Here is a 72,089-nt window from a genome sequence, read left to right as displayed (position 1 = left end):
GGGGTTATTTTCCAGGATGTGGTACGTATTCTGAGCTGGTGACTCTAGATTTAGGAACGAAGAGGCAGAGGCGGGATGGGCCCTCTTATGACTGGACCCAAACCATAGATGCTCAAAATACTGCCCCTTCACTTGTGGCTCTGTGGTTGCTGAACTCCAGCAAGCGCCCGAGGGAACAACGATCTCACCAGGGAAGACAGTCGTTCTCCTGCCGAACTGGAAATTATGGGGGACTCCCTGGCCACCTCGGATTTCTGGAACCCTGAGGCAAACAAAGGAAAAAAGTTTGGCTTGCGTGTTTGATTCTAACCATTGAGGAGAAGGGTTCTGGCTCACAGAGAGAACAGTGAGGAATAGGAAACCATTGCCCTGGTCTCGTCATATTACTATGTTCCGGCAGCAAGGTTTACAAAACGCTGTCAGACAATGAAGGCCTGAGATGTGCTGGAATGTGAAGCGTGGGGTCACCTCATTGGAGAAGACCCCTGGCACGTTGTGGTCCCGGCAGAAGGCCGGGGAAAGGTGTATCGCATTGTGGACGACGGGAGACCTCATTGTGTTAGCTTTGGATCCGTACCCACTCGTGTAAGAGGAACTGTGTTCCTTACCTCCATTTTATGGCTCCGTGGGGAAGGGGGCTCTCTGGGATTGAGTAGGGTGGGGGGGGGGAGTGAAGCCTTCCTCTTTTTGTTCCTTTGTCTTCTTCGGGTCTCCACTTCCCACAAGTTCCACTCCTCAGACTGGGGTTTAAAAAAAATTTTGTTTTTAACATTTTTATTTATTTTTGAGAGACAGAGATAGAGAGTGAGCAGGGGAGGGGCAGACAGAGAGGGAGACACAGAATCCAAAGCAGGCTCCAGGCTCTGAGCTGTCAGCACAGAGCCCCATGCGGGACTCGAACCCACAAACCGCGAGATCATGACCTGAGCCGAAGTCTGACGCTTAACCGACTGAACCACCCAGGCGCCCCCAGACTGGGGTTTATACGCTCCCAGGCCACACGTGGTCATATGCTGGAAGACATAAGGCCATCTGCTGGGTATTCATTCCACTTAGAGAGTTGGGGAAAAGAGTATTATTTTCAAAAATAGGAGAGCCAAAATTATACAATGAAGGAGAATGCAAAGCCCGCGTGGTTTTTTTTTTCTTAAAGCAGAAAAGATGAAATTTCAAATAATTTTGTGTTTGGAGGAGGCTGCTTTGGACTTTAGTTCTTCCCTCGGCTTCCCTGTAAGCCCATCTATACGCTGGCCTATCATTTGGAAAACTTTCATGGAAAGGGTTGCACAGTGTCGATGTACGATACTGAGGCATGGCCTATCTCTGCAGGCTTCTCCCCCAATACGTCCCACATTTCCTGAGCTTAGGTCACACAACTGCTTCCTTTCCCCAAGTGCACCACTGACTTTCACACTGCTCTGCTTTTGCACGCTCTCTTAGACGTCTTTTTCTTTCAGGCAGAAGACCTTTAATTTTTTTTTTTTAACGTTTATTTATTTTTGAGAGAGAGAGAAAGAGAGAGGCAGACACAGAAATCCGAAGCCGGCTCCAGGCTCCGAGCTGTCAGCACAGAGCTGGATGTGGGGCTTGAACTCGTGAACCAGGAGATCACGACTGGAGCCTAAGTCTGAAGGTTAACCTGCTGAGCCATCCAGGCGCCCCCAAAGCAGGATGGATAATATTCAGGATCCAGCTTTGTGCCCCGTTCTCCAAAGCTTTGTCTCATACCGCCCCCTCCCCCAAATTCAAGGTACTAGTCAAGTGCATAGTTTTTTCAAATACCTCATTTATAATACTTAACACCCAATCCATCCTTGTTTCTAGATGATCGCTTGTGACTGTTGGTCAGTATGTGATTGTTTACGTGACCGTTTCCCGTGAGCTCGTTCGAGATGGATACGAATCTAAGCCCACGACTATTTCCCTAGCACAGGGCACCCTGCCTGGCAAAGACTCTCAAGCACATCTAAAGACATTGTTGCTAAATAACTGAATGAATGGATGGGGGGATGCGCCATTGGGACCCAGCACTGTGTTGAATGCCAAGCCTCTAGAACTTCATTCTCTGCTGACTGTGCTGGTGCTGGTGTTTCTGGTCCCATAAACAGCTGCCCCGTTTAAATTATTTGCTCTTTATTATTATTTTTTTCTAAGCCCCAAAGACCTCTGAGGCACAATAACCTCTTCTCCTGCGTGAGATTTACTAGTCATCAATTCCTGACCATGGGCCATTTCCTTTGTCAAGGGGAGAAAGTGATTCCCTGCAGTCTTCTGAATTTACAAAGAAAAGCTGTCCAGATGTGTCTGGCCTACCTCTCCCTCACAGCCCCCCTAATTTTCCCTCCAAATGAAATTCATTCCTGGGGAGGGGAGAGAGGAAGGATTAGGGAGTCCACAGTCAGCTTCTTTCAAGCTTTGGGGGAGGGCAGATGGTTCCTGTCAGTGTTTTCTTTACATGCAGATTTTCTTCCTTAAGGCAAAATGCAGCCTGTGAATACCCGGGGCTGGCTTTGTATCCAGCCCTGGTGGGGGACTGGTCCTCCCCCGGTGGAGTCAGTCCATGGTCAGGAGAGACCTGAATGTTCTGGCTTCAGAATCAAAAAATGTGCCAGGATGGAAGAGGTATGCCCAGCCTCCTGTCTGGGCTGAGTTCTTGTTTCTTCGGTGAGTCACTCTAGGAGCTCCGTAAGTTCTGGAATAGCCAGGTAGGGCACCGCAGAAGAATCAGGATTTAAGTTTTGCCTTTTTTTAAAATTTTTTTTTTATTTTTGAGACAGAGAGAGACAGAGCATGAACAGGGGAGGGTCAGAGAGAGGGAGACACAGAATCCGAAACAGGCTCCAGGCTTGGAGCTGTCAGCACAGAGCCCGACGCGGGGCTCGAACTCACGGACCGTGAGATCATGACCTGAGCCGAAGTCGGCCGCTCAACCGACTGAGCCACCCAGGCGCCCCAAGTTTTGCCTTTTAAAAGGGGGGTGGTTTATTGGGAGGGTGAGGACAGACAGAGGTGAACATTCTAACCCCGCAAAATAATGTGCTTATGGTGGTGACAGTTTGGTAAATTAATTTCAATCCAGTAAATATTTGTGGAGTAGCTAGTGTTAAAAAATGATTAAAGATGATAACGTAGGTGATGCAAACGTTATTTATTTATTTCTTTATTTATTAAAAAAAAATTTTTTTTGCATTTATTTATTTTTGAGAGACAGAGCATGAGCAGGGGAGGGGCAGAGAGAGAGGGTGACACCGAATCCGAAGCAGGCTCTAGGCTCCGAGCTGTCAGCACAGAGCCCCATGCGGGGCTTGAACTCACGAACTGTGAAATCATGACCTGAGCCGAAGTCGGACGCTTAACCGACTGAGCCTCCCAGGCACCCCAAACGTTATTTAACACTTCATGAAGCCGATCAGCTCCATTTGGAGAATGGCAAAGCGGGCCAGAAGCCAGGAAGCTTTTATAGGGGAAAGAATAAAGAACAAGGAAGAGAAAAGTAGAACATACTGATCGGCTGGGTCCACACAGTCAACCTGGTTTGGGGTGAGAAGGAACAAGGCGGTAGGCACAGACACCGGGGCTGGCGCGGCGTTTGGGGACGGGCTGTTTCTGTTTCCGGTCGGGGGGAGCATTTACAGGGACCCGAAGGGTCTCCAAATTTCTGTTTGCTGGTGTGGCAGCCTTGGTGGAAGCAGCACCTTGGGCCTAGAAAGTTATTTCAATGGTAGTTTGTGCCAGATACGTGTGTTTATGGATCTGTCCCGCACGAGGCGTAAGTCACGCCGTCTGCTTCGCAGCTAGATCATGAAGATTCCAAGAGGATGGTGTTTGAAAGATTGATCAGCCCTTCTGCACCAGGCCCAGTGCCAGATGGCAGGGATCAGAGCTGCATGTGGTTTCCGAGGTCGACCTCCTGGCCTGACAGTTGCAGTGATGTAGAAGCATGGGTACAAAGTTCAGGATAGCACGGAGAAGAGGTGATGGTCAACTCTGCCCAGCAGGCTCAAGGACATACTCGGGCAATAGGAGTCAGAGCTGAGTTTTGAAGGACAAATAGGATTTCTTGGGCTGGATGGGGAAGGGGTGTTTTAGGCTGAAAAAGAGCGTACGTAAAGCCTCAGAGGGATGAAAGAGCAGGTCCGTTTTGGGGGAGCTTTGATTACCGTAGTTCGTATTTTCAGAGTGTTCATAAAACAGTTATTTATTCTGTGGCAGGAATGATTCAGGTGCCGGGATATGGGAGCAACCAAGGCAGATATATTTCTTTCTCGCCGTGTTAGTTTGCTACCTGCTGCCGTAACAAAGTACCCCAGACCGGGTTCTACCCCAACGGGGAAAACCCGTTTCCGTCTTGGGTCCCAGAGATGAAATTCTTTTGCCACCAAAGGGCAGAATAAAACGTTCTTTGATGATGGCAGCCCAGGCACAGACCCTCTGTGCACCTGAGGCCAGGTAGACACAGAGGCCCAGATCAGGGAAGACTGGTTGAGTGCCAGCTGGGTTCACCCATCGCTAGCAGTAGGCGTGGATTGCGGGCACCGTGGTGGATGAAGCCTTGTACTCACCATGAACCTGGAGCAAGTTCTGAGGCAGAGACTGAAAACACAGGCCCCCCTGGCAAGTGACCGTGTCGGTCCAGACCAGTAGGACAAGAGCAGGAAGGGGCTCTCTGAACGGGGTCTTTAGAAATTGGGCAGAAGAGGGGAGAAACCCACCTGGGTGAAACCGAGAGTGTCCGGGGAACTCTCACTTGCTCCTCAAGGAGAAGCCAAGCCTTTGTTGATTGTTCAGGGCAATGGCTCTCAAAGTTACATGTGCCTAAGAATTTCTTGGAGACCCTGTTAAACATGCAGGAGCTGGGGCTTCACCTGGCAGGAAGCACTTGGTAAGGGGAGTCTGTGATGGGACCCTGGAACCAGCATTCTGAAACCCCCCCCCCCCCCCCCCCCATGTTTAGGTTGCAGGTAGGTACATTGCTGATCACACTTCGGGGAATTCCTCATTGCTAAATACAAATACGACTTAAATCAACCCGATGATAACTCATGCATAGCATTCTGTTCTATCTAGTGTAGTCATTTTTGACCCATTCTTTTGGGTCACAAAAGTCTCTAGTTTGAGCAGCTGTGCAGACGTTGATATGTATACATCTGGACCGGGCAGATTCTGCCTGATCATCTCGGTCACCATTCTGCTGCCCGGCGTGGGCCAAACCGTTTGGACTGCTGACTTACGGGGTGTCTGGAGAGCAGGCTGAGCGGTTAATGACAACTTCGCTCAAGTTCAACTGGAAGGAAGAGGGAGAAGGCTTTGTTATGTCATTTTAATATGATTACTCACCACATGTATCAAGAGCACACGATGTGCCAAGAGCTTGGTTTCCCCAGAAGCAGACCCGGAGACAAAGACTGAAAGGCAAGTACTTTAACGTGTGGTGAGTGTAGGCAACACCCAAACGGAAGTGAGACAGGAAAGGAAAGGAAACCAGTACAAAGTTCTGGTGAACACCTAGAGCTCAGTCACACTGGGATCCTCTGGGGTAGGGGATCAACTGGCCCAATTGGCAGATCAAGGTGTTTGTCTCAGGCAAGTCCAGGCGCACGGGTCACCCAATTTGGGAGTCGGTGTAGTATATATACCTACAGTTATCCCAACTAGGGGTGAAGAAACCGGGTTCTTTATCCACCAACTCACCATCGGATTGGTCAGAAAGGATGCGGCTTCTAGATCCCCCTGGAGAGGCAGTTTCAGCTTGCGGCTCTGAAGAAGCCCTGAGTGCCGAGTAAGCCAGCCTGTCTCTGCAACAGGCGCAAGCACCAGGGTGCGCCCCCCTGTATCCCCTCGCCTCGCACCTTTCCTTGCCTCCCTTCCTCTTCTCTTCACTCTCACGGCCTGGGCTTGCACTTCCCAAGTTAAAGCATCAAGGCAGCGATCCCTGCCTCAGGCTCTGCTTTCTAGAGGAGTTGGCCTGATTTGGCTGGGATTTAGGAGACCCGTGTTCAAGTCTCAGTTCTTTGGCTGACTGGCCGTGTCACTTTGGGTAAAGTAATTTTCCTCTCCGGGGCCTTGGTCTTCCCACCTCCAGATGAGAAAGTGGAAGCATCTGATCTCTCCGTTCCTCTGATCTTCTAAGCTTCCCGTGAAACACCTCTGTGAGTTCCCTGCTAAGTGGTCAGCCACAGGCTCCTTTCAACTCTGTCCTATTTCTTCCCCCATCTCTTTAATGAGTCTTGTTTTCGTGGCCAATTGTTATTTGAAAGGAAAAAGGAGAGCAGGAGAAAGCAAGTTAGGAAACTTAAGGCCTCTATGCCCCAAGGAGATTTTCCTAAAACAGTCTCTCTTTTTGGGGCGGGGGGGGGGGGTGGGCTCTGACTTACTTTGCAAGGAAATTCAGTCATTCTGAAATGGCCTTTGAAACCAAAGACTATGGAAAAGTTTAAGGAAAAGCACAAAGTGATTGGCAATAAATAGTTCCATATGAGTTACGGGGTATAATATTCCTCCTTGTACTCCTCAGTGCTGGGTGGAAACAGACACTGCGTGCTTGATGTGTGCTAACAGATGTGTGTTTAGGTTTAATGGGATTTTAGAAGGGTCAAGAAGTCCCCCAAAGAGTACTTACTCCACTCTGCTCTCTGAGGGTCACAAGGAGCCACTCGAAATCCCACCTCTCTTTTGTTGCCAGGCCTTAAAGGGTCTGTTTGCTTCTGTCTATGGTAAATAATGTGGGAGAGCTGGACAGCCAATAAGAACAATAATGGTTATTGTTTTTATGTTTATTTGTATTATCGCTCATAGTGTAAACAATACTGTTTATCGAATGTGTGGTGCCTTTGCTCACTTGGGCTTCGCAAAAAGGGAAGGTCCGTGACGTCCACAATCACATGGCCGTGGAGGCACAACTGAATTTAAATCTGTTAGGCCCCAAGGTCTGTGCTTTGGTCACCGTGCGAAATAGGAATGGGGGCTGTGAATTGGACCGGAAGCCTTGTAGGTAGCTTCCAATATGACTGTCCAATAAATGTTGGCCTCTTTGGGTGGGAGAGAATGAAACAGCTATTCTGGGCCAGGCCTTGCAGTTCTCAAGAGGAATCGAACATAGCTCCTGCTTCCTGGGAGCTGACATTCTAATAAGAAAGATAAGGTATGGCACGGGCGGGTCACTGTATACTTTAGACAGAGATAATTACCATCCAGCAGACAGGGGTGAATAAAAGGCCTGGGACAACTCTAAGGTCTATTAAGGGGCAGGATCATGCATTGGCAAAGGCCTTGGCTCTGGGGTTAGATCGTGGTTAGGAGTCTGACTCTCCCGTTCCCTAGCTGTGTGACCTCAGTCAAGTTACTTAACGTCTCTGAGTCTCAAGCTCAAGGAAGGTAGATCATTTAAAGAGGACCTTCAAGGCTGTACAAGAGCTGAACATATGGAAACATAGAAGAGAGAAACATATTAAAATTGATACAGGATTAAGAGTGATTTCTTTAAGTATTTCTTTCTATGTAAGGGGGCAAAACATACTCAGCGAGCGTTTACGAATTTTAGGGTTGACACTCGAATGGAGGTTTGTTTTTTTTTTTAATTTTTTTTAACGTTTTTATTTATTTTTGAGACAGAGAGAGACAGAGCATGAATGGGGGAGGGGCAGAGAGAGAGGGAGACACAGAATCGGAAGCAGGCTCCAGGCTCTGAGCCATCAGCCCAGAGCCCGACACGGGGCTTGAACTCACAGACTGTGAGATCGTGACCTGAGCCGAAGTCGGACGCTTAACCGACTGAGCCACCCAGGCGCCCCTTGAATGGAGGTTTTTGAGGGAGATCTCTTTATTGTGTAGGAAAGACATTTGAACAGCATTTGGGTTATGGGGAGGCCTAGCCTGGAGCTAGTTTGCAGGAAGAGGCTGAAGCAAAGGCAGTAGGTGCTAAATCGTTCTGCATGACCGACTAGGAGACGTTATCTCCTTGGGCACAGAGTAAATCATGTTGGTGCCTGTGGCAGGGCGTGACTACTTATGTAACAAATCTGCTTCCTTTCACTGGTGGGCACACGCTAGTGAGCCCATTTCTCAGCCTTACTTGCCATGAGGTATACAGCCATATGTTCTAGCCAATGGACCGTGGGTGGAAATTTCACTTGCCGCTTGTAGGCTTGGCCCACAAGAACTTCTACATATGATTCCCTCTCTTTCCCTGTTGGCGGGCCGGATGTTGGAACCAGGGCAAAATGGCAGCCACGTGTAGGGAATAGCAGATCCTTTGTGAGTCTGGATCCTTGAATGACCACGAGGAGCAGAGTTCCGGGGGCTCTGCCCTCCCGCTGACTGGAGCTTAGAAGAGTTGACTCAACTATTCGTTTAGGCCTCCCAAGTTTCCAGATTTTGCTCTTACAGCAGCTAGTGTTACCTTAATTAACCTAATAGCAAGTTTGGGGCTCGGTAGGCAGAGCGCAGGGGGTGAGGCCTGGGTCCTGAAACCTGGAGGAGGGGAGCCGACAGGGAGTTCTCTGTTATGAGGCGAGCTCAGACTGCTTTGGCGGTCCCTTGCGCAGGGACTCTTGGTCTTTGGGGTTGGCGTTAGCTGGTATCCGTTCGTTCATTTACTTTCCTGTGTTGCAGCACCCTTGCAATGCGCTTAAGACTTGAGAGTGTTGGTGAAGCACTGGGGTCTAGTGTCACCCGCGCTTTGGAGAATTCAGGAAAAGTCGATGTCTAGGTGTCTATACGTGGGAAGATGTGATGGCACCTTGGGGAAGCTGGGATGGGCAGAAATGAAGGGCAGAGAAGCTGGGAGCAGAAGTGTGTAGGGAGAGCGGCTACCCAGAGAACATAAGCTAACCTGGGATCCTCGGAAGCACCTCCTAGTGACGTGAGCGGACTTTGCTTTTGCTCCTATAATTATGCAAATTGAAGTTTCTGTTGTGTTATGGCCCGGTAGGTCCTGAAGGGGCTCTTTAGACTACCCTTTAGGCTGGGGAACTTGGGGATACCTGAGTTGCTTGTATTTTTAAAGTTTTCTTCAATGGTGATTATTTTTTATAGAGTGAAAAAAAATGCTAAAAGAATAGAAATGAAAGAAATGAAAATGGACGTATCTAGCATCCAAGTTTGGGTCTAGCACACGATAGGTGCTCCTTCCATGGTGGCCTCCTCTATACTTTTTTTTTTTTTTTTAACGTTTATTTGTTATTGGGAGACAGAGAGAGACAGAGCATGAGCAGGGGAGGGGCAGAGAGAGGAGGAGACATAGAATATGAAGCAGGCTCCAGGCTCTGAGCCGTCAGCACAGAGCCCGACGTGCGGCTTGAACTCACGAACCGCGAAATCATGACCTGAGTCGAAGCCGGACGCTTCGCCGACCGAGCCACCCCGGCACCCCTGGCCCCCTCTGTCCTGATGTTCACCACCGACGTAACTATAGCTCTTCAGAGGAAGGAAACTTAGACACCATTTTAATGGATTATTATTGCGCATTGATTAGCAGATGAATTCCGGTTTTAGAAACATTTTATGTGAAAAACATGTGCCTCTGGGACTTTAAGAAAGTACGCCAGGGACAGGGATCTGTTCCTGGGTGCTGTAGCCACTAACCACCCCCCCTTCCCCCCCCGGGGATGAAGAAGGTTTTCCTGACAGTTGCTCTGAAACAGTTAATGTAATCAAAATCCCACTGCTTAGATCTGATGGTTGCCTTTCTTCCTTCACTCAGAGTAAACAGTTTATTTATCATCAGCTCCTAAGTTACTTATCAGCACAGCCTGCCTGGGTTCCTGGAAATGGCATGACCTTGGTCTTGTTCACACGCTCCAGGTCCTTACTTAACCCCCAGAGGCAGGATCCGGGCTGGCGGGGCAGATGACCGTGTTCCCTGGAAAACAAAGATAATGTCCCGCTCTGAATGTCACAGAATGTGAGTCGGGACATTAGCACACTGGCACGAGTTCCGGTGAAAGGTGGAGGGGGGGAGCTCAAAACCATCACAAGAGCATCTTTTGAGGACCTACTGTGTACCATGAGACACGTGTTTGCCTTTGCTATCTTATTTCATCTACAACTCCCAGGGGTGGTGCTGTGAGCATTCCTGTGTCACACGGATAGAAAAGCAACACTCAGTGAGGGTAAGTCACTTGCACACCAGGTGTCACAGGTGGGGACACATCCGGGTTGTTCCAGTTCCAGAGCCTGTGCTCTTGACCAGGAGAGACACTGACAGTAACGGGCGAGGTATAGCCTGGGAATGAGAAAGAAAAGACGCAAAGGGACACAGTTGCTCTCTTCAAATCCCTATGAGGCAGAGTGATGAATGGAAAAGATTGGAGGGCTGGAGAGACTGGAAGTATCTCCAAAGGCACACAGCTGGTAAATGTGACTAGGGGCTTTTGACGTTTATTTCTGCATCCGTGAAAAGGAAAAACAACAGCTACTTCACAGAGTTGTCAGGAGGATTAGATGAAGCCACATTTGGAAACCATTTAGGCCTGACACTTAATAAGTGCTCAATAAATATTTAATTTCCACCCCACCCCTGTTCTTTTTCCCCAAAGAGTTGATGTGTGGAAGAAGAATTTTGTTATATGGTCCTCAACAGACTAAAAAGGACGGGTTTCTAGAGAGGCTAATTTTGGTTTGTGTCAGGGTGCGTTTTCAATTCCATTCAACAGACGCTTATTAGATACCTACTGGATGCCAGGGTTGGAACTGGGCACAGCGGGATGCAGAAATAAGTAAGACGTGGACCCTAACCTCAAGGAGCATCCAACCTGCTGCAGGCTGTCCATCAGACGCCTTGTAGAATGTTTCTCACCCTGTTCGAGGACCTTAGGGGGGTGGCTGGGGGAGATGGTTTCCAGGGTCCTGGAGGGGGTTCTGCAGTGGTTGGGTAGCCAGTTGGCTGTCAGAGACCCTAATAAGGCAGGCACCAAAGATCTTTGGAGCTCCCGCCATGAAATACTGCAGCCTACACACACACACACACACACACACACACACACACCTGCAATGACCGTGACGTGCACTTCTGATAGTCTAGAAGGTTCCAGAAGCCTTTAGACAATCTGTTTTAAGCAGCCTGAGGCAGCGAGCCTGGGGTTGAGAATAATCTGAGAGCCAATCCTGCTGTAGAATAGATCCCTGAGCGGGGCTGGATTACGAAGGTCCTGTTGTGTGGGAGATGGAAATGTAATGACAAGTGTCCTGGTGAGGACAGCTCTCCACCTAGACACTAGATGACTTGCTGTCTCACTGCATTCAGGTCTGAGCTCATCGAGGGTCGCCTCCTCAGAGAAGGCTTCCCTGACTACCCCACTGCCACTCTCTGTCCCCATCTTCTGCATACTTCTTCTCTGGGCTTGCTCAGGTCTAAGTAATGAATTGCCTGATGGATTGATTGTTTTTCTCCACAACTAGACTTGTCAATACCATGGGGAGGAGGCTTATTCGTCACGGAATCTCTGGCACATTTGGAAAAACTGAGAAATCAAAACCCACTTCCCAGCTTTGTTGGAAGGATTGCGTGAGGTAACATTTGGGAAACATACGGTTCTTGACATGTAGTAGACACTGAATAAATGTTCATTCATTCCCTTTACTTGTTTCCTCAGAAGACTCTTCTGTGCTTTGAACCCGTTTCCTGTTTGTATTTACCCAACGAATGAAAAGGTGTGCCTCCGTTTTCTTATCTGTAAAATGGGCTAACAATAACATCTACCTCACGGTTGTAGTGAAGGGGAATTAGGATAAACGGCGGAAGGCTCTCAGCATAGATCGCTGCACCTCGTACATGGGAAGTTCTCAGTTGAGGTGAGCCAGGGGAAGCGGGGGGTTTGTGGGGCAGGAGGCAGGAAGCCGCTAACCTCTGCTCGAAGGGAAGGAGGGAGCTGAGAAAAACGTGAGGACAGGGACTGTGACCAATGCTTGCCTTGTCACTTGCCTTGTCCCCAGGTCAACAGGGGGCTTGAAGAAACATAGGGGAGGGAATATGCAAGTGAATGGATTAATCTTCTTCAGGAGCAAACTGTAATTCTCACACAGGGCTCTGGGCAGACTCTGAGTTCTACAGTTTTTTTGTTTTTTTAACATTTATTTATTTTTGAGAGACAGAGAGCATGAGCAGGGGAGGGGCAGAGAGAGAGGGAGACACAGAATCTGAAACAGGCTCCAGGCTCTGAGCTGTCAGCACAGAGCCCAACGCGGGGCTCGAATTCACAGACTGCGAGATCATGACCTGAGCCGAAGTTAGATGCTTAACTGACTGAGCCACCCAGGTGCCCCTGAGTTCTACAGTTTTAATGGTCACTTTCCACGGGTTAGCGAGCACTGGCTGCTGGCCCCGGGACAAGCCGCTCTGCCCTTCCCCCGACTTCCCAGACTGAGAGGTTCTGTCTACTCAGCTACCGACACAGAAATGTAAACCCAGAGGCTGAGTACGCCGAAGTGGTGACTGCAGAACCAGGGAGCAGACGCAAGTCCCCACTGACCTGGAGGCTGTGGTCAGAGCTGCAGGACCACAAACCCGCTTTCCTGGTATCAGGCTGTTTAAGTTTGGGACCTCTCCCCGGAGAGGGTAAAAGAGCGATGACCCGTGGGACGAGAAGACAGGGTTATGACACAGTCTGATCAGGCGATCCTACTTCCGCCAGTCATCGGTGCCGTGGGATCTGCCGGGCTCGGAAAGAAGGGCTTGCTTGTTCTTCCCAGAAGGCCCCCCTTAGCCTCAACCTCGAGACTGGGTTACTTGGCTCCTTGCCTCTCTCCTTGGAGTCTGTGAGCTCCTTTGTGGTCCCTGTAACATCTGCTGCAGGGCATGTAGCCTGAGAGTAGGTCCCCATCTCTCCGGGTGCATCCCTCACTGCTCCCCATTCAGTACCTCTAATGCCAACTGCCCAGACAACCCCTCATGTCTCAGGCTGCAGTCCGTCTGCCCGTTCCCTTGGCTGGCACTGCCTGCTGGAAGGACCACAGGCTTTTGGACCCCTTACTACGCCTCTCTAGGCCTATGTGTAAAACTTGCAGGGTCGTTACAAACATTAGCAATGCTGCGTCTACATCAACTGAATTCAGTGTTCAACAAGTCTTAGTAGTTATTAAATATACATTTTTATTTAAAACTAAAGCAATTTTAAAATTTGTTGTTTTTTTTTAAATTTTTTTTTAACGTTTATTTATTTTTGAGGCAGAGAGAGGCAGAGCATGAACGGGGGAGGGTCAGAGAGAGGGAGACACAGAATCCGAAACAGGCTCCAGGCTCTGAGCTGTCAGCACAGAGCCCGACGCGGGGCTCGAACTCACGGACTGTGAGATCATGACCTGAGCCGAAGTTGGACGCTTAACCGACCAAGCCATCCAGGCGCCCCAGCAATTTTAAAATTTGTACGGAACCGGAAAAGACCCCAAATAACCAACGTAATGTTGACAAAGGAAACCAAAGCTGGAGGCATCACAATTCTGGACTTCAAACTGTATGACAAAGCTGTAATCATCAAGACAGTAGGGTACTGGCACAAGAACAGACACATCGATCAGTGGAACCCAGAAATAGAGGACCCAGAAATGGACCCACAAATAAATGACCAACTAATCTTTGACAAAGCAGGAAAGAGTATCCGATGGCAAAAAAGACCGTCTCTTCAGCAAACGGTGCTGGGAAAACTGGACAGCGATGTGCAGGAGAATGAACCTGGGCCACTTTCTTACACCATACACAAAAATAAACTCAAAATGGATGAAAGACCTAAATGTAAGACAGGAAACCATCAAAATCCTAGGCGAGAAAACAGGCAACAACCCCTTTGACCTTGGCCGCAGCAACTTCTTACTAGACATGTCTCCAGAGGCAAGGGAAACAAAAGCAAAAATGAACCATTGGGACTTCATCAAGATAAAAAGCTTTTGCACAGTCAAGGAAACAACCAACAAAACTAAAAGGCACTGACAGAATGGGAGAAGATACTTGCAAACAACCTGTCAGATAAAGGGTTAGTATCCAAAATCTATAAAGAACTGGCCAAACTTGGGGCGCCTGGGTGGCTCAGTCGGTTAAGCGTCCGACTTCGGCTCAGGTCATGATCTCGCGGTCCGTGAGTTCGAGCCCCGCGTCGGGCTCTGTGCTGACAGCTCAGAGCCTGGAGCCTGTTTCAGATTCTGTGTCTCCCTCTCTCTGACCCTCCCCCGTTCATGCTCTGTCTCTCTCTGTCTCAAAAATAAATAAACGTTAAAAAAAAAAATTAAAAAAAAAAAAAAAAGAACTGGCCAAACTCAACATCGAAAAAACAAATAATCCAGTGAAGACACGAATAGACCCTTTTCCAAAGAAGACATCCAGATGACCAACAGACATATGAAAAGATGCTCAACATCACTCATCATCAGGGAAATACAAATCAAAACCACGGTGAGATATCACCTCACACCTGGCAGAATGGCTAAAATGAACAACTCAGGAAACAACAGCGAGGATGTGAAGACAGGGAAACACTTTTGCACTGTTGGTGGGAACGCAAACTGGAAAAGAGTACGGAGGTTCCTCAAGAAATTAAGAACAGAACTGCCTTACGGCCCAGCAATTGCACTCCTAGGTATCTATCCAAGGGATATAGGAATGCTGATTTGAAGGGGTGCCTGCACCCCAATGTTTACAGCAGCCAAATTATGGAAAGATCCTGAATGCCCATCGACTGATGAATAGACCAAGAAGATGTGGTGTATATATACAATGGAATACTACTCAGTGATGAAAAAGACTGAAATCTTGCCATTTGCAACAACATGGATGGAGCTGGAAGGTATTATGCTGCACAAAATAAGTCAGTCAGAGAAAGACAAATATTCTCTGATTTCCCTCATATGTGGAATTTGAGAAACACAGCAGATGGACCTCAGGGAAGAAGGGAAGGAAAAATAAAAACAGAGAGGGAGGCACACCATAACAGACCCTTAAGTACAGAGAACAAACTGAGGGTTGCTGGAAGGGAGGTGGGGGGGCGGATGGGCAAATGGGTGACAGGCATTAAGAAGGGCACTTGTTGGGATGAGCACTGGGTGTCATAGGTAAGAGATGAATCACTGGGTTCGACTGCTGAAGCCAAGGCTACACTGTTCGTTAACTGACTTGAGTTAAAAAAAAAAACTGAACTAAACTAAACTAAAACTAAATCCTTCAGTGTGATAAGTACTGCATTCAACTTCAAAAACACACTGCGATCTCAGCATGCCAACAGATCCAGAGAAGGTTTTCAAGTTTGAGATTTTTCAGCATCCCACTACTGGCGGGTACCGGGCGCCAAGGCTACACTGTTCGTTACTCCTGAAGCCAAGGTTACACTGTTCGTTAACTAACTTGAGTTAAAAAAAAAAAACAAAAAACTGAACTAAACTAAACCAGAACTAAATCCTTCAGTGTGATAACTACTGCGTGATAAGTACTGCATTCAACTTCAAAAACACACTGCGATCTCAGCATGCCAACAAATCCAGAGAAGGTTTTCAAGTTTGAGATTTTTCAGCATCCCACTACTGGCGGGGACCGGGCGCAGCCCGTACAGGTTCTGACATTGAAGTTGACACGTAGGAATGTGCCACAAGATGACACTCTGGCAGCCTGACCTGCTTCTGGGAACTCCTTCTGGAGGCGGGGGGTTTAGGGGCTGCCCAGGCTCACAGTCCCCAACCCCAAAGCAGAAGGTGGGGATCAGTTGAGCCCTCTCATTTCAGTCCTTGCGGTCAGCGGAGACGTGATAAACGAGAAGCGAGGTGTCTCTGCTCCCTTTGACCAAGGCTCCACCCTGATGATTTTCGCCATGGAGGCTGTTATTTTTAGCACTGCTTTCTTTCGTGTGTCTGTTAAATCTGTGCCCTGGGATGGGACGTTAGGAATTCTTGCTTTTCTATCAGGCATCAAGTTTGCCTGCTCTGTTTATGCTGTTACCAGAGTAAAATTAATGAGCTGAGAGACTGGGCTCCTTCGGACTATTTCGTCACCCACTTAGGGTCCTCAGGTTTGGGGGGGCGCCGGGAACTCGCGGCCACCGGCCACTTGGCCTCTGCACCTGCTCTGTCACTGACAGCCGCTGGAAACCAGGAAAGCCCCCTGTGCTTCTCTGGACCCCACTGATTCAAATTAGTCCTGGGGTCTAGCCTTTGACAAACATTAACTGACCTTGTCTGGAACGGTCATTTCCAATGCAGGAAATAACGGTCTCAGGCTCTTCTTCTATGCCTTTCCCCACACAGTCTCCATAGCCTTGAACTTGAAGTCCTGTTCCTCCTTTACGATCCAGACCAGGGGTGGCTCAGTCGGTTGAGCGTCCGGCTTCGGCTCAGGTCATGATCTCACGGTTCGTGAGCTCGAGCCCCACGTCAGGCTCTATCTACGCTGATGGCTCAGAGCCTGGAGCCTGCTTCAGATTCTAGGTCTCCCTCTCTCTCTCCTCCTGCCCCTTCCCTGCTCGTGCTCTGGCTCTCTCTCTCTCTCTCCTTCAAAAAGAAATAACCATTAAAAATTTTTTGTTTAATTTTTTGAAATGTTTTATTTATTCTTGAGGGAGAGAGAGACAGAGCATGAGTGGGGACGGGGCACAGAGAGAGGGAGACACAGAATCCGAAGCAGGCTCCAGGCTCTGAGCCGTCAGCCCAGAGCTCGACGCGGGGCTCAAACTCATGAACCATGAGATCATGACCTGAGCCGAAGTCGGATGCTCAACCGACTGAGCCACCCAGGCGCCCCACCTCAAAATTTTTTTTTAAAAGATCAAGACCAGATATCACCTCCTCTTGCCGGTAGATGGTCCCTTTTCATGCCCGCCTAGCACTCCAGGCTGTTGTTGAGTGTGGGAGCACCTGTATCACATGCACTGCTTTAAAACAAGGGTCTGGTACTGTGTCTGGTATGTAGAGATCTCCCCCTGCCTAGAGTGTTCTCCTTCCTTCCAGCTAATCCCCTTTCACTTAATGAATGCATCTTTGGTCTTCAGGGGGAGAGAGAGAATTCCAAGCAGGCTCCGCATTGTCCACGAGGAGCCTGATGCCGGGCTCGATCTCACGAACTGTGAGATCATGACCTGAGTCGAAATCAAGAGTGGGATGCTTAACTGAATGAGCCACCCAGGCGCCCCAGGCCTTTCGTGACCCTGCAGACAGGATGAGACCACCCTCCTCTATGCCTCCAGAGCTCCCTGTGCCTCCCTCCTCATCACCGCCCTGCTCATCATTGCCCACAGTTGAATGCTGAATTGTCTCTCCTTCCCTCTAGAAAGTCAGCTTCGGGAAGACAGAAAACTGCTTGTTTTCACGGCTCTATTCTCAGTACTTAATCTTCCCCATGCAGCCCATAGTATGTGCTCAAAAAATACTGAATGAATGAACGCATGCATGCATGCATAAACGAATGAATGAGAAAACCTGGGTTCAGGTCCTAGTGCTTCGCCTTAGCTACGTGGTCTCAGAAGAGTCAGTCTTCCACTTGGAAGCACACTTTGGTCATTGCCAAAGCGATAGATAAGCTCCCAGATCCCTTCCATCTCTGACGCTCTGCCATCCTGTGACCTAGTTTACCCGCTCTCTGTAGCTCACGTTCTGGCCCATCCGGCGTGAGTCATGCCTCGAGAGCTTCAGGCGCTTACTCACTTGAAGCGTTTTGCATACTTCAGAGAACCTTTCACTCTTCAAATATTATCTTTCTGATGTGATCCTTGGCAGCGGCGTGGATCCCTCCGGCTCGCGAAGGTCGGGTCACTCCATGGGAGCAGACGCCTTACCTACCCTCTCGGTTCCTGGCAGTCCCAGCCTCGTGCATTCCCAGCAGGGGCCCCAGAAGAGGGTAGGGTCTGCCAATCCCGTGATTTGGAGTGTGTTGTGATTCCTGTGCAGCCTAAGAGGAGGGGAAGCCGTGACTCAGTATTTGTGAAATGTTGGTTTGCGGGGTGATGGAGACCAGACTGGGGCTGTGTGTCTTGGGAAGCGGCGAGTCTCATGAATTGGGAATGAAACCAGAAGGCCAAGGTCATTTGCTGCCACTGCCCGCTCCCACTTCCTAGCTGTGTTCTCATTAACAGGTAACCTATCCTTTCCCATCACCAGCTTTCTAACCTGCAAAAGGGCTACATTAATGCACAGCCCTACTCACCGTCTAGCTTGGTTTGGAAATACAGAGGCAACACCTTTCCATGTTCACTGAGTATCGACTATGTGACACACGCTTTGCATCTGTTACTTAATCCAGTTCTCAGAACAATGCCATGCAGTTACCAGGGGAGATGAGATTCTTTCTGTTCTCAAATCTGGACTCTCTACAACAGCATCCGCTGACCTGTGTTCCACCTGGACCCTTTTCTGTATGAGGTTAGTAGGTAAGGGCTTGGTGGTCCAACATATTTGCTTAAACCATATTCCCCCAATCAAGCAGGTCTTTCCAGAGCATTTTCCATGGTAACGTGCACCCTTTGGGACTCAGTGGTGCAGAGTAGCCAGGATTGAAAGGGAGAGACTCTAGCCACCCCAGAACGCCAAATTTTATGCTCAGCGGCCTGGAATTGGGCTCGGTGATGTTCGAATTGCTAGGGTCGCCGTTTCCCCCGACAGGACTTCCCAAGGCAGCCATGCTTAATGACCACACTAATGGGATTTGACTTTTCATCCTGGCGACTCTGGTTTTTGCTCATGTTTAGCAGGAATCTGAACTGCCTGCCACCTGGTTATTCTCAGGCTCCTTCATGTCATTGATGAATAGGCCAAAAAAGAGGTTCTGGTGCTTTCTAGGGTGTTTAATCCTGAGCAACAAAGGGAGAAATGGGGTTTCTGCTAACAACATTGGACAGGGAGAGGTATATCTAGAATCAAGAAGTTCCTCTGTGGAGTCTTCAACATTTTTTCCCCCCTTTATTTTAATGTTTAAGAGTCATAGAAAAAGAAAGACTACGAAGTCTCTGTACCGGTCAGACCACCAGTGGCTCAGGTCCCTCAGGAGTGAAGATTTAGTGTCACTAATCTTAGTGACTTTAGTGTCACTAAATCTTGGGTCACTCCGAGAAGTTAAGACTTCGGAGCAGAACGAACATAATGTTTAAGTCTCTCTTTCTAACTCTCGTGTCACGGTGTGTTAGCATGTTGTCCTATAACAAATCCCCCTCTCCTTCCCCTGTTCCCTTGTGTTGCTTACGTGCCATGGTGGTGGCGACCTTTACGGTTTTGTCCCCAGGTCTAGCATTAAGAGAATTGCAATAGAGCCAGGAGAGGAGTAAGCATCACCCAGAGACCCTGGACTGCTTGCCCAGGAGAGCCGCTGAAGAGTCTCTGGGTTAACCTCTTTATACAGAGGGCAGGCACCCTCCCATGAATGGAGAGCCTCCTTGGGTGAGACTCCTGTTCTTGTGATAATCGTGGGCAGTTAAGGAGGAGACCGCACAGGATGTTGCCATGTGTCCTGCCTGGTTCTCTGCATTTCTTCAACTTCTGTTTGGAGAATTTCAGCCCTGGTGGGTCTGGTTCCTCAGACCCACTGAAAGGAGCACCTTGAGGAAGCAGAGCCCCCTCAGAAACATGGGGCTGGCAGGTGCAGTGGTGGGGCGCCCGGCTCTGGTGCAGACGCGGCGCCGTGCAGGGGGACTGCAGGGGGACAATCGCCACTTGTCCTCAGCAGGGCTGCAGCTGCCCCAGCAGTTTCCTCCTGATGCCGGGCTTCCCGGCATCGGTCTGGAGCTTCCCATCAACTTGTTCTCTCTCTCCCCAGTATCTTTGAAATAAACTGAGCTTCTACTTAAGATCAGCCAGGATCAGCTTTTGATTCTCGCAGAAGAAAGTCTGACATATAGAAATTGGAATAGTAGTAGTCGTAATAATTAAGAATAATAAAGGAAAACGTGTATTGAGCACCTACTGTGTGCCAGGCACCATAATTCTATACTAGATCTGCATTATTTCTTCCTTTCAACAATCCGACACGTTTGGTATAGTTTTACTTCTTTGTTTTGTTCTTTAGTAAAGGAGGTAGCTAAGGTTTACAGGAATTCCAAAGTGTGCGCAAGGCCGCAAGTTAGGAATTTATGTCCACGAAGCTTGAAAGGCGGTAGAGCATAAATCAGATAAGGCCTTGTGTGCCTGAAGAGGCAAGACCACAAAATAATGTCCTAGACTTTTATTATGGGAAATTTAAACACATGCACAAAAAGAGAAAATAGTGTGGGAAACCTCTGGGTACCCACAAAACCAGTTTCGGCAAATCGTCAACATACAGGATCGTATAATACGCTCTCTCTTTTTTTTAAATTTTTTTAAAATGTTCATTCATTATTGAGAGAGACAGAGCACAAGCGGGGGAGGGGCAGAGAGCGAGGGTGACACAGAGTCCAAGACAGGCTCCAGGCCCTGAGCTGTCAGCACAGAGCCCGACCCGGGGCTCAAACTCACGGACCGCGAGATCATGACCTGACCCCAAAGTCAGACGCTTAACCGACCGAGCCACCCAGGCGCCCCTGATACGCTTTCTACTATTGGTTTCAGTATAGAAGCTAGCTCTACTGAGTTTTCTTGAGTGCTGTGAGGTTAAAGAGTGTGGATCTGGAATGGGTTGTATACAGAAGAGCAGAGGTGGTTATAAGTTATATTAAAATTTCAAACTACAGGGGCCCCTGGGTGGTTCAGTCGGTTGAGCGTCTGACTTCGGCTCGGGTCATGATCTTGCGGTTGACAAGTTCGAGCCCCGTGTGGGGCTCTGTGCTGACAGCTCAGAGCCTGGAGCCCGCTTCGGATTCTGTGTCTCCCTCTCTCCCTGCCCCTCCCCCACTCATGCTCTGTCTCTCTCTGTCTCAAAAATAAAGATAACCATTAAAAAAATTTAAAATTTCAAACCGCATAAAATTGAAAACTTACACGGCAAAATGTTAAAAGTTAAAAGGCAAACGACAGGCTCTGAAATTCATTTGCCATTGCCATGACTTTCAAAAACAGCTTTATGATATGAAGAGCTCATACGTAGTGACAAGAAAATCAACAGAAATAGCAGAAAAAGGGTGTCGAAGGTGTACACATCGTTCCTAGAAAAAGAACCAACAACGGCCATCAAGCTTACGAGTAATCAAAGCAATGAAAAGAGAACAATGCTTTTGAAAGGGCGGACCTACGCTGGCCGACTCCATCTTGTTCTGAGTCCTCCACCTTGAGTGACTATGTCCCCGACATGGCCCCTTTCGGAAAATCACAGAAACCTCAGACCACGCCTCCTCCCCTTGAGTAACCTCCTGCTCACCTGTTCAAACTTCCTGATCAAAACACGCCCAGTGACCTGCGTAACAAGACTCCAGCCCTTCCCCAGTCAATCGGCCGAGGCCACGACCCTTCCCCAGCCAATCGGCTGAGGCCACAGCCATTACCTCTCCAACTGCCCCTAGACCCCTATAAAACCTTTGTGCTTTTGAAACTCGCTCTCTCTCCCCGGCATCTCACCGCTATGTCGGTGCAGGTAGGAGATTGAGCTCGAGCTAGCTCGAATAAAGGCTCTTTGCTTTTGCATCGGACTCGGCTCCCTGGTGGTCTTTGGGGGTCACGAATTCTGGGCATAACACTTTCACCTATGAAGTGAAGAATTTTAAATGCGGGTGTTCCCATTCTGCAGAAGGCGGGGTGATTTAGTATAAACCTATTGGAGGTTAACTTGACAAAGTGTGTTACGGACTTAAAGAAGTTTATATCCTTTGGTTCAAAAATTCTGCCGAGTGAATCTTCTTCTAAGGAAATTAGGAGAGGTGTGGAAAAGATTTCTACATAAAGAATTTCATTATCACATGCGTGACAAGAGCAAAAATCTTGGGAAAAATTCCAAAGCCTAACAATAAGGGAACGGTTTTGTAAATTATGGTGTGTGCCTAGATAGACCATCATAGAACCATTTTCTGTGGAAAATGGTCATATACGTAAAGTATAATTTCATTTATGTGCCATTTGTCTTTCTCTCTATATACACACACGCACACACACACACGAAAAAACCCTGAAATATACCAGTGTGTTCACAGTGTTATATGTGGATTGTGGGATTGTGGATTTAAACATGTTATTCTTTGTTGTATTTTCTCCTTTTTTTCCATTGTGATCAGAAAAGAAACGTAAAAGAAAGTTGGCTTAAAATAATGTTATCCAGCAAAAGCCTCCATCACCTATTATGAACCAGTGAGCAGTGTAAGTGGCTATCTGTTGACATTGACAATGACTGAAGGCATTTAAAGATTTTTAATCATAATATCGAGTGCTACCAACAACACAGACCTCCGGTAAGGAGTATAATCATCCCCATTATATAGATGACAGAACGGAGAACGGAGGCTCCTAACAGATAAGAGGATTGTTCCAGAAGTCACAGTTTTCACTGGTGAAGCCAGGGCTCAAGGTAGGCTTGCCTGACACCAGGACGCCGTCCTTCCCCACTAGAAGTCCACACACTTCCCTCCCGTACAACACGTGATTTCTCGGGCGACAGCCCTTCTAAAGGGAGCCTGTGTCATAAAACAATGTGGGTCAGAGACGTGGGCCGGCCCAATGCTGAGTCCCATCTCGTTCAGTTGTTGGAGTCAACTGGTTGTCAGAAGACTGATTTGAAGAGAAAATCCAAGTTTCCCCGAGGTCGAGCAAAACAGGCTTTTGTTCCTCTTTCATTCAATTAAAAGCAGGGAGAAAGCCGGTAAGAGGGCTGAGGCCTCTCCTAAACAAAGCTGCTGACCTTTTCCTAAACAAAGCTTCCGTTATCCATTTTCTCTGCCTCCATGCCTGACCCAAACCCTGCACGTGGACACAACCTGTTCCTTTAGAAACAACAATAACGTGCACCGGTTACAATCCAGGCCTCCAGGTCTGGAGGCCTTTTCCACCTCCTTCTGTGACTGTCCACATCTCCGTGATGCGCTATGAGTTGTTCATAGTTAACTCGCACAGGGCAACCTCCTTTTCTTTACTCTTTTGGTTCTTTTTTTTTTTTTAATTTTTTTTTAACATTTTTTATTTATTTTTGAGACAGAGAGAGACAGAGCATGAACGGGGGAGGGCCAGAGAGAGGGAGACACAGAATCTGAAACAGGCTCCAGGCTCTGAGCGGTCAGCACAGAGCCCGACGCGGGGCTCGAACCCCCGGACCGCGAGATCGTGACCTGAGCCGAAGTCAGCCACTTAACCGACTGAGCGACCCAGGTGCCCCTACTCTTTCGGTTCTTAAAAGGGAGCCGTGTTTGCTTGGATCCCTTTGGTCTCCACGACCTGCCCGTACCCTGCAGGGTAGAGGGAAGGATTAGCAATCGTGGTGGACAGACTATCATCCTGTAGACTCCCTGAAGACAGGGTAATGGCAGCCTGTCCTCACGCATGTCTCCATTGTTTGGCATGGTGCCCTGCACGTGACAGGTCCGCGGTCATCCCTGATGAGTAGCAGTACGAACGAAGGACCATAGCACGGAGCGGACTGGCTGGAAGATCATGGACAAACCCTAGCTGCCACATTGTTACCCTGCCCTCTCTGGCCCTTCGTCTGTGCGTCTATATTACAAAGGGCTTGCGCTAGGTGGTCTCAAGGGTCCCCTCTGGTTCCGACATCTGTGCCTGTGTCTGCAGACTCCTGAAGTGTGCTGGGGCTCAGGGAGGAAAGATGAGCTTCTCAGCATGTGCACAGAATGATTTGATGTGTTCTCCATGTGAGATGAAGAGCCCGTGGACCCTCCCAGGGCTCACTCTGCCCCCTCCAGCACTCCATCTGGGCCCCGTCCGCGTGGCAGTCTGCAACATCTGTCACAAGCACTCCGTGCCGGGATGACTCTTGCCTCAAGTATGTTCTCGGAAAGCCCTGGAGATGGGGAGCTGGCCGGGAGTTTACGTAACTCGATGAGTGGCCAGAAGAATGTCCGCGAAGGGCTCTGATGCTGGGGTGGGTCAGCGTTCTGTGACTGTGCAGGGTGACCCGACGGTGACACATGGTTTGCAAACTGCTCAGGACGAAAAGCCCCTTGGTGAAGGGGACAGGAGATGCTGCCTCTATTTTCCGTTTTCTTTGGACCGTCATTGCCCTTTTTAGCCTAAAAAGGAAGGGTTTGGGATAGCTGACCCAAACATAAAGAGTATGAAAAATAAATGAGGCAACCAGGATGGAGGGAAAATAAAACTTGCTCCTGCTTGTCCCCTCGGACCCTCTCGGCACCCTTCTCCATCCTGCTGTCCGCCTTGGGGCGCCGACCTGTGGGGACTGCCTCTCGATCCACATTGGGTTTGGCCATGGGGGTTGCCATCAGGAGATCAGAGGGAGAGGGAGGGGAGGACATGAGTGGGCCACGTCCCTGCCACAAAGGAGGTCATCTCTTCTCAAGGTGACCTCAGCAAGACACTCTCTTTCTAGACAGGTGACTGCTTCATCCCCTGGAACCCGCTGTGACTAACTAGTCTCTGGCCACTGTGTCCTTCCCCTACCTCCAGCCCATGCCCCTGCAAGTGTCCCATTGTAAATAAACCCTTCTTGAATCACCCTAATTTGAGTGTTCCATCTGTTTCCTGTTAGGACTCCGACTGATATAAAAGGATAAAAAAAAGAGGCAATTAGAAATACTGCTCATAAATGAAATATAACTGTAATGCCCTGTACATGTGTCCCCCTGTCCCTCCACTAAAAAAGATGCATCAGCACACCTGTTACACTTTTTACCCTGAACTTCCTGGTGACCAAAGCAACAGAACCACAGGACGGGACCTCTGGTCTTACCTCCCCTTTCCGTCAGAGCCCGGAAGAGCTTCCTAACTAAAACTCCTAGCGTCTCTCTCATTACCTTGTATCATAGATTGAATTGTGGGTCCCTCAAAGGTCTGTTCTTGTCTTAACCCCTAGTACCTGTGGATGTGACCTTCTTTGGGAAGAGTCTTTGCTGATATCATGTTAAAATGAGGTCATACTGGAGTTGGGAGGGGGGCGGCTAATGCCATGACTGGTGTCCTTATAAGAGGGAAATTTGGACACACACACACACACACATGCGCGCAGGGAGAGCGCCATGTGAAGGTGGAGGCAGGGGTAGGAGTGAAACCTTCGCGGGCAAGAGGCATGGAACCCATCCTCCCTCAGAGCCTCCAGGAGGGGCCAAGCCTGCCAGCACCTTGATTTCAGACTTCCGGCCTCCAGAGCCGTGAGAGAACACGTTTCTGTCCGCTCCAGCCACTGAGTTTGTGTGAATTTGTATGGCAGCCGTAAGGCCACTAACACGCCTTCTTGTGGTGCCAAGGTTCCTCACGATCTGGCCTCACTGCCATTTCCAGCTTCATCTCCCCCCTGCCCCCTGCCACTCAAGCTCACCCTTGTAGCTCTGGTTCTCACACGCACTGTGCCATTTCAGGTTTCTAAGCCTCTGGCTATGGTCTTATTGCTGCCCGGACTGCCTTTTCTCGTTTTCTGGATGCTGCTAAGGCTTTTTCACCCTCCTCGATTCAGTTCAGACGTCACCTTCCCCAAGGGGCCTTCCCTGTCTCTCTCAGCTGTGGTGGGTCCATCTTCTCTGGACATCTGGACGCTCATGTCACCCGTGGTGGGTAGCTGCCACCTGCATTTGCCTCCCTAGGTGGTAACCTCCTCAAGGGCAAGGTCCTGTTCCTCTCTGCATCTCCAGGGGCTGGAACAGCACCTGGCACCCAGTAGAGGCCCCACTGATGTTTATAGAACTGGATGGTTCCTTCACACGGCATTTGTCCAGGACCTGTGATAAGCCGGGCACTTTTCTAAGTACTTTGCAGGGATGTCGTACGTGGATGAGGAAATCGAGGCCTGAAGAGCACGAAGGTTAATTTGATGTGTCCACCTCGTCAGGCTACAAGCGCAGTTGTTTGGTCTCCCGTCAGTCTGGTTGTAATAAAGGTATTTTTCAGACGTGATTAACATTTCTATCAGTCAACTTGGAGTAAAGCAGATTACTCTTCATAATAGGGTGGGCCTTACGTGATCAGTTGAAGGCCAGGTGAAAAAGGACTGAGGTCCCCCATGGAGGAAGGGATTCTGCCTCCAGAATGCCTTTAGACTCAGTGGTAATATCAACTGTTAGCTGAATTTCCAGCCTGCCCGCCTGCCTGCCTGCCCTGTGGATTTCAGACTTGCCAGCCTCCACAGCCAGGGGGGGCGATGCCTTAAAGTAGATCTCTCTGACTTTCTCCACATATATCTCATGGGTTCATTTGCTCTGAGGAAGCCTGACCAATAGAGAGGGTGTGTGCCCCAACATGGTTAACTGGGGTTGACTTTAGGTCTGACACTCCAGCCTAGGCTCTTCCGTCCCAGTCTGTCGCCTCTTCACATTGGACGGATAGAGGGGAGCCCAGTTGGGGAGGATCCGAACGCTGTGTTTTTTGTTCATGACACATCTATCTTGAGCAATCAGCTTGGAGCTTTGCGTGAACTGTGTTGATCAAACGGGTTGTGTATTTACCAAATCTCCTTTTGCTTTTGTCCAGCAAACAGAAATGTTTATTCCCTTAAAAAGCACAAATGCTAAGTGGGGCAATATGAGGGGAACACCCAGTCCTTTAAAGACGCGGAGATTTTCGTTGGCAGAACATTAAAAGTGAGAGATGTTGGTTTCAGGTCTTAAGAGCAAGGCCATTTTTCATCTCTGTGTCATACTGTGGCTCTGCAGCTCAGAAACAGCAGCACCACCCAAACGTCCACTCCCATGTGGATCACTGTCTGCCTTCCAGAGAATTCCATCCCAGGACGGGACCCGTGTGATGGCGAGCCACCGAGAAAGGCAGGCGGGGGAACTGCCCTTTAGTGGGAAGCTAACATTTCTTTTTTTTACCTTAAGCCTTACTAGCCCTTAAATGGGCTTATGCCATTCTGCGAATGACTAAGCAGAGCCCAGAGGGAAGCGGCAGCTTGCTTTGATGGAGAAACATATTCAAGACGTAATTTGTGAACATCTGCTCTGTGCCAGGCACTGGGCTGAGTGCTGAGGATTCCATGGTGAATAAGAATGACCGGCTCTGTCCTCGTGCCACTAACATCTGAGTGAGACAGAAAGGATGAGACACATAAGAATCACACCCGTGCAAGCAGTGTGACTGTTACCAAAGACGGAGCTGGGCTTCGAACCGGTGGAAGGCTTCAAATCCCAGAAGCGTCCTGTCCTCATTTCTTTTGGGGATGCTCCTGCCTCATCATGCTCATTATTCTGGTGCCTCCTTAGACTATTGTCCCTGAAAAATTCTCGTTGAACCCAGCAGGTCTTAGGAAGATGATTTGCTTCTCTTTAGTCATAGGAGATTTGAGGGCGGTTGAAAGGTTGGAATCCCGGGTCCAATTCTTACTAAGTGTGCAACTTTGGACAAGTCCCGTGACCTCCCTAAATTTCATTGTCCTCATCTGTTGTATGAGGTTGAGCCGAGAGCCTGAGTGGGAATGTGCTTTGTAAACATTAAGAAGTTCTCCAAATGCTGGAGATGATGAAACAAACAAACAAATTAACAATCGTCTGCCTAACCCTCTTGATGAATAGCTGGGAAGTATTCTGAATAGTACAAGAGTGATAGCCAGGGTGAGGGTTTTCCTTGTATAAAACATGCCACAGAGTCTTTAAGCAAATTAATAACACCAGACTGGAAAAAAATAAAATAAGGGTTTACAGTCTATATAAAGTTTAACTTAGTTTTCTAGTATTTCAAACCTCATTTCCCTATAAGTGAGTATTTCCTTACAATGTGTTAGTTACAATAATGCTTCATTTACCAAGGCAGGGAAAAGAGAGCAAGAGTGAGGTATCTCACCCACTAGGCTGAGAGCAAGGGACTCTGTGTTTTCAATTCTCGCATAGAAACTTCTCTTTCCTTTTCTTTTAGGTGAGGGAGCTGTCGCCTATAAACCTTTGCTCGCTGACCACAGCTCCATCCCGAAAAATCCTTGGTGATGAGTACAAATACCTAGCATCTTTATGTTCTAGAGTTGTTACGCTTTATTTCCTGAGTTGTTTGGGGGTCATTGTGGACAGCCTACAATGTAGTCACTAGGTTCAAAACAATGTAGCTAAGCCACATCTCCTTCCTCTCTTGCCTTGGTGTCCTCAGCACAGAGTAACTGTTCAATAAATGAGAGCCATTGTTAACACAGTAATAAATACTAATGTTATTTTTACTGCTATTCTTAGGTCATCAGTGAATATGTGGTAATCGGGATGCTGGCCAAAAAGGATCTGTGAATGGAAAACAAATTTAAAAAACGTGTGTCCTTTTAGGTCCTCATTCACAGCCTGTGTTTTTGTATGTGACACAGAGTTCTAATGTGTGTAGCACTTAGGTTACGCACAGAGGATTAGACATAGCAGAATCTTCCTACGATGAAAGGAAAAAGTATGCCTGTTTCTATCTGCCAGAGACTGAAATGTGATTTTACTAGCAGGGTGTGATTTGGGGCACCATGTCTCTAGGCTCTTTTATTTTATTCTTAATTTTTCATTTATTTATTTGAGAGAGAGAGAGAGAGAGAGCAAGCATGAGCAGAGGAGAGGGGCAGAGGGAGAGAGAGAAACAGTCCTAGGCAGGCTCTATGCTCAGCGTGGAGCCCGATGCGGGGCTTGATCCCATGACCGTGGGATCATGGCCTGAATCAAAATCAAGAGACAAGACCCTCAGCCAGCTGAGCCACCCACGGGCGCCTCGAGCCTCTTTTGTTTTAAAAGATAAAAGACAATGATTTATATTAGAAATAATATCCCCAGTCTTATGGTGATGACAATACCCATTCTACAGAGTTATCAGTGAGGGAAATGGGTAGTGTTTGCACAGCTCTTTGTATTGCACGTGGTCCCTTCATCTACCTGGTGGCTGTCAGTCCCCTGAGGGCACTGAGTGATCCGTGCCTGTGTCCCGACTTGACCAGCGAGCCAAAGCAGGCCTGGGGGGGGGGGGGAGGGGGGACGGGAAGTGATGCTTCTTGGGCTACTCCGTTCATTAACGAGACAGCTGGGATTACAGTCCAGCTTCACTTCCTTCCATCTACTCTGTTGCTCTTAAGTGCGATTATTATGACCTCAAATACGGTAGAATATGGCTTTAAAAAGGGGGGCCCCTTGAGGAGGTGGGGTGATGAGTGTGGAAGATGGTCAGTAGTGTCAGCCTTATTATGCCAGTCAGCAAAGTACCCCTATGTAGTAGCACATGAGGGCATTCACAGGAGGAAAACAGTATGGAGTTTCCTCAAAAAACTAAAAATAGAACTACCCTACAACCCAGCAATTGCACTACTAGGCATTTATCCACTGTTTACGGGTATGCGTTTCAAAGGGACACATGCACCCCCAGGTTTATAGCAGCACTATCAACAATAGCCAAAGTATGGAAAGAGCCCAAATGTCCCTCGATGGATGAATGGATAAAGAAGATGTGGTACATATATACAATGGAGTATTACTCGGCAATCAAAAAGAATGAAATCTTGCCATTTGCAACTGTGTGGGTGGAACTGGAGGGTATTATGCTAAGTGAAATTAGTCAGAGAAAGACAAAAATCATATGACTTCACTCATATGAGGATTTTAAGAGACAAAACAGATGAACATAAGGGAAGGGAAATGAAAATAATATAAAAACAGGGGGGGGGGGACAAAACAGAAGAGACTCATAAATATGGAGAACAAATGGAGGGTTGCTGGGGGGGTTGTGGGAGGGGGGATGGGCTAAGTGGGTAAGGGGCACTAAGGAATCTACTCCTGAAATCATTGTTGCGCTATATGCTAATTTGGAGGTAAACTTTAAAAAATAAAAAATAAAATAAACAAAAACCCAAATGGTTTTTATAATGTAGAATTATGACAAAGGATTTAGAACAAAGTACACATGGATAAGACTCATTTATTTCCCAAGGTTTGGTTGTACAAAATTAAGTTATTTTGTTATTTTGGTTTTTGGAACTAAAGACAAGGCCACATTCTGGTGGGCAGGGTAGGTTTTTCTTTTGAAGACAATAATTGATTTCATGATTAGTCATTCTGGGAATCATTAATTCTGGGACAGAACACGAGCGAAACTTTGAATTAAAGGTTTTGGCTCCAGGCTTTGAGTTGGGGAAGGAGGGCTGAGACGACATTGGTGGTGGTGGGAATGAGGGTAGGGGGGTAAAGTGGGCTGAAGAATGGCCCCCAACGATAGTAGGTCCCAATTCCCAAAACCTGGAGATGGTATCTTATTTGGAAAGAATTTTTGCAGCTGTGATTAAGTTGAGGCTGTTGAGATGGAGAGGTTGTCCTGGATTATCTGGGTGGGCCTTAAATTCAATAACATGTACCCTTTTAAGAGGCAGGCAGAGGGAGATCTGAGGACACATGGAAAGGGAGGAGGCAACGCGTTTAGGAGGCAGAGATTGGAGTCATACAGCCGCGTGTCAAGGAATACCGACAGCCACGAGACGCTGGGAGAGGCAAGGAACACATTTTCCCCTAGAGCCTCTGGAGGGAACGTGGTCCTGCTTACACCTTGAGCTTGGTCCAATGACAACGATTTCAGATTTCTGGCCTCTAGAACTGTGAGGAAATACATTTCTTTGTTTTAAAACCATCAAGCTTTGTGGTCATTTGTTACAGCAGCTGCAGGAAACTAATACAGGGGCTTAAAGAATAGTAAGCTGTCCTCGGCCATGGAGAGGCAGTGCACGCCCCAGCCGGAACTGGAACCTCCAACTTCACCAGCGACAGTAATGGCAGTTGCAACACTGAGATAAGCTGGTTCTGGAGCAGCCAATATCCGTGGCAGGATCAAGGGAGTGAATCTGAATCCCAGCACCACTAGCAAGGGATGAAGGAGCTAGGAGTCCTCCAGGACCATGAGGGAGGCCACGCTCTTGCAGAAGCAGGGTGGGGTGTCAGTGTCTGTCACAGGTAGAGACAGTGGCTCTCGGCAAAGCAGAGACTATTTAACCTGGAGGCAGTAGAATGTCCAATGGCAAGTGCAGGGCCTGGACACTTGCAGGGCTTGGAACTTGAGTTGAAATGAAACCTGTATCCCATATATCTAAATATTTAAACTCATCAGTCGACCCAATAAACTATTACATGTCGCGATAACAAGTTTTTAAAAAATGTTAAATTGCTGTTTTTATATGTAGTCTTAAAACTACATTTAGTTTTTATTTTTTAAATAGTTTTGTTTTGAGGGCGAGACAGAGAGCCAGAGAGCAGGGGAGGGGCAGAGAAAGAGGGAGGGAGGGACTCTCAAGCAGTCTCTGTGCTGTCAGCACAGAGCCTGATGTGGGGCTCGATCCCATGAACTGTGAGACCATGACCTGAGCTAAAATCAAGAGCCAGACACTCAACCGACTCAACGGCCCAGGCGTTCCTAAAACTACATTTAAAATGTAGTTTTTCAATGAGTGAAAGTTGGCAAAGTATAAAAGATGACTGGATTTAATTATTAGTGAACATATCTGAGTGTTCTGTTGGTGAGCCCATGTTTGGAGGAGTGAAAAAACTAAGACATATGTAATTCATAAATTTGTATGTCATTATTCCATTAAATTAATTTTTCTTGCCTCCATTTCTGTAAAATTAGCAATCATGTCGTTATGTCTTTTGGGGGCATTGGCTCCTTTATCGTTACATAATGCCCCTTTTGGTCTGTGATAACTTTCCTTGCTTTGAAGTCTGCTCTGTCTGAAATTAATGCAGCTACTTGTGCTTTCTTTTGATAGCATTGGCATAAAAATGGACAAAATGTGTGAAAAAGAGGCTGGAGAAGGGAAACAAATGAGATGAGACCAGTGATCCCTTGCTTTCCGCCTGGAAGCACTTCTGGGGCTGTGGAATAGGGTTGAGCATGCCAGGCAGACCATGGCAGTCTCACTGAGTTGAGGAGTCAGAGATGAGAGTTCAGGGAGGTAGACTTTGCTGGAATTTGCAGAGCAGAGTACCAGAGAGGAGGAAACTATGCAGAGGAAAAGCTCCGGATATCTGCAACTCCTCTTGAGTCTGTTGCTGAATATTGAGCTGCACATGCATAGGGGCATCTCTATAAAGCCAAGAAAAGGATGACTAGAGAAGCAATAAATAGGACTATTTCCAAAGCTTGTAGCACTCAGAGATGTCTGTAACCAGAGTAGAGAGATCTCACTGAACACCCAAGGCATTCGGTAAACACCAGAAGGGTCACCCCGTATTAGAAGTACTTAAACTAGTCCTCAATAAAGCCTACTCTATAAAGCTTGAAACATTCCTGAAAGGATGAAGTGGATTCACAAGTAACGTAGATGCCTGCCAGAACAAAGCCTAACACTCTTCAGAGGAAGACAACAAAACCCAGCACACAACAATGCCCATGATCCAATTAGACATGTAAAGAAGCAGGAAATTGAGATGGAAAAAAGAGAAAAAAGTCAATAGAAACATACCCAGAAATGACCCAGATAATGGAATGAACAGATAAGAACTTTATAATAACTATAAATATGTTCAAGTCTTTAAAGGGAAACAAGAATACAATAAATATTGAAATGAAAGGTATGAAAAAACCAGTGAAATAGAACTTTTACAGATAAAAAAATATATTTTTAAGTAAAAAATATCACATCTAATGGGATTAACACAGAGTAGACCTTACGGAAGTTAACATTCTTGAACCAATAGGCTGTCTGCATTGGTTTACTTAGGCCACCATAACACAATGTCACAGACTGGGTGGCTAATACGACAGGAGTTTATTTTCTCACAGTTCTGGAGGCTGAAGTCCAAGATGCTTTCAGGTTTGGATTCAGGTGAGACCTCTCTTCCTGGCTTACAGACAGCTGCTGTCTCATTGTGTCCTCACATGCCCTCTTCTCTGTGTTCCCACACATACGCAGAGATCTCTGGTGTCTCTTCCTCTTCTTAAAGGAACATCAATCTGATTGGACTAGGGCTCCACCTTATGAGCTCATTTAACCTTAATTACCTCCCTGAAGGCCCCATCTCCAACTATAGTCACACTGGACGATAGGGCTTTACCAGATGAGTTTGGAGGGGACAAAGTTCAGTCTATAACACGATCCAAACTAAAGTAAGGAGAGAAAAAAAAACACTTAAAGGGAAACACAGAACCTCAGTGACCCTGAGACAAAACAATTTATCCATGTAATCCATGTATCCATGAAATACCAGAAAAGGGAGAGGAAAAGAATACTTAAAGCAATAATGGCTGAAAAGTGTTCCAGATATGACAAAAAAATATAAACTCACAGATTCAAGAAACTCAATGATTTCCAAGCAGGACACACACACATACACGCACCACCAAGACATTATAACCACATTGCTAAAATCTAGGGATCTGGAGATAAAGAGAAAATCTTAAGAACAGAAAGAAAAACAAGATATTCTGTAAAGAGAATAATAATAATAATTCTTGTGGGCTACATGAACGATTTTAAATTAGTTTTATTAAACTTAAAATGTTTAAGGAGGTAGAACCTCAAAATATCTCTCCCCAAGTAAATATTTATTAATTTAAAGAAAAAAATAGAGGGTCACCTGGGTAGTCCAGCCCTGCATCTGGCTCTTGATTTTGGCTCAGGTCATGATCCCAGGGTCATGGGATTGAGCCACCCATCGGGCTCTATACTGAACGTGGAGCCTGCTTGAGATTCTCTCTCTCTCTCTCTCTCTCTCTCTCTCTCTCTCTCTCTCTCTCTCTCTCCCCTCCCCCCTGCTTCTCTCCCCCACTCACTTGCTCTCTCTCTCTCTTTCAAAAAAAAATCTATAAAGGAAAAAATAGAAAACTTTATCATAGAGAAGCATGGATGACCCCACCTTAACCAAGAAATAACGGTATCCTGTAAGGTATCCTGTAAGGTATACTATTATGTACCCCCCGAAATGATATACCAATAAGGACACCTGAAGTATTCTTCCCAGTAGCACATAACTTCAATTTAATCATGGAACAACTTACACAAACCCAAACTGTAAAATAACTGGCTGGTACTTTTTAAGGTCTCAAGGTCATCTGTCCTAGCCAGCTCAGACTGCTATAACAAATTACCATAGACTGTTTCATAGCTGAAACAACAAACATTCAATCCTCACTGTTCTGGAGGCTGGCAAGTCCAAAATCAATGCCCCAGCAGATCCGATGTCTGGGACAAGCTGCTTCCTGGTTTGCAGAAGGCCATCCTCTCTATGTATCCTCACGTGGCGGTGGGGAGAGAGAGGAAGCAAGCTCTCTGGTGTCTTTCTATAAGCACACTAATCTCATCATGCTCGCCCCACCCTCACCACCTAATTACCTGCCAGAAGCCCCACCTCATAATTCCATCCCTCTGGGATTTAGGGTTTCAACACAGGTATTCTGGGGGGTAGACAACCACAATCATAAATCATGATTTATGAAAGGCAAGGAGTGGCTGAGGGTCTGTCATAGATTGGACGAGACCAAGGAGGCATGACAGCTAAATGCGACGCAGCAGCTTACAGTAGATTCTGGAATGTAAAAACGGATATTAGTGAACTGAACCGGTGAGTCCACATAAAGTCTGCAGTTTAATTAATAGTATTATGCCAGTGTTACTGTAAAAAAAAGTTTTTGAGGAGGGCCTGGGTGGCTCATTCTATTAACCAACTGACTCTTGATTTGGGCTCAGGTCATGATCTCAGGTTTTTGAGTTTGAGTCCAGTGTCACACATAGCTGTGCTATGTGTCAGCTGTGCTGACATAGCAGATGGACGGAGCCTGTTCTCTCTCTGCCCCTCCTCGGCTCACATGCACTCTCTCTCTCTCTCTCTCTCTGTCTCTCAAAATAAATAAACTTAAAAAACAAGTTTTTGATAATTGTACCATGGCTATGTGAGCTGTTAACCTTAGGAGATGCTGGGTGAAGGATCTACGGGAACTTTCTGGACTATTTTTTGCAATCATTCGGTAAGTCTAAAATTATCTCAAAATAAAAAGTTAAAAATAATTGTTCCCACAGAACAAAACATCTTAATGCCCAGATTGCTTCATTGGTGAACACTACCAACCATTTAAGAAAGAAATAATACCAATTTTATATACATTTTTTTTAGAGGAAAAGGGAATACTTTCCACCCCATTTTATAAGCCTAATATTATCCTGATACTAAAAGTAGACATAGCTATTATAAGAGGAGAAAATCTAAGATAGTATTTCTCTAGAACATAGATGCAAAAAATTGGCAAATCATGTCCATATCCTGTGTTTATTCCAGGAACAAGTTTGGTCTAACGTCTGAAATTCAGTTAATGGAATACATGACATTAACAGAATAAAGAAGAAAACAACATGATTTTCTCAATAGACACAGAAAAAGCATTTGACAATATTCAACACCCATTCAAGATAAAATTCCTCAGCAAACTAGGAATATAAGGGAACTTTCCTAACTTGACAGAGGTCATTTACAATAAAACCTACAACTGACCTCATACTTGATGTTGGAAATGAATACTTCCCCCCCACAGTCAACAATGCCCATTCTCATCAGTTATATTCAGTATTATAATAGAGGTCCTGGACAGTCAAAAAGGCACGAGTGGGGGAAAGACATTTATATGGGAAAGGTAGAAGGAAACCTGTCGTTATTTGCAGATGACATAATCATATATATTGAAAATTCAAAGGAAACTACAAAAAAAGCTTCTAGAACTAAATGAATTTAGCAAGGTCATTTGATACAAGTTCAATATGTCAAAATCAGTTATACTTCCGTATAGAGCAAAATACAATTGGAAAATGAATTTTTGTTTAACGTTCATTCATTTTTGAGAGAAAGAGAGAGACAGGGCATGGGGGAGGGGCAGAGAGAGGGAGACACAGAATCCAAAGCAGGCTTCAGGCTCTGAGCTGTCAGCACAAACTGCGAGATCATGACCTGAGCTGAAGTTGGATGCTTAACCGACTGAGCCACCCAGGCACCCCGGAAAATGAAATTGTAAACAATGTAATTTAAAATAGTATTAATGAACATCAAAAAGGGTAAGTTTATTAAGATCAGTGAAAACTATAAAAAATTGGTGAGAGAAATTAAGACCTAAATAGAAGTGTGATAGAGCGTGATATTCTTGATGCTCAAGCATCAGAAACTCAGTATTTGTAAGGTGTTTAGTCTCACCCAAATTGTTCTACAAATGTCATAAAATTCCAAAAGGCTTTTTGATCTACCAATTGATCTCCCACATTGATCTACAAATTTGATCTCCCAAATTGATCTACGAATGCAATAAAATTCCAGAAGGCTTTTTGTAGAAATTGACAAGATGATTCTAAGATTTAGGCAATGCAAAGGACATAACGTAGCCACAATGGTTTTGAAAAAGAACAAAGCCGAAGGAATTATACAGCCTTATATCAAGATGTATTGTAAAATGACAATAATCAAGACCGAGTGGGGTTGGTGTAAAGATACTCATCTGGATTAATAAAATGTAGAAGAGACCAGAAAGAGACCTACAAGTACAGGGTCAATTGCCTTTTGACCAGGGTGCTAAGATAGTCCAACGGGAAAAAGTAGCGTATACAAGTAGTGCTAGAATTGGATATCCATTTGGAAAAATATGAACCTTGACCCTTACCTCACACCACATACAAAAACTCACTAGCAACTGACCATAGGTCTTTGAAAACTGAAACTGTAGAAGCAACTGTGATCTTGAGAACAGGACAAATTTCTTGGATGGGACCCAAAACCACAAATCATAAAAGGAGGTGATTGATGCATTTGGCTTCATCACAATTCTGCTTTTCAAAGGGAAATATTAGGAAAAGAGAAAACTGAAGCCATAGGCTAGAAAAAAGTATTTTTAATAGGTACATCTTATAAAGACTAGTATCAAGAACATATAGAGAACTTGTCCACACTTGATCTTAGCCAAAAGGCCGAGAAGCGATAGAGAACTTGCCCAATCAATAATAAGACATAGTACAATAAAAACCAGGGAAAAGATTTGCACAGACACTGCATGAATGAAGATAAACGAATGGCCAATAGCCACATGAAAATATGTCCAACATCATTAATCAGTGGGAAACGAGAAATTAAAATTATAACACAATTCCACTATATGCCCACTGGAATGGCTGAAAATAAAAAGACCAACCATATTAGGAGTTGGCAGGTAAGATGCAGTTGTAAGCCTCTTATTCTGCTTGTGGGAAAGTAAACTGGTACAGTTTGGCAGTTTCTTATAAAGTTAATCATACACTAACCATGCAACCCAGCTATCCTACTCTTATACATTTATCCAAGAGGAGCGAACACGTATGTACATACGTACAAAATGTTCACTGCATTTTTATTCACCGTAGTCTCAAACTGGAAACCAACCAAATGTTCATCAGCAGGTGAATAGATCAGCAAATTGTGAATAGATAAGCAAAACCCCGTGTTGGTATGCTAGTAAGCAATAAAAAGAAATTACTGATATATGCAGCAAAATGGATAAATCTAAAAAACACTGATGAAAAGAAGAGATACAGTGTGAAAGAAGCCAGGTACAAAAATATATAGAGCATATGACTCTGCTTACGTGGAGTTCTAGAGCGGGCATCACTAATCTACTGTGAAGTGAAGCAGGTGAGTGGTTGTTTAGGGCCATGGGTAGAGGGTGGGAGGTAGGACTGACAACCAAGGCGCATGAGGGAACTTTCTGGGGTGATGGAAACATTTTATATCTTAATTGTGGGGGTGGTTTCATAGGTATGTGCATTTGTCGCAATTCACCTGTATACTTAAAACAGGTGCATTTTAGGGCAAGTTATATCCTGATAAAATTGATTTCAAAATCACAATAAATTAAATCTCCTTACTTGAATTGATTTAGTTGGCATTCCTATCTTGTGTTGGAGAGGTGGCAGGCTAATCTGATTGATACATACTTCATCAAGATCTTACAATATTGAGGTTTTGGAAACATTGACTATATAATCTTTCAATGGCTCCAAAGAGTGGCATTGGTAATTGGCACGACTGAGGCTACATGGGCGAGCCATGCAGATAACAGTTCTCCTCATTTACATCATGTATTTACTTATAATTTGGTTCCATCTGCCCTCTTCTTACAGGAGGGCTTGTTTCACTAAAAAAACGTCCGTGAGCCTCTACTGTAGAGTAGGCATTTTGTGAAGCATTAGGGACAAGGAGATGAAAAACATGTGGTTGAGCTGGAGTCTCAAGGACCTTAAAGTTGAAAGGAGCTATAGACAGATTGACAGGTGGTTTCTGCATGACTTTTAGGTACCAGGACAGAGGAAACAGTAAGGGGATGTGGGGGCCCAGAGGAGGCACCTAATGCAGTGTGGGAGGCGCTGGGGTGGGTGGACTTCTTGGAGGAAGTGAAGCCGGAGTTGAGCTTGAAAGACAGGCCAGGATAACTACTAGAGCTGTAGTTATCCAAGTGTGGTCCCGTAGCCTCTTAGCGCCACCATTGCCTGGGATGTTGTGAGAAATGCAAGTTCTTGGAGCACACCCCTGAATCCCAAACTCTGGGTATGGAGCCCAGCAATCTATGTTTAAGCCACTCCTTTGATGCATGCTTAACTCTGAGAACTACCGATCTAGGCAAGGGAGGGAGGAAGTTGTCCCGGGCCACGGGAGCAGGTGTGCAAAGACGTGGAAATAGCAGAAGGTCAGGTGGGAATAGGGTTCAGAGGCTGGAGGGCAGGGTCATTCTGCAGATGTGCCATAGGAGGAGCCTGGAAGTCTTGATGGGACAATGGAGGGCCCTAAGTAGCCGGTAAAGGAATGTGGATAGTATCCTGCAGGGGATGTGAAGCCATGGAAGGGTTGTAGGTAGGAGGTGGGCATGGTCAGGTTTCTCTCTAGAAGCAGGTCCGAGGGGGGCATATACGTCAAGCAGGTACTCAGTATTTGTTGAACTGACCTTGGAAACGCGGAAGTAGTCCCCTCCCTCTGGCCAGATCAAGGAAGGGGAGGGCGGAAGACTTATCTCCTGTGCCCATTTCAACCCCTCGGTAACAGCTTCCTGAGTGCTGTGTCGAGAAGGGTCCTGAAGTCTGGAATCTAGAAGAAATGAGGTTTGCAACACAGCGGCCAAACTTGCCGCAGACATGAGAAGCGGGGAGGTGACGATGTGGTGGCTCATGTGCTACATATTAAATCTGAGCGGCTCTTGCCAGATAATTAACAGAAGGAAAACAAAAACACATGTTTTCCAGAACTCATTTGTACTCAGGAAACCCAGCCTTGCTCCTCGTCAATGCCAGCGAGAATCAGTTCTAACTTATGTGGAAGAGAGTCATCCGGGGACACGGAATCCTCTCCCCTTCACACCCCCACAATGTAAATGCCTCCTAGTTCTTGACACAGAGTGAGATTCCACCATTAAGCTTTTCTTTAGGGCAAGGCAGCTAAGGTCCTGTAGAACCAAAGAAGCCTCAAGAGAAGAGAAATCAACCCATTGTTGAACTTGTCACTCACCCGACTCCATCAGTGACCTGCTACATGCGAGGCCCAGCTCTTAGGAGGGGAGGGGCATTCACTGCTCCGTCGGACAATACAATATTAAAGGAAACTTGACTATCCAAGTGGCCCTCATTGTACGGGAGGCTGAATGGGTGCCAGCTGGAGGCCTGGATCACAGCCCAAAGACCCCCTCCTCCGGCGTAAAATGGCCTCAAAGACTTGCATTTCATCTTCCAAATTTATGCAATCTTAAAATTCCACTCCGTAATATACAACATCTGGATTTGTTTTAATGTAGATATTCTCGACATCAAGTAGTATTTAAATTACTTGCCAGTAAATGAAAAGGATACCCCAGGTGGACGCCCCGTGTTTTTCCTGTAACTTTGCACAGGCACCCCCAGTATTGACCTCCCAGCTGTGTGACATTGGGTAAATCGCTTCACCTCTCGGAGTTGAGAAACAGGATGGGAGGAGTAAAACAGATGAACGTGTGTAGCACAGACCTTGGCTTATATTAGGCCCTCGATACATTGTAGGTAAATGCCCGCGTCCAGGGCCCCCGAGTCATGCTGACCACAGTGAGAATTAATTAGTTGTATACAATTAGGCCTGAGGAGAATGGGACTGTTAAAGGGTCACTTTGCATGTTGGATAACCTCTGTTATTTCCCCTCGCTGTAAATGGCTGGGATGTTGCTGCCAGAACAGAAAGGGAGGAGGGGTTCATCCCTGTGGAGAATCCTGGAGGGCTTCAAGGAGATGGTGTTGGAGCTGGACCTGTGCCTCTGAGGACAGGTTCTTTCCCCCTCAAGAATGAAATGTAAGACTGGATCATCTGGTTGGGTCTGAGCCTAGAGAGCCTAGTCTGAGTTAAGGAGACTACAGGGTTTTTTTTATCCATTTGGTCAGAGGGAGCCGTTGAGTACTTTTGAGCATGGTGGAGCTCTGTAGGAGAAAGATTATGAGAACATAAGCCTCTGAGGACAGGTTCTTTCCCCCTCTGTGTGGTTCCTGCTGTATCCCTTGTGCCTGAAACAGAGTGTGTCCAATAATGGATATTTGAATGAATGAATGATCAAATCACTGACGGCAGGCTTTTGGATAGACTGGAGAGGCCATGCTGTTGGGCAGAAGGACCAGTCCAGAGGCTGTGGCAGTGCTCAGGGGCCACAGGTGTCGTCCCTCCTCAGGGGTTGGCAGTGGGACAGGGTCAGGAGCAGCTGGGGGGGGGGTGGTGGGAGCAGACTCTGGGAACCTCACCCTTCTCCTGTTCTCTGCACCTTCCGTGGAGCACTGACTGCTCTCTGAATTTGGGGAAAGCTTCAGGGCAACATAATTCATCCTGACAGCCCTGGCCAAGTGTTCTCCCAGAGCCTCTGTTCCCCTCTGCTCCCTGTTCAGATTGGAACACAGTCCGGGCACGCTCGAGAGAGGAAATAGTCATTTGCATCTGAACATGAAACAGCATTTTCTGAGGCTGCAAGCAGGGCCCAGCTGGTGTGCGCTGGGCCCGCTCACAATTGCAACCAGCTTGTTTCAATTTGGGGCTGGAGGTTTAGGGGCAGGACTTCCCATGCCGCTTCCCAGGGGGAAGACACTCACATACCCGCGCTCGAGCGAAGACACGGAGCTGAAGCCCGCGGTCCCGGCCGTCTTGGCTGCAGAGTGGACTTCCCCGGGGGTAGGGAGAGGAAGGAAGGGACAGGGGTGTACAGGGCATTCTTTGCAAACCTCCTGGGGGCAGCTGCTTTTGGAAATTCGATAAATCCAGTGGGAGCCGTAGGGAGCGGCCCCGCTGGTCCTGGAGCTGTCCGACGATGTTGAACACCTACTATGTTTGGAGTGTTTTGCCAGATGCTTCGCTTTGTGGTTTTTCTGCAGGAGGCAGGTGCGGTGGGGGCCTGAAGAAAGAACTAGGCGGCTGGCCGAGGCCTTATCTTGTTTTGAAAAATGATAAATTAAAGTTGAAAAAGTCACTGGGGTGAGAGTTCAAGGGGACCCGTTGGAAGCCCGCTGCCCCAAGTGAGCCTCCATTCATCCTGCTGTGTGATCCCTTTAAGTCAGGGCTAAGTGCAGATGCATTGACACACAAGCTAATGCACGTGGAGCTGCCCCTTTTTGCTCCCTGCCCCTCTTTCTCATGCCCACCCCCCTGAAATCTCCTCTCCTGACTGTAATAGTCCAGAACCCGGCTGCAAGGGTCTGCTTGTCCCTGGACCCTTCCCGTGGTTCCCACAGCTGCATCCACCAGCACAGAGGCAGGGGACCCTGGGCCCTCAGTGGATCAAGGCTGCAAAGGGCCACAATGATGGGAAAGCCCTCTCGTAGGGGACGGGCTGGCATGGTATTCTGCAAATGTCTCAGGCTCTACAGCTGGGCAGTTCTGGAGCGGGTACTGGCTCTATTGCCTAACAGCCGCGTAAGCTCAGGCAACAGTGGACTTACCTAACACTTAACAACCACAGCTAAAGCGGGGCACCCGGGCGGCTCAGTCGGTTAAGGCGGTCAACTCTTGATTTCGGCTCCAGCCGTCATCTCATGGTTCGGTTCCTGAGACTGAGCCCCACGTTGGGCTCTGTGCTCTGTGCTAACCTCGAGGAGCCTGCTAGGAAGTCTCTCTCTGCCCCTCCCTGCTCATGCTTGTGCGCACGCTCTCTCTTTCAAAACAAATAAATGAAAAGCTTCTTAAAAAACATTTATTTATTTGGGGGGGGGGGCAGAAAGAGAGGGAGAGAAAGAGACAGAGAATCCCAAGCAGGCTCTATACTATCAGTGTGGAGCCTGCCTCGGGGCTTGAACTCTTGAACCATGAGATCATGACCTGAGCCAAAGCCAAGAGTCCGAAGCTTAACTGACTCAGCCACCCAGGCGCCCCACAAAATAAATAAACTTAAAAAGACAACCATAACAACTAACGTGGCCACTGGTCTTTTCCAAGTGCTTTGAGGAACTCACCTTACTTCCATAATCACCGGAAGAACGACAATTACCCTCATTATAGGCCCAAGGAGGTTATACCTCTTGTCCCAGTAAGTGGTAAACGTAGGATTTGAGCCCAGGCCATCCGACTCCAAAGTGAACCTGCCTTAACACTACCGTGTGTTGCCTTCGGCCAGCTTGGTGCTCACAGTAGTAGGTGCTAGTCAGTTCCCCCCCCCCCAAGCCCTCTCTTCAAGGAGCCAGGGCTCCCACAGAAAGTTCTCTGGCAGCAGTGGAAGAGCTCTCTGTTAATTAGGTGTTTCATTTCACTGCCAGCCTTTTGTTTTCCCCCTGGAGATCTGGCAGTATTTCCAATAAATGGTGTTTCAAGGAAAGAAATAGAAAAAGATAGTGAGTGCCTCCCAGGTTGGGGACTGCAAAGTTTCTTGGGGGCGGGGGGCAGGGGAGGAACAATTAGGCCATTGTCTGCATTGTTAGGACTTCCTGGGAAGGTAGCTGTGGGCCTTACACCCCAGCTTTATCTTTACAGTGACCACATTTCAACTCCCCTTTCTTCCCCTTCCCTTTGGTCAGTAGTGGTATATTTTATTCTCACACGGCCTGCTCCTTATTCCCCCGCCCCGCAACTCCCCACCAAAAGATTAAAGTTTTGGTTTTGGACTTAGAATAAGGATAAGGCAAGGGTCTGCCTGTGTCTAAAAAGAACTGAGTATTTTTCAAAGCCTGCTGCTGAGGCACGGACAGTTTCCTTGTGGCGAGCACTCTGGGATCTCCTCGAGCCAGAGACCTGTGTCTCTGAGAAAGGCCTTGGCATTCAACTCCGGATTGATCAGCGCTACTTTCGTGAGAGACCCGGAAAACCAAGACGTTCTCTCTCCCAGCGTTCCTTGCACCTAGTTTTCACCAGCCAGACAAAAACCACCTAGACTTTGTCCAGAAGCTAGGAAGGAATTGGGGTTATGGAACACGGCCTGCATGGTTGCAAACTTCCTCATTTCTGCAACGGGCTGTAAGGGCATAGAGTCGGAGCTTCCTTATTCTACTGCTACGTTCGTGTTCCCTTTTGCCTCCTCCAGCAGCTCATTTCTTTACCTGACTGCGTGGCCCTGACCGTCACTCCTGGGAGGTCTAAACCTGTCATAGATCTGAATATACTGGGTTTCTGTGATCTTCCACCAACTTTTACCCCTGGTCACATTAGTTCATGTGGCAAGCACACCAACCTACCTGCTGTGAGTCTTGAGTGCCAGTTCAAGACCCATTGTTGTGTCCCCTGGTAGAAATATTCCTTCCCTGGGAATTAAGACCTCTAAGCCAGCAGAGCCCAAATCTGCAGGAATGAGAGTAAAATTTTTGCCAATGGGTCATTAGCATTAATGGTAAAAGGGGCACCTTCTCCTATTGGGTTTTTACACCCAAATAGCTTGGCTATGGGAAAACGGCATCTGGCGTGAATTGGTAGTTCTGAACGAATTACTTGTGGCATAGCAGCTTGCCCTGGCAAATATTGCCATCCAGCAGCTACCATAACTGAGTCTTTAATATGTCATTCCCCCATTCTATCTGTGAGACTGCCTGCTGCTGCCTCACCAAGTTCATGATGAGACTCACGGTCATGAGCCCGTTGTCCTTCTTCTTTAGAAAATGAGCTTCGTGGTAGAAGCAAGGCTGTGTGGGATTCCACGATGGAGAATAAGGCATTTTTAGGTCTACGGATGGCGATGTTGTCAGAAACATTGTGGGCGGGGAGATCAGATCCATGTACATATTGCTGTCGGTTTCAGTGAGGATAAATCGCTACCCACTACCTGATCAGACCAGGTGGCTGAATATTGTCCCTGCAAGCGAAGCCATGCCTAATGCTCAGCTATGTTCTCTGCAGTTGGTGGGTTGGACGCTCATGCATGGGTTCTATGGCATAGACTTCTTCGACCAAAGTCAGTCTGGCTGTAGCACTGCTAACCTCCATCTCTGAAACCGTAACCACCTTGTTCATGAGGCCAGGGAACAAACATCAAAGTGGTTGGGAAGAGAAACTACCTAACACAGAATGGGAGATCGTGACCACTTGATTATTGAGTGTTCCTTTGCTGTGGACAGCATATTTTGTGTGTGTGAACATCGACACAGACACAAACAGCCTCAGGCTCTGTGCCCATTCTGAGAGCTCCGCCCCAGACCTCCTCACTACCGTTCTCTTACCTTGTTCTTTCCAAGACCCTGTCCATCTAGCCATCGCGAGCACCCTACGCCTTCCCAGTAAGCTCCCAATAACATAGGGTAAGCTCTGAACGCAGTGGGAGGGGGATCTATTTTGGCTATTCAGATGCTGCTTAGTTTAAGACCTAATTAATGGAGAACCAGGAGGTAAAGAAAAATAAGGATTGATGCTTTTCCTTCTCCCAGCTGAGCTTCCCATCCTAGCTCTTGGGTTTTCAGAAAGGGCAGAAGGCCAAGCACATGGAAAGCTCCAGGCAGCCCAGCAGGAGGAGAGGTGAGTCATTTACTTCTTGAGGAATTAGGTTCAGTAATGTCCCATTAATCCGGTTTCATCAGGAAATGAGCTGTGTCACCTAAGCAAATTTTCCAATAACTGAACCTCCCCCTTTCATGTGCCAAAACTTGATTTAATCATTTTGGATGGAAGTCTTTCTAAAACCAATTACATGCTTCCCCGACTATTTCAGTGGAGGATCCTGCCCATGTGCTAACCTTTCCTTGAGGACATGGGGACCACTTATTTATAAGGTTCTAATTTAAGAAAAAATAAGGAGCTATTTGCCCCAATAATGAATTTCCCCATCCTTGCTGTGAGTTTTGAGTTAATCTGCCCACCATCATCATTTTATTTGTTTCCAGCCTCACTTTCTCATGCTCTTTGGTGGCTGTGTGACAAGCCAGACAAGAATGGGTTTTGGAGTCAGATCCAGATATGGATTCTAGCCCTGCCACTTATGGTCTCTCGGCTCCAGGGCTTTCATATGCAATACAAGTACAAGCTGCTTGTTTCTCGTGTGTCTAAAAATTTCTACCGTTCGGTATCATGGTGAGGGCCAAGTACATATTAAGAGGGAAGACCCAATGGTGTGACAGCACCTAATACATTGCAGCTGGTTAATAATAAACATTACCTCCCAGTGAGTGGGTTTGCTTCTTACACTACAATTTCCTTACCATTCCAACTTGCTATGTCTAGTCTGCAAAGGGTCACCTATTTAGGTCTTTAAGCCATTCAAATGCCACAGTCAAGCTCTATCTTTAAAGCCCTCTTCAAGCTTTTCTGTTTAAGAATTACAGATGCATCACCGCTCGACAGAGAAAGAGGAGAAGGTATTTTCTTACTAAACTATTGCTAAGCTCTCAGAGGTGCAGAGAACCATGGAGACTTCCCATACCACCCTCTCCCCTTATTCCCCGCGCCCCCCCCCCCCCAACCTGATTCCTTTCCTTGAGAAACACTCTGCCCTTCATGCAACTGGTAAGGCATGAATAGCAAGTGGGAAATCAGTAGTGAGGGGTATGCTAGTTGCATTTCTTTTTAAAATTTGAGTCCCTGGAGCTAAGACCAGAGCCACATATTGACAGGGGAGGGCACGCCTCTGATAGCAGCCTTCCTCCAGGCTCCTAGAATGCCGATTCATCTTCTTGTGCAATGAAGACCTTTCCAGAGAGAAGGGGAGGGAAGGGGAGGGAAGGGGAGGGAAGGGGAAAGAAGGGAAACGAAGAGAAGGGAAGGCAAGGGAAGGGGTATTCTTGCTATCCACTAAGCACTCAGTACGTGTCAGGCTGTATCTATGTTATTTCATTTATCGCTGACCAGAATCCTGTGGGGTAGATGCTATTATCAGCCCTTTCTTGCAGACGAGGTGAACAGTTTGAGAGGTGGAGGAAAGTTTTCACATTGGTACAGTGGATATGGAAGAATCTCATTTGGTAGGTGATAGAATATAGGGTAGATGTCTACATTGAGATACCCTCTCTCAGGACCCTTACCTTGCCTCATCACACAGAAGGCTAGAAGAAAGAAAGAAATATGGAAACCCTGATGTCAGGTATTTAAAAACTTTTGGGATGGAATCACAAGCTTGGTATCCCAGAGGGCAAGAATGACAGTTGTCATCACCTTTTTTATGTACGCAGCACTTTAGAATTCTCCAAGGTTTGCCCCTCTGTCGCACCCTCCCCAGCCTTTCTTCTTTTTTTTTTTAATTTTTTTTTTAACGTTTTATTTATTTTTGAGACAGAGAGAGAGCATGAATGGGGGAGGGGCAGAGAGAGAGGGAGACACAGAATCGGAAGCAGGCTCCAGGCTCTGAGCCATCAGCCCAGAGCCCGACGCGGGGCTCGAACTCACGGACCGCGAGATGGTGACCTGAGCTGAAGTCGGACGCTTCACCGACTGAGCCACCCAGGTGCCCCTCCCCATCCTTTCTTCTACAATAGCTCCATTGCGTCTATCACAGGAGCTCTCTGGCTTCACTTTCGTCTTTTAAATGGGCAGAACAATCATGAGAACGTTTTAGGAGATCAAATAAGACATTAGCTCTGTTTAGCACCTGGTGCTTAGTAAAATGGTTATTCAATCATTATTTGTGCAATTATGTGTTTACCAATGGTTTCTCCCATAGAGCTCTTGTAGGCCTTGTGCGCCATTGTATCCCCGGCTTCCGCATCACAGGGATTTCCTCAGTAGTATAAGACGTGAATCTGAGGCTCAGGATTGCTGCCAGAAGATGGGTGGAGAGTAGAAACGATCCACTTAAAACAATAAGAGATGAGGGAAAGAAACGGTGTGAACGGAACTAAATGATACCAGTGACGATCCATGACCACAAGTTGCAAAGCTGATGCCAGGGCAGGCTGCCCACGCCTGCTCTAGTGGGTGGGGTTGGCAGGTTTGGATGCAGACTCGACAGTCTCTAGCTTGGCTGGGCAGTGCAGGGGGGTGTGGAGAGCACCGTGCTCAGAGTCTGGAAGTCACGTGAATAATTCCCTCAAGCTTTGTTTCATCTGCAGATTTTACTGGAATGCTTTCTGTTTTCGTCCACGTGACTAGCCACGTTGTGAAATCTTGTTTTGAAGATTACTGGTGGTCAGAGGGCTCTGTCCTTGGCTTTTCCCATCTAAGAAACAGTGTGGGCAAGGCTAATCAGACAGCGATGGCCGCCAAGCAGAGAACATGCCCACTGGAAGATTTTGAGGAGGCTAGGTTGATGGTCTAGCTAGATTTTGCCAAGGAATCTGGCAAACTCTCTGATGATGTGTTTGTACGACATCCATGGAATGTTCTTGATCTGGTCATGTAGTTTGTCAACTCCAGTAAGAAATGAGGCTGGTTTGGTGTGATTCCCTTTGATCAGTCTCTCTCTTCTTTTTCATGTCACAGATATGGACTTGATGTTCTTCTCTTTAATTATTCAGAGGATGGTTTTCAGATAATTTAGTCACTAACATACTGGACATCTGATCAGAGGCAGGCACTAGGTTGCTCCCAATATCGAATTTGACCCTCCTGGCGATCCTCTCTGGTGGGCACTAGACTTGCTCCCATTTTAGAGATGAGAAAATAGAAGCTTAGAAAGATTTTGAAATATGAGAAGGTCACGCATGCATCGTCTAGCATTTGATATTTCTGTGGGAGCCACAGACACCAAAGCCCGTCATCCTGGAAGAGTGAGGGAAAGGAAACTAATATTTAGAAGCAACCATGCTCTGGGCACCTGCTGAGTGCTTGACAAGCCTTGTCTTGTGTGAGATTCATAGCACGTGTAGGAGGGGGTGCTGCTCATGTCTCCTTTTGAGAGGGGCCACCGACACGCGCCCGTTGCCATGGAGTTAGTAAGTGGGGGCAAGCTTGGAGTTCTGGTCATGTGCCACAAACTTGTCCTCCTAGTCACTGTGTGGAGCCATCACCATGTAGGTGGTGCAGGTCAGGCTGGGCCATCCATCTGAGGACTAGGGAGGCTGGAGAACCCGGGAGGGTGTGGCCGTCCCCGGAGCCCTGGGTGTCACAAGCCGTCAGTGTCTGCAAGCTTCCTCCTATTGTCCCCCTGCCCTTTCGGAGCTTCCAATTTTGTGTTCCTTCCCAGCTAAAAATAAGGTTTTGTTTGCACACAGGGCAAAGGCCCTGGGACCCTCCTGAGAAAATCTGCAGAGGAAACAGGACACAGTGTGGACCACAGCGGCAGGAACGTCAGCTGAGCTCCAAGAGGCTGGAAGCACGGAGCGGGAAATGGCACTTCCCCTGCGTTTTTATGTTTAGCTGGGGTTTAATTAATAACCGGCAAACAAGTCTATAATTAACTCGGTTTCCCTTTTGGCCAGCCAAGGGAATAATAATAAAGCTGCTTTTTAAGTCCTCCGTGTTGCTGGAAGGATGGGTGGGAGATCAGGCTGCAAGCAACGCTTGCCCAATAATGAGGGCCCTGCATAGTGTTCATCGCCCCCTCTCCCCTGCAAATCGTATTATCTATACCAGATGTGGCATTAAAAGAAGAATTACTGTACTTCAGGGCTCAAATTATATGTGCCTGATTTATTGCCCTGACTCAGTTGTAATGCTACCTTGCAGAACGCTGATAAATGATAGCTTATTATTTTGCAGAGCGCCTGAGTTGATGAAGATATCAAGGGCAGCAAGGGGTGAACTCTTTCCAGGCTGGGATCATTTGGCTGGCCATTTTGCACTCCTTCGGGACATTTAAGATCTCCTCACACCCACCCTACCAAACACATACCCTTTTGGTTATTTTTATTTTTAATCTCTAAAGTGACATGCCCAAGACCTTGTCTTGGCTTCCAAGATGCCCAGGCATCTTGGACATCAAAGATGAGGCACCAGTTTTTAAGTGTGCCATTCACAACCAACTTCTGACTTCTCTTTCCAGCCTCCCGTTATTCCCCTTCCTACATGTGCTGTCCCGAAGTCCTGTGTGACCTAGCCCGTGCCAGCCTCATTTCTTGTCCGTCTGCCAGAGTGCCTTTCCTCTAGCCCCTTGAACACCCAACACCTTTCTGCCCCAGGACCTTTGTACATGCTGCTCTCTCTGCCTAGAGCTTTCTCCCCTCCTCCTCCTCCTCCTCCTCCTCCCCTTCTTCTTCTTCTTCTTCTTCTTCTTCTTCTTTGTAAATATATTTATCTATTTTGAGAGAGAGAGAGAGCAGGGGAGAGGCAGCGACAGAATCCCAAGTAGTTTCCCTGCTCTCAGTACATACCTGACTCTGGGCTCGAACTCATGAACTGTGAGATCACGACCTGAGCTGAAATCAAGCGTTGGACGCTTAACCAACCCATCCACCCAGGTGCCCTGCGCTTTCTCTCTTCCATCCTTCGTTGGGTTAACCCACTTTTTTTTTTCTTTTGGTCTCAGCAGGAACATCATATTCCCAACCACGATATTTATTAGATAACCCCTTCTATTCAGTCTCATGGTGCCGTGTACTTTTTGCTGCTAGCACTTCCTATAATGTATACTCATTTATTTATTTGTGTGGTTATTTGCCTAATTCCTCCGCCATGAGCACCATCAGGCCAGGGGTCCCTGTTTGTTCAAACAACCTGTTTGCTCATCACTGTAATTCCAGAGCATGACATGGAGCTAGGACCCCTAACATTTTTCATTGAACGAGTGCATGACTCGGTAAATGACCAAGCCGCCTGCCCTGTTCCTCACACTGTTCATCCTCCTCCTCTCGATTCTGTCTGCTTTTGAAAGCATCTCTTTTTCACCCATTCCTGGGCATGTGACCTCGGGCAGGTTGCTTAATCTCCCAGTGGCTCAGTTTTCTCCCTATGTGAAATGAGGGTAACGTTACCCATTAGACTGGCCTCACCTCGTCGTTGTGCAGATTACAAGAATAAGCGTGTTAAGGCACTCGGAGGTGTTCCTGGCTCAGGGTAAGTACCGAATAAAATGCTTAGTAGAAAATATTTAGCGCGCAGCCTAATGTTTACGGCTACGCATTTTTTTCTAACTTGCCTTCAATTTGGGCTTTTGCTCTGGCTCTGCTTCCTCCAGCCACACCCTTTGGCTTTGACTCTGCCTTTCTCAGCACGCAAGGCTTCAAAGCGGGGCACAGGTTAACCAAAAGGATGGTCCGGGTAGACAGGGATGAGCCAATGGCCACTGCAGTGACAGTCTTCAGATGCAATTTGGGCAAACGTGTCTCTACCAGCAATTAGGGGGACCTCAGAGAGTGAGTCCCTGGAGCCCAGTCGCGCAGTGCGGCCCCTTTGCCGAGCACCTGCTGAGTTACGGCCCTGCGGGAGGGCAGGGAGGGCGGGGAGGGGGGTTCGGCATTGGAGAGGGCCTGGTTCTGCTGTCTTCTAGCTCAGAGTCCCACAGAGGCGCCAGCAGGAAGTCAGGAAATGGCAATCAAGGGGGGCTGAGTGATGCAGGAGCACCGAGGAGGGGCAGGTGGCCCAGATGTGGGGAAGCCATTGAAAGGAGTGGATGCCTGAACTGGTTCTGAGAAAGTGGAGATGGCTTCGCCAGGTGCCGAACTGGGGACAGAGGGTTCCAGGCGGAGGGACCGGCAGGAAGATGGCCCCGAGGGGCGGGGGAGCAAGGTGTTCGGCTCACAGGAGGGCTCAGTGTATTTGAAGCAGAGTACAGACAGGTGCGGAGGAAAACGGGGCCTAGGCCTCAGGATCTCACATGTCATGCTGGGCAGGAGGTTGCGTCCTGTACTTGTGAGCAGCGAGGAGAGGCTTTGGAAGAAAAGAATGTCTCAGTCGTCTCCAGATGCTGTAAGAAAGCAACCTGGGCTTCGTAATCCTGTGAGACCAAGGACAGCAGTGAATGCCTCAGCTACACACAGACCCAACTCAGTGCCACGGGGGAGATGGGCTCCAGGAGCACTTTCCGGGGTACCATGTGCACTCCCTGGGGGTCACCAACTTAAAAAAAAATTTTTTTTTTTAACGTTTATTTATTTTTGAGACAGAGAGAGACAGAGCATGAACGGGGGAGGGGCAGAGAGAGAGGGAGACACAGAATTGGAAACAGGCTCCAGGCTCTGAGCCATCTGCCCAGAGCCTGACGCGGGGCTCGAACTCACGGACCGCGAGATCGTGACCTGAGCCGAAGTCGGGCGCTTAACCGACTGAGCCACCCAGGCGCCCCAACCAACTTCTTAAAATCAAGGGCTTTCAAGATGTGCCAGCCCCACAGCATGGAAGGAGCTGCTTTCCACTCATCTCCATTTGCTTTCATAGGTCACGGGGAGTTGCAGATTTATGGAGGAGCAAGCAGGTGGAAAGCAAAGGAGGTGGCTTCTGTTGAGAGTCTACCCCGTAAGGAAGCTAGTACGTGCCTGGAATGCACATTTTCTTCTTCCGTTCTCCTCAAAACCCTGAGAAGAAGGCATTGTGGCCCCTGTTCTCATAGGTGAGAAAATGGAGGCCAGAGAAGCTAGAAAAATTTGTCCAGCTAGCCCTGGAAGAATTTTAGTTTATTTATTTATTTTTTAATTTTTAAAAACACGTTGATTTATTTTGACAGACAAAGAGTGTGTGTGCGTGCAGAGGAGGGGAGGGGCAGAGAGAGAGAGAGAGAGAGAATCCCCAGCAGGCTCCACTCTGTCAGTGCGTGGAACCCCGCCTGGGGCTCGATCTCGGGACTTGTGAGATCACGCCCTGAGCTGAAATCAAGAGTTGGGGGCTTAACTGACTGAGCCACCCAGGCGCCCGGGGAGGTTTAGTTCATTTATTCTCTTGCTACTTTCCCTGGCTGTTTGCTTCATGCAGGACCGAGAGTAGAGTGGTCCTTTGGTACAGGTAACACACTGCTCTCCCAGTCTGTAAGACTGTGAAGTGCCCAGCACTGGGTGTTTCACCCGTTTGATGTTCAGGACATGTTTGCTAATTGACCCTTGAAACTGACAATGAACCTATCAGGCACTAGAGGGCATGATGGATATACGATGTGGAGTGAAATAAAGACGTACAGATGATTTCCTTCCCCCAGCTATTCTTTCCTGCTTTGCACCCATCCGTCATCCGCTCATGTACAAAGTAATTATTGAACGCCTCCCACGTACTAGCTGGTAGGCTAGGGACACTGGGGCTAAAACCTTCCAGTTGCTCATTGGTTGTGCTACCCCACGGGGGGAAGGGCCACATGGGTTTACATCAGGAGAACATACAGGCAGCCTTTCACTCGGGCTGGGAATCATGGAAGCCTTCTCTGAAAAGGCGATATCTGAGCTAGGTTTAATTTTTGTTTGTTTGTTTGTTTATTTTAAGAGAGAGAGCGAGCACAAGTGGCCAGGAACAGAGAGAGAGGGAGAGAGAGAAAATACCAAGCAGACCCCACACCATCAGTGCAGAGCCCGATGTGGGGCTCGAACTCACACAACCACAAGATCATGACCTGAGCTGAAACCAAGAGTTGGACGCGTAACCGACTGAGCGACCCAGGCGCCCCCTGAGCTAGGTTTAAGAAAACGTGTGGAAGCTTGCTTAGTGTAGAAAGAGAGAGAAAAAGGTACCCTGGGCAGAGGGGCCAGCCGAAGCAAAGGCCCAGAAAAAGGAAAGTGAGACTGAGAATGTAGACTTGCCCCGGGGTCTTCAGGAGAGTCTGGGAAAGGTTTTACGTGAATTGGCAGCAGGAGTGAGAAAGGGTTCTTTTCCTGGTCTGTTTTGTCTTTTAGAAAAGATCACATTGGTTGTAAAGAAGAAAATACAAAACCGGCGATGAGAGCAGCTGAAAGGCCATGTTAATCCAGGCAAGCGGTGATGGCAGCCTGAATCGAGGCAGCAGATATACAGATGGAGAGAATTGGATGGAATTCGAGATTTTTTAGGGAAGTAGAATTGACAGATCGCATGACCATGGCAATGAAGGAGCGGACGGTGATTCCCAGGTTTCTGGTTCCGGTGCCAAAAAAATGGAGGTGCCATCACTGGGGTGGAGAACACAGAGGCAGGAGTGGTCCAGGGTTTGGAGGAAGATGACAAGTTGAATTTTAAACAGGCTGAATTTGAACTGCCTTTGGCACATCCAGGTGAGGCTGTCCAGCTGGCACTTCCACACATAGGTCTGGTGCTTAGGGGAACAGAAGGCTCTGGGTGGAAAAGACAGGTTTCTGGAGGTACAGGCATGTGGATGGTGTTGAAAGACACGAATCTGAATGAGTTCAAGTAGGAGTGGTGTTTGAAGAAGGAAGAGCTCACTCACAGTGGGAGGAAGAACCCTGAGGGGCTCAGCAGTCAAGGATCGGGACCTGGAAGGTTGAGTCTCAAGGGTGGGAGGAAGCCTCTATGAGAATAGCATCACTGAATCTCAGAAGGGAAGAACTTTCGGAAGGTTTGGACGATGGTGGCAAAGCTGCGAGGTCAGGAGAAAGGGCAGAGGTATATTTATTGGTTTTCGCAAGTAGCGTGGGTAAGAGCGGTTTCCGAGCTTTAGTGCCTCGGGGAGTGGTGAAAGGCCGAGAAGTGGAGGCGGTGGGTGAGGACACTGTTAACGGGAATCTTGGGTGTGCAGGAAGGGAAAAGGCGGGGAAGGAGCTCTCTAGAAGTACAGAATCAAGTGGGGGGAGGGTTGAACTTAAGACCAGAGAATCTTGACCACATTGATGGAAACATGGTGAGTAAGGAGGAAGAGGTTGAAGACTCAAGATGGGGAGCGGATAGAGACAAATTTAAGGGTGGATTTGTAGGGGATGGGTGGGATGATCCCCTGAGGGAGGAAGCTTCATTCCCGGAAAATGGGAAAAAAAAAAAAAAAAAAAAAAAGATATTCTAAACCAGAATGGGATGAGGTAACTCCCTCAGCCACACCTGCCTGAGGCTGGAAATTGGCCTTGGAACGCCAGTGCGAGTCTCCACAGTTTGTTTTGTCTGCTTGTTTGTCCCCTCAGCTTGTTTCCAATCGCCCACAGCCTTGAAGCTGCTCCTTCACTGTCTGTGAACCATCTGACTTAGCAGGGCCGGTTCCCATCCCCACGGGTGAAATCAGTTATTCTCAGCTTATTATTTCTGCTCTCTTTATAAAGTTCCCAGATGAAGATCCTTCCAGGCATGGTCAGAGATGGAAGAAATGAGGGAGTAGACGAGTACGTGAATGCTCACTCCTGATCTCTTGCATTCGAGGGTTGGGCAGGTATTTATGAAGCAACTACTATATACAAGTCACTGGGCATGTGCTTGGGTCACGATGATGAACCAGATGGAGCTCATAGAGCTTGCTGCCTGGTCAGGGCTACAGATAGGAAAATAGGCAATTGGAACACGAAGGGCTAAATGCTGTGATTAGCTCCTGAGGGAGGGGTGGAGGGGGAGATAATCTATACACAGGAGATGGCCTCCGGGTGACTAACCGGAAGCCTGAGCTCTCCAGGTTAATCCACGTTCACTATCATAATCTGGACTGTTATTTTATGAATGGAAAAGCAGAATATTTCTATCAGAATCTGCTACACTTATGAATGTATGAATGAATAAATGAATGAATGGATGGATGGATGGATGGTTTCTTTCATCCTCTTAACGGTCTAAGTCATTTGTCTTTGAACTCTTGCTTCCCAGAAAGTGTCAGCCTTCAGGAACCAGCTGCCCAGCGTCAGGAGATTTTGGAAATAGTTGAAATGTTCTAATTCTAGCCTGTTCTTTTCCAGTATCCTCACTTTTCCGAGGAGAAACCATGTGGCTTCTCATCTCACTCTCATAAGTATTTAAGGGAAGGCACTTGAACTTTGAATGGGGAGCGTATTTTCCACTGCACACACTAGCTTCTTCTCCACGCTGAAGGTCATTTAACTGACCCAAAGGCTCCTGTGAGTCCTGTTCAAATGATCATTGGTGGAGGATGGCTTTTCTTGGAAATCATGGAGATGACTGGGACAGACCTACAGTTGTAGCTACTCTGCCTTAGTCTTTGGCCAGGCCACCCGGAAACCACTTCCCGGCAGAAGTGGTTTTTACATTTGCATCTCTCAGGAGGGAAAAGAATCTACAGCTTTCCCACATCTCCATTATGGTGATTAGAAATAATAAAAGTCAGAAAGTTACAGAGATGAGATTAGTTGATGTCCGAGGATCTAAAAGTCAAATGGTTGCTAATAAAAATATGAATAATACTGGCTTCTGTTCATGGTGTCTATTATGTGCCAGCGCAGTGAGGTGACACGTCGTTTGCGTCCCTGCCCAAAGAAGTGAAGCAAAGACAGGGGGCAGTGCCGAATGGAGGAGAGAGAAGGATCCAGCCAGGCCTGCGTTCCAAGCTTGACCGCCGGGGCCCTGGATGCTCAGGTAAGACTCCATCATCGTTCATCATAGGTTGAGAGGGGAATTCAGAGACAACACTCCAAACAACCAAGAGTTATTAGCCAGTCAACAAAGTCTCCTAAAGATTTACAGCGTGCTGCTTGTCAGGGTAATAGGAGAGATGTGGAAAGCTGTCCAGAAAAAAAGTACTGCATGGAAGAATCTTGAGAATATTACCATCTTTAAAAAAAAAAGAAAAGATACTGAGCAGTGTGGTTTTTATCAGGCGCTTATTGCTAAGGTCTTTCCATGCATCACCTCATTTCACGCTCACAACGACCACAGTGAAGTAGGGTCTCCTGCCAGGGCACCCCCTTTATAGGTTTAAGAAAAGGAGACTTGGAGTGGAGCCCAGCTTGCTTTGCTAGGGGTAGACTCGGGATGCAAAACCCACGTCGGTCTGACACAGAGTCTGGAATCCTGAACGTGACCCAACACTGCCTCCTGCGGAATCACGGTGGTATTTGTCTCAGGGTGACGTGGGAGAGCCCGGATGCCTCAGGTGCTCGTGGTCCCTCTGTGCTCTTCCCTCCTTTCAGCCTGTGGGTCAGCCTCGGGCAAAGGCGCAGTGACAAAGTGAATGGAAGCCCTCTGCCGTTTCACACTCGTGCAAGACTCTGCTCAGAAGTTACCTTTTCTGGGGACACCTGGGTGGCTCAGTCGGTTAAGTGTCTGACCTCGGCTCAGGTCATGATCTCGAGCCCCGCGTCAGGCTCTGTGCCGACAGCCTGGAGCCTGCTTCGGATGCTGTGTTACCTGGAGTCCCTTGATGACTGGGTTGGCTCTTGGCGGGGGAGGGAACTGGCAGGAGTCTGCAAAGTGGGAGGAGAGGCCTGGGGTATTTCTTCCCTGCCCCAGCACCACATTTCTCACAGCATTTTGTCTGTTGGTGGCCATGGGAGGCCTCCTGCATGGGCACTGACCTTCAAAGCTTCACCGGCACTGTCTTCCCTCTGCCTTGCCCTTTCAGCCCTAGGGGTAATCACCCTAGGGGTAATCTTTCTGTTAAAAAAAAAAAGCCAGTTTGAACATGGCCAATTTTTGAGGACAGAGTGTTACTGGCCTCGGACACACTGGGGACCTTCCCCTGGTAAGAAATGGGGTGTATTTGAACAAATAATCTGATGGACACTGTGGCAGCACAATTTTTTTTCACTTAGCTCCTCCTGGAGCCCTGGGAGAATGACCTGAGGGGATGACAAGCCGGCGGGGGTCCACCTGGAGCCACCCTGGACATCCTTACTCGGTGGCTCCCGACCGGCTACACTCGTGGCTCCCGCGGGCTGCGCTGAAGGCCAAATCTGCTGTAGACGCTCTTGGCCATCAAGTTTGTTGGGTCCAGAGCCAGGACCTGGGCAAAGGGAGATCTCCTTCCCTCATGACCTCGTCTAAGCAAGCCATCATCACAGACACACATAGGTTTTCTTGTGAAATATGTACAAGCAATATACAAGCCATGTGTTCATCATAGAAAATTGGGAACATCCAGAAACATATACAGAGAAGGGGGTTCAAAACACTCTAATCTGACGTCGGAGATTACAGAGACGTTGTTGACATTTTGGTGTCCCTCTTTTTGTCTTTTTCCAAGCACGTTTGTTTTCTTTGTATGTGTGTATGCTTATGTTTGTGTGCCTAGAAACATATGCATTCATATATTCAAGTTCATGGAACCTGTTTTCCATCAAGCTGGGATGAAAACAGGAAGTGATGTTAGTAGCCATAATGTAGCGTGTGGCTTTTTCAGACAGTTTCCCTTCCCCGACCTTGCAAAGGCCTCCTGAATTGTTTCTGGGAAGTTCTAAAGGATTTCTCAGATGACATCTCGGGACCTACTCGCCTGTTTCCTTTACTTTGAGAACTGGGGTCCTTAACAATGACGCTCACTCCAGAGGCCTCCGTGCCTCTGAATGTGACTTGCTCTGCGGCCAGGACTCATTTTCGCAGCTTTTTCTGTGGGCCACTGTGCTGAGTCTCACAGCTGCTGTGCACTCTTGCCCCTTCTGGTCCCTTGAGCCTTCCCCTGGGTGCAGAAACGCAGCTGTGCCCTCTGGCGCCTGTATGGCACCGAAGCCAGGCTGGGCTCTTGTCAGAGGTGGCAGTCTCTGACCCTCTTGGTTTACACTTTGGGGTACAAACAAGCTTGCTTTAGGTCCTGTGTAGCAATGTTTTTCAGAGCTCTTTATTGAAAAGAATTGTGATAAATAAGCTTGAAAGATGGCTGCCCTCAATCCCTTCCCTCCCTGCAAGCGTCTGCTGACCCTTATATCAATAGATGGAACCTAATCCCCTCCTCTTTCATCCGGGCTGATCTCAGTGACTTAATTCACCCATAGGATGCATCCAAAAGGATGTTCTGGGACTTCTGAGATTGGGTTGTACAAAGGCTTGTGATTTCCACCTGGATCTCTTGAAATGCTCAGTTTGGGGCTCCTTCCTCTCAGAACCCAGCCACACATGATGAGAAGCCTTTTGATGAGAGTTCCCACGTGGGTGCTCCTGTTGAAGACCTCATCTAAGGGGACAGTCAGCACCAATTCCCAGCCATGTGCATGTGCCATCCTGGATATCCAGACAGTCACGGCTTCAGATGCCTGTAGCCCAAACCACCATTTGACTGCAACCCTATGAGAGACCCCGAGTGACCACTGTCCTGCTGAGCCCATTTATCTCACAGAGCCCTGAGTGAAAATAACGAGTCACTGTTTTAAGCCACTCAATTTTGGGGTAGTTTGTTACATAGGCACAGATAATCTGAATAGTAGAACCTGGTCTCTGTCTCTCAGGTTCTGAGACCCTCGCAATCTGAGTGATAGGCACCCTGCCTTCCTCAGACCGGCCCGTCCATGTATGAGGCTTTGTATTCCACTTAAGCTTGTCTGCCTGGCCCCTCCTTCCTCCTGATGCTGACTTCTCTCTCAGGATAATTCCACCGGATTCATCCCATCCTTCCCTGCTGTTTCCAGAATGTCCCAATCCCGTAAGGGTGTATATGGCGTAAGCTCCAGTTGGGAGCTCTGTGCACAAAACGAGGCGTTTGCTGCAGATACAATAGTATGTATTTATTTAAGTTCCTTTTTCACTTAGTATTATATTGTGGTAATATCCTCATGTCATTAAAAATTCGGCAGAATTAATACTCCACCATTTGAATTCATAGCATGACTCATCGGCCTGTTTTTGGGAAATTGTATCTCCCCCCCTTTTTTTTTGCTTAAATTATATAAGATGCTGAATGAATATTTTTGTGCATAAATCTTTACTCACCTTCTTAAGGAAATAATCAAGCATTCAGCAAAGGGTGTATATATTTTAATGACAACTGATAAATAATGTCAGATAACTTTTCAGAAAGATTGTACCAAGTCATCTTGGTAGGCAGAAATGATCTCGTTATGGGGCGCCTGGGTGGCTCAGTCGGTTAAGCATCCGACTTCGGCCCAGGTCATGATCTCGCGGTCCGTGAGCTCGAGCCCCGCGTCAGGCTCTGTTCTGACAGCTCGGAGCCTGGAGACTGTTTCAGATTCTGTGTCTCCCTCTCTCTCTGACCCTCCCCCATTCATGCTGTCTCTCCCTGTCTCAAAAAGAAATAAACGTTAAAAAAATATATTAAAAAAAAAGAAATGATCTCGTTATGATCTCAATTTCTGTTTCTCTGATTTTTGGTGTTGTCAACTAAAAACACTTTATTATTTTATTTTATTTTATTTTATATTTTATTTGAGAGAGAGAGAGAGATTGTGTGTGGGCACTCATGGCCATGCAAGTGAGGGAGGGGCAGAGACAGAGGAAGAGGGAGAGAGAGAATCTCAAGCAGGCTCCTTGCCCAGCACGGGGCCTGACTTGGAGCTCCATTTCATGACTGTGAGACTATGACCTGAGCTGAAATCAAGAGCCGGACACTTAGCTGACTGAGCCCTCCAGGCATCCCCAAAACGTTATTTTTAGCCTTTCACATTTCTGCTGTAATTTTTCTCTTTAGCCATTGATAACCGTCTACTGTGTGCTGAGAAGCCGATGTGATGCCAGAATGAGAGGAATTCAGTGCACAACCCTGAGAGTAAACCCCGTGGCTTGAGGAACAGAGCTGGTAACGGGAAGTAAGGCGTGCACCTGACTGAGGTCCGGCTGGACATGTTCTTAGTCACCCGGCTGGATCCTCAGTATACTTGAGAAGGTGCTACATGGCTTTGTGGAAAGGCAATGACTTTGGAACGAGACACGACCACCTTCGAATGTCGGCTCTACCACTGACCAGTTGTATGACCTTGGTCAACTTATTTCAGTCTCTTCAGCTTTAAATTCCTCCATGTAAAGTGAGAAAACATGACATCCCTTGCAAGTCGGTCGTCGGAATGAAAAGAGACTAAGCGTGTAACTGACACGTTGGATCCCTTCGGCAACCATCGAAGCCTGTTCTGCCTGAGCGTCTCTTGAGTCTCTCTCCCTCCCTGATGCCTTGCTGCTGTCCCACTTCATGCAGCTTTCTCTGCTTTTCGCTGTGACTGTCTGTGAACTTCTCTCCCTGTTCAGTGTCTCCTCCCTCTCATCTCTTTGCAACGCCCTCTCTGTCTTCCTAAAATTACGTTGAATCGTGTCACTGCCTGACTTAAAACTCTTCAAAAGAGCTCCTTAATGTGACTGAGACCTGTCTCCCCCAGCTTACAGCCTTGCTACCTCTTGCTACAGGGTGTGATGAACACCCTGTACCCTGGCCACACAGATCTGCCCGCATCCTTTACAGCCCCCAGCCCGTCAGAGCCTGCCACCGTGAATATGTTGTTTCTCTATTTGGACCCTTTCTTCCCCTCCTGTTCATGTGGTTGTCACCTATGCATTCCTCAGAAATTCACTGAAGTCTGACTTCCCTGATACTTCAAGCTGGGTTAGGCAGTCCTTCTCCTGGCCTCCCCATCATAGCTCACAAACAAGGAAGCACACAATCCTCTCCCCCAGTGGACTGTGGCTCCTTGTGGGCATGGATGACATCTTCGTTTCTACATCCCTTATTCCAGAGCCTAGTGTGGGGTTTTGTAACATCCACAGACCTGACCACAGCTGGCTGCATAATTTGTATGGCCTAGTGCAAGGCGAAAATACAGAACCCCCTTGTTCAAAAGTTACTAAGAATTTCAACATGACAACAGCAGAACATTAAACCAAGTGTGAGGCCCTTCTGCAAGCTGGGTCGTGTTGACTGTACCAGTTGCTATTGGCCTTTTGAACCTGCTATTGGCATTTTGGACCTGCTAGAGAATTCTTTATTGCTGGGAGCTATCCTGTGCATTGTAAAATTCTTAACAACATCTTTGGTTTCTATCCAGTAGATGTCAGTAGCCCTTCTCCCCAGTTGGGACAACCAAAGGTATCTCCGGACATTGCCAAATGGCAAAATTGGTCCTGGTTAGAAACCAATGGTTTAGAAGACCATAGGCACTCAAGGCAGGCTCTGGGATGTGCCTGTGCTCTGATGGACGTAAGAGTGAAGTGCTGTGGGAAGCCATCCAGCCTGAGGAAAGCTTCCTGGAGGTGTAATGTCTTAGGGGAAGTCCCAAAGGATAAGTAGGATTTGGACAAAACCTGCTACCTGGCCAAGTAAGCTGACTTAGTAAGAAGCCTGAGGGGTGCTGGAGGAGGGCGAGCATCCAATAAGGCAAAGAAGCCTTGGAAACCTCCAAATGAGTCACAGGTCTGGCGGTTTTACATGGTGGGCAGAGCTTCCCCAGGCTGTGAGATTTATAATGAGAAAACAACTTTGAAGTTCTTCCCTTGGATTTTTTTCAGGGCCAAGGGTAAAGGAAGCTTTGAGGATCATAGAGAGCTCTGGACTATAAAACTCTGGGTTGGTTTCCTTAAAAATAGGGGTCGGGCAACTGCCACCCTCAGGCGAAGCCTAATGGCTCGCACATGCTCCAACCTTGGTCACTCAGTGGAGCCGGACACATGGCCTGTCTTCTCATCTCATCAGATTCTTCCACCCCCAAGGGCTCATGAGAATGCTGTAAAGAGGTTACCCCATCTGTCTTGCTGGGGAGAGGGGGGCGGTAGCATGGAAAGTTGTGGCTTTGATGGTGAAGAGTCTAGACGAAAATGGCATCTGGTGTTTCTTGGGACAACTGCTGGGAAACAATACATCAAGACAGATATCCAGGAATACAGTGATCCGGTTGAATGACAGGACTTTCATCCTCCATAGGCCAGGACAACCCGGTTGAACCTTGATGTTGGTCAACATACTCTGGATCCCACACAAGTTGCTGTTTGGAGAGGGTATTCTCCCAAGAGGAAGAAAGGTGCAGGTCAGATGAGATTTGAGGGGATGAAGACAATGGAACCCTGTACCGAGTGGGGTCTTATCTGAAGCTCACGTTCTTACCCACACACTTGCGTCTGAGTTTCTAATCCTCTACATGTTAGCTGTGGGACTGGGGAAGATTACTTAACTCCTCTCTGCAAAAAGCTTCTCATTTTTAAAACGGGCATAAAAATAATATTGACTTTATAGGCTGTGGTAGGGATAAACTGAGATCTCGCGCGCACGTGAAGGGACTATGGTGTTTCAGCCATGGTGGCTAGAATATCATGCCAACTAATATCAGTCGAAAGCCTCTTGTCATCATTTGTCTGATCCAGGTCCCTTTAAGTGAACTTAGCCATGTATCGAGAGGCACTCTACCATCAGCAAGCATCTCAGTTGCAAGCAATGAAAATCAACTCTGGCACCTTCACAAGAGCGTATTGGAGGCTCCGGAATCAGCAGACACTAAAGGCCCAGATGTGGAAGACGGACAGATTTGGAAGATAGATAGGAATCAGGGGATTCTCTGATTGTCAGGGAGACAAATAGCAAAAAAGCAAACGTTCATTTTTTGGAAGATAGCCAGGCTGCACTGTCCATCAGTACCCTTGCCACCAATGCTGGGCAGTACAGTGACTTTGAAAGAGCCCTAATCCTTATTCATCTGGACAACTTTTCTGGACACCTTGGGCAGGAAATAGGGAGGATATCCCCCCTACCCACTTTGGCTTCCACTGTGAGGGTAGGCTGTTTTTCCGTGTGGGGTCTCCCACCAAATGAGAGGAGCTGTTGCTGGGTGGCCAATAAGAACTGTCATATAACCCTGATAGGCCCCCTCTTTGGCTGCTCAACCTTCTTTCAAAGTTTTCTTCTAACACACACACACACACACACACACACACACACATCTTCCTTATAACTGAAAATGTACTTAGCCCCTCCCCAAAGGAACAAAACCAAAGCATCCAGACTGTGCCTCTGGGTATTTCTAAAACCTATGAATTAAATTGTAAAGTTCATGGTTACTACTTCCTACATAATATAACAGTGAAGAGGAAAGAGAAGAAAGAAGAGGAAACTTCAGTAGAATATATAAATACTCAACCCGGCAAGGAAGGAAAAACAGATGGGCTCTGGTCCTCATGTCTGCATCCCTAGTATTTGTGGCTTTCCTTTACTATTCCATTCCAATGGTTTTTGTCTTCAGGAACCTGGCCCTACCCTGGTCACTCTGGTGGGTGGCTCAAACATTTGTTTGGGGGGCCCTTGGTAGTAGGCTGCAGAAGTTTTCCGCTAACTTATACTATCGGATATGGCAGACTTGGGAGCCAATCAGGAAGTTCCCAAGTTCCATTTTTACTCCTTTCTTGTTCCTATCACTAGCAATCCTACTTTTCCTTGACAGTCAGGATCAAAACTCCTGACCAGTTTGGTGACTGCTTTCATTTTTAGTCTATATTACCAGTGGCCTAAAGAATCTGAAATGACCCAGATGGTCAAGTTAAATTCCAGTTCAGTGTGGCCATTGTTATGTCCCCTCATGGAAGCCTTCCTCTCCAAAGCACAACCCTCATCATCCCCCAAATCACTGGAACCATTGAAGCCCAAAGCTGTGGAACTGGGAAGCAAAAGTTCATGAATGGGGCATGAGAAGTGCAAACCCTTCTTTAATCCCTTGGTTCTGGACACTTTATTCTGGCTATGGTGGTGACATCACCGTAAACTGTCCCATTGTTCAGAGCGTTTATCACTTTCTGTAGGCTAGTGCCCCACCTTATAAAGTGTTACTCTTCCGGCATGGTGACTGATTCTTCAACCAACCAGAATACCATTCTGTGAGCACAGCAGCTTCTGGAAAAGGGTACTTCCTAAACCAAACGAATCCCATGGCATAAAACCATGGCCTCCCTGCCTCCCCTCCTCCCTCCCCCCCCCCCTTTGCAAAACAAACAAAGAAATGTTACTACTTGAACTTTTGCTTCCTGGGTAGATCTCCCCTCCCTACAGTTCTTGAGTGGGACTATAAAAAATTACAGTGTGCCTGTGTCAGTCAACTAATCACAGTTATCTTCCGTGGAGCTGTAGGAATGAGTGGATGGACGAGATGGATCATGGCAGGTGTAGGCATGCTAGGAACCTGTCCCAACCATTACTCGTGCCTTAAGAACCTATTGAGCCTGGTCTCTTATACGCCATTTGTATCTGATAATAGGATCTGCTGGGCAGGGCACTTTATGGCTCGCTGGATTACATAACATCCTGTTCATAATGCTCAGCTAGGGATGCGTGCTTATTTTGTGCCCCATTTTCAGTCCATCAGGGCCCGAAAGCCACTCACTGTTTTCTACAATGAGCCTAATTATTTGCTGAATAGAGTCTGGATTTGCTGTTAGACGTCAAGGGCTTTCTACCATGAGTCTTGTACTGAGCCTTGCTGTGAGGGCCATATAGTATTCTGATCTCTCATCCTTGTGGGATTTACCTTCCACAACCCTGGCTTGCATGTATCCTACCAGAAGCATCTACAACGCTTGCTATTTCCCACATTCTGATCCTAACGAAATGGTGCTACTAATGTAACGGGCTAACGTTTTGCCACCTGGACGGGAAGATGGTCAAGGTCTCTGTGGCTAAAACTGTGGCACAGACCAGAAGTTTTGATATCTCCTCGAGCACACTGTTGCTTCTGCCAGGTGGAAGCAGACATCTTCTAGTGTTTTTTGATGCTTGGCCCAGAGAGAAAAAATCAGTCACCACACACCGAGGGTCACATGTTTGTGATTTACTCCAGTAAGGAGCAAATCTAGAACAACAATTTTCGTTGGAGATTCCGCCTAATTCTCTTTCTTCAAGATCAACATTGTCCTTCAATGTCAATCACAGATGTTGCTAGGAGTCTCTGGAATTTCCCCCTCTGAGTTCCCGAGGCCCCGGAAATAACATTCCTCTTCCCCTTTTGAGTTCAAAGCCCATTCAGAGATAGATACAGTAATCACATACTAAAACATCACAGTTATTATTGATAAAGCTGATTGGGACGTGGTTTGAGATCTGAGGCCAAGGGGGTTTGCTTGTATTTCACCCCTGATGTTTTGACTCTTCCAAATCATTGGCACAGGGAAGTCACCGTGTTGCCTGTCCCGGGACCACAGCTTGCCACGGTGAACTTATGGCATGGAGGAGCAAAACCTTTGTGCTCCGTTGGACAGACTGGTTTAGAAAAAGAGGAGGACGTAGCCTCACGGAGTCAGTTTAGTTCCTAGACTTACCAATGTGTCATCCTGGGTGGTGACTTTTTCTCATCCCATGGAGAAAAGTCAGTGAGGAATGGAGAAAGAGGCTGGCAGGGCTATCTAATTGCAATGCCTCCCCATGGAGACACGAGTCTGGGGAGAGGGACCCCAAGTTGTGCCCACCTCCCTTCCTATCTCTGTGACTTCCCACAACTGGATCTGTCTGTGCCTACTGTGGATACACCTGCTGCTTTGCCCTGCTTGCTCTGATGCCTCACGGGGACGCTTAGGTTACAGGTGGGTGCTGTGGCTTCCAGGACAGGCGCTGAAGGAGCGTCTCTTGTCTTCCGTTGTCATAAGGCAGGACCCCGCGCCCGTCAGGAGCATGTACAATGGGAGACTCCTCCTACGCACTCGTAGATGCTTCCACGTCTATACACTCCAGATGGGGGCGTGTCGTCGCTGTCGTGACCAAAGCAACTTCTGGTTTGCAGGTTTCAACCCTCTGTCCCCACCTACTTCTAGCGCTCACCGGCCCTGCTGCCTGGCCAAGGGCTCCCAACTAGGTTTCAGAACTCTCCTTCAGGACGTACATTTTGACCTCTGTCTCCCTGAAATTGCAGAAAAGGGATGCTTCTCCCTGCCCTGCTGTAGCCTAGGGGGCCCGTGCCTCTCATCAGGGCTCTGGTTTTGTTCAGAAGGTCCAACGCTCTTAAGTGGTCTCCATCCTTGCAATACCTCTGCTTCGGAGGGGTGGGGCTCACCCTCCTCGTTATTCTCTCTTTGTGTATCTCGATGTCACTATAGGGCAGCATCAGAGTGGGCGTAAAAGAAGACCGCCCAGTAAAGAAGCAGTTCTGTGATTCTGGTGAGGGACCTTGTGTTCCTTTCCTAGAACTGCCCGAACCAAGTACTGGCAGCTTAACACAGCAGTAATTTATTCCCTCAGAGTTCTGGAGGCTAGAGGTCTGAAATCCAGCTTTTTTTGCCAGGTTGGCTCCTCCTGGAGGGCCCGAGGGTGAGTCTGTCCTGTGCCTCTCTCCCAGATGCTGGTGATTGTCAGTGATCCTTGACGTTCCTGGGCTGGTAGCTGCACCGCCCCAATCTCTGCCTCCGACTTCACACGACGTCCTCCCCTGTGCACCTGTGTCTCCTGTCCTCTTCTTATAAGGACACCCGTCAGATTAGATTGGGGCCCGCCCCACTCCAGTTTGACCTCATGTGAACTTGAGGATATTTGCAAAGTCCCTGCTTCCAAATAAGGTCACAGTCACAGGTACGGGGGGCGGTTAGGGCATTTTTGTGCAACTCAATCCAACCCATGACAGTGCTAAGTTCTGAAGAGATTTCTCTCAACTTCATTGCCTTAAACCTCATGCATTTGTGTTGTCTTTGATGAAGAGTGTATTTTAGAAGCGGCTCCCTTCCCAAAGTTTTCTATCTTAATTATTACCACTCGATACAATTTTTAACATGCAAGAGTCTACAAGCGATGTGTCTGTTAAAAAATGTCCAGTTATTGGTGTGGCTTGCTTTGAAGAAAGCAAAGGAACTCTTTGAATTCCAGCCCAGGAAGAGATAAAAATTCCTGGGGCAACTGGGTGGCTCAGTTGGTTAAGCGTCTGACTTTGGCTCGGGTCATGAACACAGTTTTTGAGTTCGAGTCCTGTGTTGGGTTCTGTGCAGACAGCTCAGAGCCTGGAGCCTGCTTCGGATTCTGTCTCCCTTGCTCTCTGCCCCTCCCCCACTCATACTCTGTCTCTGTCTCTCTCTCTCTCTCAAATAAATAAACATTAAAAAAATTTAAAAAAATAATAAAAATTCCCGAGTTGAAATACTAAGATTCTAGGTAGATTAGGAATTATTCAATGGGAAGTCTTGTTTTTCAGGAGGGAGGAAAAAACCCAAACAGATAAAATGCCCTTCAATCTAGGATATGGCCAAGCCTCTGCATGAGACAAAAGGGATCCTACAAATGTTTTTATTTTAGCTCAACATTTATGTCTGTGAGGATCTTATGATTCAATAGTAATAACAGCCTTTCAAATGTATTCAGTTAATGGGTTTCTATAAGTGTTGTCATGTAGTGAATCACTCGTGCCTCAAGATAACTGTGAGAGACTTCCATTTTACGTATAAGAAAACTGACGCAGACCACAGAGAATTGTCTTGTCCAAGATCAAATGGACCATCTACAGTGAAGCTAAGAGTGCTGATTTTCTGGCTGGAAGTTCCAAATAATTCTGCAGGGCATGCTGGCAGAGGGTGTGGGCTTTTCTTTATTTTACTTTTTAAGTCTTCACTGAACTTGAGTACAATGCAATTGCTAAATAAATCTCTCTGAGCCAGGACTTTGCTAGGTGCTAGGGATACATAGAGATGCCCCCAGGTGGCCTGGAGACATATAAATCAATGATTTCATTAGAATTGATATTCTTACACCGCTAAGTGTTGTGGTAGAGAGGTACTCTGGTGCCAAGGATCCCAGAGAGGGGCAAATCCACCTGCTCAGGGGAAGGGACGGGTCAGCCCAGGCCTCCCAAGTTAGGGGACCCTAGCTTAGCCTTGGAGGACAAGGAACATAAATGAGGCAGGATGGGAGACGGGGATAGTGTCTTCACATGGGGGACGCACTTGGGTGAGTGCATGGAACAGTGGTGAGTGATGGGGCTGGACAGGTGAGCGGGAGTCCGATTGTGAGGGTCTTGAATGAAAATCAAGTTCAAGTGTCTTGACCTTCATTTTATTTTATTTTATTTTATTTTTTTAACGTTTATTTATTTTTGAGACAGGGAGAGACAGCATGAATGGGGGAGGGTCAGAGAGAGAGGGAGACACAGAATCTGAAGCAGGCTCCAGGCTCTGAGCTGTCAGCACAGAGCCTGACGCGGGGCTCGAACTCACGGACCGCGAGATCATGACCTGAGCCAAAGTCGGAGGCCTAACCGACTGAGCCACCCAGGTGCCCCTTGACCTTCATTTTAGAGGGCAATGGAAGGTAATGGAGAGGGAATGGGGGGAAAAGTTATTTTAAACTAGTGGCTCTCAACTGGGGACAATTTGCCCCCTTTCCTTCTTCTCCCCATTCCTGACATTGGGAGGCATCTGGGGACATTTTGGCTGTCACATTTTTGGAGGGAGTTGCTACCGGCATCTTGTGGGCAGAGGCCAGTTATGTGGCTAAATATCCTACGTTGTACTGAACAGCTTTCCCCAACGGTGTTATCCGGCTGAGGTTGAGAAACTTTGTTTTAAACAAGGGAATGATAGGGCGCCTGGGTGGCTCAGTCAGTTGAGTGTCTGACTTCTGCTCAGGTCATGATCTCACGGTTCATGAGTTCAGGCCCTGCGTCAGGCTCTGTGCTGACAGCTCGGAGCCTGGAGCCTGCTTCAGATTCTGTGCCTCCCTCTCTCTCTGTCCCAACCCTCTCACGTTCTATCCCTGTCTCTCTCAAAAATAAATAAACGTTTAGAAAAAAATTTAAACAAGGAAATGATACATCTGTTGTTTTTTTTTTTTTCCTGTTTTAGAAAGGCAAATTGGAAATTGCTCTAAGAGCTGGGGGATTGCTCTATGACCCGGCTACCTTGTTTATTTTGAATGTTCTTCCTTCTGTCATAGACTGAATATATGGTATTTTCATATTCCGTGTTGTGTTTATTCTTTCCGGTTCCCCAATTATCTATAAGAGGGTGCTCGATGTGGTCGCAGCCCATGTGACGGCACTCACTGGAATTGTGTGGTGCGCAAACTGCACCCTAACAGAATAGAGTTTAAAATTAATCACCCAAGTAGTACTTCTCCTTAATGCCTGGCACCAGCCTGGCACAGGAGTTCAGAATTCGATGAATGAATGGACAAAGGAATGAATGATTGGCAGTCCAAAGAATGGGAAAACTAATTGCATACCAGGTGATGCTGAAGGAGAAGGAACTTCTTATTAAAAATCCCAGCCAGGTATCGTACCCACTTTCCAGAGTGCGTCGGAGTGGAAACGAACAGCTCCCTGCCAGGGCCCTCTTGGCTAACACTTCAGAGCCCAGGCTGGCAAGGGGCCCTTGGAGTGGAGACCAGGCTTAGACTCTGGAAAATTACTAGGTTTTCTGGTCTCCTGGGTCCTCTGCAGCCTTATCAGTGCAGCCTTGTCAGGGTTTCCATCATAAACCCTGGGTGTGGGGCTAAGTGGCCTATAAAACCTGACTCCGGGCTAACGATGGCAGGCACAGAGCCTGCTAAGATGCAATTAGCTTGACTCAAGGAGTCTTCGGTTGGCTTCTCTGCTTAATTGGGAGAATGCAACCAAGAAACACAGAGGTTTGGTGCTCCTTCCGTCTCTGAGGACAGGCACAGAAAGGCTTCTGTTGCGAAGAAGGAAAACAGGCCCGTCAGCGATGCAGAGGTCTGGGAAGGGGGGCTTTGGGAAGGGTTGCCCACCAGGAGTTGGGAAATACCGCTGGGCAGGTGCCAAAGGCAGTTCTGTGACCCGGGCCAGGCCCTTGCCCGCTGGTGAGGTGGGGGGCGGGGACTTCATTTCCCCATGGTCAAATAACGTGATTCCTCGAGGCCTGCTTTGGTTCCTGAGTGGAGGTGTTCGGGGATGGCTGCAGCAAAATAAAACACTTGTTTAGAGCCATGTTTCACACTTAAGCCCTTTACACTCAGTGGTGACATTTAGTCCTCATTTCATTCATTGCCTATTTTTGCTTCTTCGTTTAGGTTGTATCGTCTGGAAGTACAACGGGATCAGACCCCGCTCCAAAATATAAGCACGGTACAGGGCGCCCGGGTGGCTCAGTCGGTTAATCTTCCGACTTCGGCTCAGGTCATGATCTCACGGCTGGTGAGTTCGAGCCCCGCGTCGGGCTCTGTGCTCACAGCTCAGGGCCTGGAGCCTGTTCAGATTCTGTGTTTCCCGCTGTCTCTGCCCTTCCCCCACTTGTGCTCTGTCTCTCTCTCTCTCTCAAAAATAAATAAACATTACAAAAACAGTTTCAAAATACAGGCACAGTCTTTGCCCAAAGTCATACGTAGGAAGATCCCCAACCGCGTGGGGTCTTAGTTTCCTCATTTTTAAACTTGTGAAAATAACAGCTAATTTATAACATAGGGGTGATAGAAATTTAAATGATAGAACTTATAAAAAGACTGTAATACTATGTCTGGCCAAAAAGAAAAAAAAAAGAATTCCTTAAATAGCAGTTTTATACTACCAGAGCCACTACAATAAAAATACAATGTGACAAATGCTGTCCTTGGGGTGTAGGCAATGCTATAAAAACTCAGAGGTGAGAGTGCCTGGGTCTGAGAGCGGGTGGAGGTGGGAGAAGAGTCAGGAAGTCTTTGTGGAGGAGGTGACGTGATTGGAGAACTGAAAAAGAGATCATGAGCTCTGCAGGCAGACTAGAGAGGAAAGCACATTCCTGTTAACGGGAACAGCATATGTGCGAGTGTGGAACAGGTAGTCGAGCTGGGGCACGAGGGTACGTGTTTGTACCCTGATCACAGGGCCCAGGAGGAAGGGAAGGGGGGTGATGGCACCGTGGATCCGCGCTGTCCGAACCACTCCTTTCTTCCTTCTTCCCGTCCCTGTGCCCGTTCTCATTTTTGCTTGTGGAACTTAAAAGAAACAAATAAATACAATGTAATTCTGGATAATGGAGAAACCATTCCCCGAGTCAGAGGACATACTCGGGGATTTTGAAGTCATAGCTACGTTGTTTTCCACTCCCGGGTTGGAGATCTGCTTATTACTTTCTTAGGCCGAAAAAAAAAAAAAATTACGCAAGTCTGTGATTTCAGTGACTTGTAAACACTGGTTGTAACTGACATGCCAGTTTCATAAGTGGAATCGTTTAATGACAGAAAACTGACACTTTGCTGCAGCTACAGAGGAATTGACATCATATTCTCTGCTCTCTGTTTGTAGGCTGGCCCGCTAAAAGACCTAACAGAGATCAAAGACTGACATGTGACGTCACCGCCACGGGACGCCGCACTTCTGAAACAGAATATGTTCCAAAGACCGTAGAATATTTTCTTCCATGCAGATTCTTTAATGCCTAGGTAAGCTTCACGGGGGGAAGGACCTAGCCCTCGTCGCACCGTACGGTAGAGTCAGGGCCCTGGTGTTCAGGCCCCAGCTCCGGCTCTGGGCTCATTAATCTCCCAGGAAGGATACCTGAGCAGCAGTTCCTCCGTCAGAGCTGACTTCCCACCTCTCAGATCTGCTCGGTCCTCCACCCCAACCTTCCTCCCCACCACTCGCCCTGCCGGAGGGCTCACTCCTATAAAGTTCTCTTAAAAATCTTTTATGACTCTTCAGTCCAGGCTCCCAGTCTACCCTGAACCATATGTGGGTTTGTTAATCCCTTAAAAGTTCTACTTGGGGCACACCTTAGGGACGCAGTCCCAGATACACAGGGGAGCCCCGGCTCTCACTCTGGGACAATCCCGTAGACTGTCCACTTTGTGAGGGACAGAGGTCAGCAGAGAGCTGGAAGCAGGCAAGGAAGCAAACACATGGAGGGCACCTGCTGTTGCTGAAGACCACGCTGTGTACTTTCATATCTGAAACCTCGGTTCAAAGCTGACTTCGGGTTAACAAATGCCTGGGGCAATTCACTCAAATTTTCCAAGCCTCAGTTTCCACATGTGCCAAATGGGACAGTGGTGCTGACCTATTCCTGAAGGGGAAACGCAACGCCCTAGCGGCTTTGAGAGCCTAAGGTTTGAATATTCCCTTTTATCCACTCAGATTTGGGAGAGACTCTTAGAGGGAACGTATAATTCTTCTGTGAATCTGCTGACTGAATGCTCCCGCAAGTGAGGTGTCGGGGACGAGCTCTGGATCTTGAGTTAGGACAAAAGCCAGTTGCCAACATGGGAAGGCTGTTGGGTCAGAAGGTAAAATTGATTCCAAAGAGAGCAGCCCCCTTTTGTACCTGGGAAGGGATGATCAGGGTGTCGAGTGT

At 47.5% G+C, this 72,089-nt stretch overlaps 1 long non-coding RNA gene across 1 annotated transcript; it reads left to right on the top strand.

Annotated features, from left to right (window-relative positions):
* Positions 1–44,530: 44,530 nt before the first annotated feature.
* Positions 44,531–48,881, top strand: LOC132673046 (uncharacterized). Its single transcript, XR_009607851.2, has 3 exons — positions 44,531–44,596; positions 44,723–44,810; positions 48,434–48,881. It is a non-coding gene; the product is annotated as an uncharacterized LOC132673046 (long non-coding RNA).
* Positions 48,882–72,089: the final 23,208 nt, after the last annotated feature.

Source organism: Panthera onca, chromosome C1 (genome assembly GCF_046562875.1).
Source record: "Panthera onca isolate mPanOnc1 chromosome C1, mPanOnc1 haplotype 2, whole genome shotgun sequence".
Lineage (NCBI taxonomy): Eukaryota > Metazoa > Chordata > Mammalia > Carnivora > Felidae > Panthera > Panthera onca.
This window is presented reverse-complemented; position numbering and strand designations above follow the sequence as displayed.